We start from the raw sequence: 71,861 nt of genomic DNA, 5'->3' as shown, positions 1-71,861 counted from the left end.
CCCTTTGAGCATGGTAAAGTTATTAATTACACTTTGGATGGTGTATCAATACACCCAGTCACAACAAAGATACAGGCGTCCTTCCTAACTGAGAGGAAGGAAACCGCTCAGGGATTTCACCATGAGGCCAAATGATGACTTAAAAACAGTTATTGGCTATGATAGGAGAAAACTGAGGATAGATCAACAACATTGTACTGTAGCTACTCCACAATACTAACCTAAATGACAGAGTGAAAAGATGGAGGCTTGTACAGAGTAAAATAATCCAAAACATGCATCCTGTTCGCAAAGACACTAAAGTAAAACTGCAAAAAAATGTGGCAGAGCAATAAATGTTTGAGGCAGCTCCAACACATCACATCAGTGAGCACACATTCATATTTTCAAGCATGATGGTGGTGGCTGCAACATGTAGGAGTATGCTTGTCATCAGCAAGGACTAGGGAGATTTTTGGGATAAAAAATAAATAGAATAGAGCTAAACACAGGCAAAATCCTAGATGAAAACCTGGTTCAGTCTGCTTTCCAAAAGACACTGGGAGACAAATTCACCTTTCATCAGAACAATAACCCCAAACACAAGGCCAAATATATACTCTAGTTGCTTACCAAGATGACATTGAATGTTCCTGAATGGCCTAGCTACAGTTTTGACTTAAATCGGATTGAAAATCTATGACAAGACAATATCACTTTCTAGCAATGATCGACAACCAACTTGTCAGAGCTTGAATAATAAATAAATATATAATATGTGCAAATATTGTACAATCCAGGTGTGCAAAGCTCTTAGAGACTTACCTAGAAAGACTCACAGCTGTAATTACTGCCAAAGGTGATTCTAACATGTATTGACTATGGGGGTTGAATACTTATGTAAACAAGATATATCAGCATTTTATTTCTCAGAAATATTTGACAAATGTTAGAATTACACCGTATTTTGTGTAGATTGTTAACAAAAAATGACAATGAAATACATTTCCATCCCACCTTGTAACACAACAACATTTGGAAAAAGTCAAGGGGTGTGAATACTTTCTGAAGGTACTGTAGGCCTAAATAGCATCATTAATGATATATGAGTGATAAAGTATGGTCACATTTAATTTGCTCTGTTAAACTCACCCTTTGGAATGACTTTGGTAGCAACAGTGAATCTACTTTATTAAGTGGAGATCTCTCAACAATCACTCTCACAATAGTAATATAGCCAGTGACAAATATCAGGGCTGGTCTTGAATAAAACCCTGGATGGGAGACCAAAGGGTAGCTCTCCAGTAGGAGGTGCTGCCCAGCCTTGACTTTTCTTTCTGATAGTGGATATAACATTGAAGATCTGACATTATTTTAAAGGTTTGTCTATGTTGAAATTTGGTTACCAAAATGACAATCTTGTGGTTGAAATGTCACCTCAAAATAACTATGGTACTTGTCTACGGAGCAGCAAGAGGAACTGCCCCTCCCTACCTTCAGGTTATGCTCAGACCCTACACCCCAAATCGAGCCCAGCCCAAGCTCTTCTCTGTCCTGCACCCCAATGTTGGAACAAGCTTCAAAATGAAACTATGGCAGCAGAGTCCCTGTCCATCTTCTGAAAACACAAAGAATATTTTAAATAATCCCACAGCACCCCCAAAAAATGCCTTTCATACACTACAATTTTTCTTCCTTACTAGCTCTGACTTTGCTGATAGCTATTTTATTGAGGGAAAATGTATTTACTATGACTGTGATATGTGGTCGTCCCACATATTTTAAAATGAATGCACTAGTTGTAAGTCACTCTGGATAAGAGGCTAACAGCATCTGCTAAATGTCAAAAATGTAAAAAACAAACACTCTTTTCACGACACTTGAGTAAGGTTAGGAGAATTAACATAGCAGGTTAGGAGACTGAGGTCAGGAAAATGGTTTGGGTTCGGGTTATCAAAAATGCTCTCCTAACATGCTACGAACACTTTGCATTGAAGTGGGGTGAAAAGACCGAGGTAAAGACAGTTTCAAGTTCGATATAATCGACAGATATTCGCGCTTTCAAACCTCAATAGCTTCCAAACCACTTGAGCAACAGACTCCAAATAAGTGTCATGATGTTGGAAACATTGCGCATAACATTGCACAGGTCTTATTTTCACGATTTAGACATTAATTTGCTTTCCAAAGCTAATAAACATGTGGAAATGTGAGCAGCTTCTTGTATTCCTAATTGAATTAGTTAGGGAGCGTGAACAAAGTACAAACTTTTTTTACATTCGAATTTCAATAGCTCCTTGGTCATGTGACATACTTACTTCAAACAAGGTTCAGAATTTCCACTGACTACTCTTGCACACCCTTTAGTTTGTCAATTTTCATCTCACAAGATTTTACATGAATTTTTCCAAATGTAAAGTTTCAATAGCTCCTAGGTCGTGTGACCTAGTGACTTCAAACAAGGTTCAGAATGTCCACTGAGTGGGCCTACATATTGCACACCCTTTAGTTTGTCCATTTCCATCTCACACGTTTTTACATGAATTTTTCAAAATGAAGAATTTCAATGGCTCTCTGGTCATGTGACCTAGTGTCTTCAAACAAGGTTCAGAATGTCCACTCAGTGGGCCTACAAATTGCACATTCTGATGTTTGTCTACTTTCATCTCATGCTATTAGACTTAAACCTGTAAACTGTGCAGGCCTTCATTTCACATGGATGTTTAAAAAAACGTTTAAGTCAACAAATGCTCCATCCTCGCAATAACTATCTTTAACATGGACACTGAAAAGATCCGCAAATGGCTGTATGTGGAATGGATCAAGGACAGGAGAGGTGTTCATACAGAGGTGCTTAAAGGAAGGAGCACAGGCAGGGCTCATGAAAAACAATGTTTCATATGCTCTTTTTAATCACAGTAATAGGCAGTGATGTCAGTCAGAGTGAGCTTGATAAGGTGAAAGAATTATTTTCATAGCACCACTTTCATATACTGTACATTAAGACTAATCCTTCTACGTTGAGTATTAGAACGCAATTTACATAACCTGATAATGACTTGATATTTGAGTACATTCACAACAAGCCACCTGCAGACAACTTACAAAATGCAATATTGCATTTGAGGGTTCGTTCTTCTGATGAAAATAGTTATTTGATGCATGGCCTACTATTTCTAACGGAAAATAAATTCCTACGTCTTTTATAAGTAAAATCCTTTTCCCAAAATTGATTTAGGTACATTTTTGTGAAGAGGTATGAGGGTTGGCGCCCCCCCCTTGGGTTGTACTGTGGCGGAGATCTTTGTGGGCTATACTCGGCCTTGTCTCAGGATGGTAAGTTGGTGGTTGAAGATATACCTCTAGTGGTGTGGGGGCTGTGCTTTGGCAAAGTGGGTGGGGTTATATCCTTCCTGTTTGGCCCTGTCCGGGGGTGTCCTCGGATGGGGCCACAGTGTCTCCTGACCCCTCCTGTCTCAGCCTCCAGTATTTATGCTGCAGTAGTTTATGTGTCGGGGGGCTAGGGTCAGTTTGTTATATCTGGAGTACTTCTCCTGTCCTATTCGGTGTCCTGTGTGAATTTAAGTGTGCTCTCTCTAATTCTCTCTTTCTCTCTCTCGGGGGACCTGAGCCCTAGGACCATGCCTCAGGACTACCTGACATGATGACTCCTTGCTGTCCCCAGTCCACCTGGCCGTGCTGCTGCTCCAGTTTAAACTGTTCTGCCTTATTATTATTTGACCATGCTGGTCATTTATGAACATTTGAACATCTTGGCCATGTTCTGTTATAATCTCCACCCGGCACAGCCAGAAGAGGACTGGCCACCCCACATAGCCTGGTTCCTCTAGGTTTCTTCCTAGGTTTTGGCCTTTCTAGGGAGTTTTTCCTAGCCACCGTGCTTCTACACCTGCATTGCTTGCTGTTTGTGGTTTTAGGCTGGGTTTCTGTACAGCACTTTGAGATATCAGCTGATGTACGAAGGGCTATATAAATACATTTGATTTGATTGGATTTGGTTCTGATATGGGTCATTTAATAGTAAAATCTTTTAAGTGATCAATACATTTCTATATTGCTTCCCCAGTATCTGCATGAACCATCAGGCCAAGTGTTTTTGGTTGACCCTGTTGGAAAGAAAGAGAAGGAGGAATTGGAACACGCTGCATTCAAATTCAGGTCTTAGTTATTCCATTGTACTGGATCTAATACATATTAGCATTTTACATACATTCATAAGTGTAATACTTTTTTATGACATACTGTGAAAAACTCCACAGGGGTTCTCTAAAGAGAGAGTAATCCAAAAGGCACAGATGCACCCCCTGACTTTCAACTGGCACCGCTGACCTGTATGTATTCTCTCCTGATTGGCTCTGTGGTGCACAGTCTGGCAGTCTGACTAAAGTGCCAGATGTATGAGGAGAGACATCCTCCTTTGTATTTATGGGAACAAATATTTCCTAACACTTTGGATTCTATTCTTGGACAGTTAGAAGACAAAATGCATCAATGCAAAAAAAATGTATTACTAATTACTGTCCATGAGTAACCTCAACCTTGTGGGTCTATGGGTGTTTGGGCCTACAAAGTGCCAACTCAATTCTACCAGTGACGAGTCTCTCATGCCCCTATGAACAAGGACACAGGGCAATAGTTTTTAATCTAGACCAGACCTTTTTTACTGGAGTACACTAACCCCTAATTGGGGCTCTTTTCGGGACACAAAGTAGCAGTTTACCAGATAACAAGTCAAGAAGAACAAAAAGTAGATTGTTGTAAGGGTGTATTACATCCTGTGCTGGCCCCATTGTCATATCCATTCTGGATTCTGAGAGGTAAAATCAAAGCTGAAAAATGCCTCTATGTATGTGAATACATTTTCCGCCAAGACAGAACTGCCAAAGGGGGTGGAGTTGCAATCTACTACAGAGACAGCCTGCAGAGTTCTGTCATGCTATCCAGGTCTGTGCCCAAACAGTTCGAGCTTCTACTTTTAAAAATCCACCTTTCCAGAAATAAGTCTCTCACTGTTGCCGCTTGTTTACAGACCCCCCTCAGCCCCCAGCTGCGCCCTGGACACCATTTGTGAATTAATTGCCCCCCATTTATCTTCAGAGTTTGTAATGTTAGGTGACCTAAACTGGGACATGCTTAACACCTCGGCCGTCCTACAATCTAAGCTATATGCCCTCAATCTCACCCAAATTATCATGGAACCTACCAGGTACAACCCCAAATCCGTAAACTTGGGCACCCTCATAGATATCATCCTGACCAACCTGTCCTCTAAATACACCTCTGCTGTCTTCAACCAGGATCTCAGCGATCACTGCCTCATTGCCTGCGTCAGTAATGGGTCCGCGTTCAAACAACCACCCCTCATCACAGTCAAACGCTCCCTAAAACACTTCAGCGAGCAGGCCTTTCTAATCGACCTGGCCCGAGTATCCTGGAAAGATATTGACCTCATTCCGTCAGTAGAGGATGCCTGGTTATTCTTTAAAAGTGCTTTCCTCACCATCTTAAATAAGCATGCCCCATTCAAAAAATGTAGAACCAGGAACAGATATAGCCCTTGGTTCACTCCAGACCTGACTGCCCTTGACCAGCATAGAAACATCCTGTGGCGTACTGCATTAGCATCAAATAGCCCCCGCGATAAGCAACTTTTCAGGGAAGTTAGGAACCAATATACACAGGCAGTTAGGAAAGCAAAGGCTAGCTTTTTCAAACAGAAATGTACATCCTGTAGCACAAACGCAAAAAAGTTCTGGGACACTGTAAAGTCCATGGAGAATAAGAGCACCTCCTCCCAGCTGCCCATTGCACTGAAGATAGGAAACACTGTCACCATCGATAAATCTACAATTATCGAGAATTTCAATAAACATTTTTCTAAGGCTGGGCTTGGTTTCCACCTGGCTACCCCTACCTCGGTCAACAGCTCTGCACCCCCCACAGCAACTTTCCCAAACCTCCCCCATTTCTCCTTCACCCAAATCCAGATAGCTTATGTTCTGAAAGAGCTGCAAAATCTGGACCCCTACAAATCAGCTGGGCTAGACAATCTGGACCCTCTCTTTCTAAGATTATCCGCCGCAATTGTTGCAACCCCTATTACTAGCATGTTCAACATCTTTCGTATCGTCTGAGATCCCCAAAGATTGGAAAGCTGCCGCGGTCATGAAGAGGGAGACACTCTAGACCCAAACTGTTACAGACCTATATCTATCCTACCCTGCCTTTCTAAGGTCTTCGAAAGCCAAGTTAACAAACAGATCACCGACCATTTCGAATCCCACCGTACCTTCTCCGCTATGCAATCTGGTTTCCAAGCTGGTCATGCGTGCACCTCAGCCACGCTCAAGGTCTAAAACGATATTGTAATGGCTGTTGGAAGGAGTGGAGGACCAAGGTGCAGCGTGGTACATGTTCATCTTTATTATTTGAACTGAACACTGATTAACAAAAATAACAAAGAGAATGAATGAAAACCGAAACAGTTCTGTCTGGTGCAGAAAGACACAAAACAGAAAACAACTACCCACAAAAACCCTGTGGGGAAAAGCAAATCACACCCTGACCAACCCAAAAATAGAGACATAAAAAGCTCTCTACGGTCAGGGCGTGACAGCACCCCCCAAAGGTGCGGACTCCGGCCGCAAAACCTGAAACTATAGGGGGAGGTCTGGGTGGGCATTACTCCGCGGCTCTGGCTCTGGCTCGGCCCACTTAGGTAACGCCTCTAGAGCGGGGACCCTCACCGCTGACCCCGGACTGAAGGCCCTCGTAGAGAGCCCCGGACTGGAGGGCGCCACTGGAACGAAGGGCGCCTCTGGAACGAAGGGCGCCTCTGGAACGAAGGGCGCCACTGGAACGAAGGGCGCCACTGGAACGAAGGGCGCCTCTGGAACGAAGGGCGCCTCTGGAACGAAGGGCGCCTCTGGAACGAAGGGCACCTCTGGAACGAAGGACCTGGTTCTGGGAACAGGCACAGGACTCACCAGGTTGGGGAGACATACAGGCAGCCTCCTCCTTGGCCGAGGCACCGGACACACTGGGCCGTGAAGGCGCACTGTCGGTCTCGAGCGCAGAGCTGGCCCCAACCGTTCTGGCTGGATGCCAGCTTCCACCCGGCAAATGTGGGACGCTGGCACCGAGCACACCGGCCTGTGAATACTCGGCCGAGACACAGTGCGCATCACCCCATAGCACGGGGCCTGACCAATCCCATGCTCGCCACGGTAAGTACAGGGAGTGGGCTCAGGTCTCCAACCTGACTCTGCCACACTCCCCGTGTGCCTCCCCAAAAATATTTTTTGGGGCTGCCTCTCGGGCTTCCATGCCAGCCGTGTTCGTGTTGCCAACTCCATTCTCCGTTATCCCTCCTCACACTGTTCCAGAGAATCCCAGGCGGGCTCCGGCACTCTCCCTGGGTTGACCGACCACCTTTCTACCTCCTCCCAGGTTGTCTCATAGTCCAGATAGCGCTGCTCACCTGTCCAGGAGTCCCTTTCACCACGCTGCTTGGTCCATTGGTGGTGGGTAGTTCTGTAATGGGTGTCGTCGGAAGGAGGATGAGACCAAGGCGCAGCATTCCTTGAGTTCCACATAATCTTTATTACTGAAGTGAAACTTTAGACAAAACAAAACAAGAAAGAAAGAAAACAACGACCAAACAGCTTCCTTGTGCAAACTATCTGCACACAAACGAAGAACAAGATCCCAAAGTATGGTTCTCAATCAGAGACAATGATAGACAGCTGTCCCTGATTGAGAACCATAACCTGCCAAAACAAAGAAATACAAACACATAGAAAAAGAACATAGAACGCCCACCCAAATCACACCCTGACCAACCCAAAAATAGAGACATAAAAAGCTCTCTACGGTCAGGTCGTGACAGATATCATAATCGCCATCGACAAAAGACAATACTGTGCAGCCGTATCCATCGACCTGGCCAAGGCTTTCAACTCTGTCAATCACAGCATTCTTATCGGCAGACTGAACAGCCGTGGTTTCTCAAATGACTGTCTCATCAACTACTTCTGAGATATAGTTCAGTGTGTCAAATGGGAGGGCCTGTTGTCCGGACCTCTGGCGGTCTCTATATGGGGATGCCACAAGGTTCAATTCTCGAGCCAACTCTCTTCTCTGTATACATCAATGAAGTAGCTCTTGCGGCTGGTGATTCTCTGATCCACCTCTACGCAAACGACACCATTCTGTATACTTCTGGCCCTTCTTTGGACACTGTGTTAACTAACCTCCAAACGAGCTTCAATGCCATACAACTCTCCTTCCCTGGCCTCCAACTGCTCTTAAATGCAAGTAAAACTAAATGCATGCTCTTCAACCGATCGCTGCCCGCATCTGCCCACCCGCATAGCATCACTACTCTGGACGGTTCTGACTACCTAGGTACCTAGGTGTCTGATTAGACTGTAAACTCTCCTTCCAGACTCATATTAAGCATCTCCAATCCAAAATTAAATCTAGAATCAGATTCCTACTTCGCAACAAGGCATCCTTCACTCATGCTGCCAAACATACCCTCGCAAAACTGACGATCCTTGACTTTGGCGATGTCATTTACAAAATAGCCTCCAACACTCTACTCAGCAAATTGGATGCAGTCTATCACAGTGCCATCTGTTTCATCAACAAAGCCCCATATACTACCCACAACCTGTATGCTCTTGTTGGCTGGCCTTCGTTTCATATTCGTCGTCAAACCCACTGGCTCCAGGTCATCTACGTATAAGTCCTTGCTAGGTAAAGCCCCACCTTATCTCAGCTCACTGGTCACCATAGCAGCACCCACCCATAGCAGCAGGGGTATATTTCACTGGTCACCCCCAAAGCCAATTCCTCCTTTTGCTGCCTTTCCTTCCAGTTCTCTGCTGCCAATGACTGGAACGAATTGCAAAAATCACTGAAGCTGGAGACTCATGTCTCCCTCACTCTCTTTAAGCATCAGCTGTCAGAGCAGCTTACAGATCATTGCACCTGTACATAGCCCATCTGTAAATAGCACATCCAACTACCTCATCCCCATATGGTTATTTATTTGATTTATATATATTTTTTTCTTCCCCTTTGCACCACAGTAGATCTACTTGCACATTCGTCTTCTGCACATCTCACTCTAGCGTTTATTTGCGAAATTGTAATTATTTCGCCACTACGGCCTATTTATTGCCTTACCACCCTAATCTTACTTAATTTGCACACCCTGTATATAGACTTTTGTATTGTGTTATTGACTGTACATTTGTTTATTCCATGTGTAACTCTGTGTTGTTGTTTGTGTCACACTGCTTTGCTTTATCTTGGCCAGGTCACAGTTGTAAATGAGAACTTGTTCTCAACTGGCCTACCTGGTTGAATAAAGGTGAAATAAAAAAAATACTGTACGTGGGAATGTCTTATGTCCATCCTACATGTAGTGTTGGTACATGGAATATTCCTCAACTGCATATATCATAAATTGCTAATAGCAGTATATGTTCAACAACTGACATTTTCAGATATTATTTTGACAAACACACTTCGGTGCTTACAATTCATTCTCTATTGTCATAGATTTGGTGGGCACTGTCATCTGTGATTTTTGTGACATGACTTTCTTTAAGCACGTACTGATGAAACTGTCACTTAATATTTATTTCTTAAAGTCTACAAATGCTCTACAGTCGTGGCCAAATGTTTTGAGAATGACACAAATATTAATTTCCACTAAGTTTGCTGCTTCAGTGTCTTTAGATATTTTTGTCAGATGTTACTATGGAATACTGAAGTATAATTACAAGCATTTTATAAGTGGCAAAGGCTTTTATTGGCAATTACATGAAGTTGATGCAAAGAGTCAATATTTGCAGTGTTGACCCTTCTTTTTCAAGACCTCTGCAATCCACCCTGGCATGCTGTCAATTAACTTCTGGGCCACATCCTGACTGATGGCAGCTCATTCTTGCATAATCAATGCTTGGAGTTTGTCAGAATTTGTGGGTTTTTGTTTGTCCACCAGCCTCTTGAGGATTGACCACAAATTCTCAATGGGATTAAGGTCTGGGGAGTTTCCTGGCCATGGACCCAAAATGTCGCTGTTTTGTTCCCCGAGCCACTTAGTTATCACTTTTGCCTTATGGAAAGGTGCTCCATCATGCTGGAAAAGACATTGTTCGTCACCAAACTGTTCCTGGATGGTTGGGAGAAGTTGCTCTCTGAGGATGTGTTGGTACCATTCTTGATTCATGGCTGTGTTCTTAGGCAAAATTGTGAGTGAGCCCACTCCCTTGGCTGAGAAGCAACCCCACACATGAATGGTCTCAGGTCTCTTGGCATGACACAGGACTGATGGTAGCACTCACCTTGTCTTCTCCGGACAAGCTTTTTTCCAGATGCCCCAAACAATTGGAAAGGGGATTCATCAGAGAAAATGACAGTACCCCTGTCCTCAATATCAGTCTGTCCCTGATGTTTTTCCTGGAGAGAAGTGGCTTCTTTGCTGCCCTTCTTGACACCAGGCCATCCTCCAAAAGTTTTTGGCTCACTGTGCGTGCAGATGCACTCACACCTTGCCTGCTGCCATTCCTGAGCAAGCTCTGTACTGGTGGTGCCCCGATCCCACAGCTGAATCAACTTTAGGAGACGGTCCTGGCGCTTGCTGGACTTTCTTGGGCGCCCTGAAGCCTTCTTCACAACAATTAACAGCTCTCCTTGAAGTTCTTGATGATCCGATAAATGGTTTATTTAGGTGCAATCTTACTGGCAGCAATATCCTTTCCTGTGAAGCCCTTTTTGTGAAAAGCAATGATGATGGCACGTGTTTCCTTGCAGGTAACCAAGATTGACAGAGGAAGAACAATGATTCTGGGCACCACCCTCCTTTTGAAGCTTCCAGTCTGTTATTCAAACTCAATCAGCATGACAGAGTGATCTCCAGCCTTGTCCTCATCAACACTCACACCTGTGTTAACGAGAGAATCACTGACATGATGTCAGCTGGTCCTTTTGTGGCAGGGCTGAAATGCAGTAGAAATGTTTTGGGGGGATTCAGTTCATTTGCATGGCAAAGAGGGACTTTGCAATTAATTGCAATTAATCTGATCACTCTTCATAACATTCTGGAGTATATGCAAATTGCCATCATACAAACTGAGGTAGCAGACTTTGTGAAAATGTATATTTGTGTCATTCTCAAAACTGGCCATTACATTTATTCACTCTGTGATAGAGTTGGATCCTATATGTTACTTTTATTGTCCTGTAAATAGTTCAGTTCCTATAATTTAGGCTGTGTGTAGAATGGGGCATAAAGGAAATTACCTCTACTAATACATTTCTACTAGATTATAGTGATAAGGAAAACAGCCTACAACTTTGGCCCGTGTATTCATTTGCCTCTAACTAATCATAATTACATTATTTTTACATAAAAAAAGAGAATACTTCAAAATGAGAAGATCCTGCCATGGAAAAGACGACTGGGCGGACATAATGTGGAAAGGAGGGGAAATAACTCACCATGCAGCAGGACACCTTTAGCTGTGGGGTCTTTGTAAAGCAGGTTTGATAGTTATATTTTCAATAATAAATGGTTAGCCGTTATGTGACAATTAGCTAAAAAACTATATTTTATTTTTTGGTGTAGATGGCCAGGGAAGTTGCACAGAACTTCCCCAGCATCCCTTCCCAAATTGACATGGAACCTTCAAAAACACATGGAGCAACTGAGAAAAGAAATGGCTGAGGATATACTAAACATGTCTGGTAATGACATTTAATTCAAAGTAAATGTAAATTCTTTATTTTGATGTAGTTGTGTCGGACAGCCATATGTTCAGTTCATGCCTATGATTTCAGAGTTCAGCAAAGCCAACAACTGCTTCATGTGTGTCACTGATAAAGAATCTGGATGTGGCCCAAAGACTGACTGGGTTAGTAACTTTATTTAACATGTTTATAATCTTTTGACAGTGACGGCATGTAAGACCATTTATGATATAACACAATGGATGGCTAATTCGTCATACTACATTGATATTTGATATGATTTATAATGTGTTACACTTTGTTTTGTTTTGATTGAATGTTTTACATGCCAACTGAGGTTCCATGTGCTGTGCCTCGGAACGAAGACAACAGAGTTCAACAGAGTAAAGAACACAAACTGGAAGTGCAGTCTGTTGTTGAAAATGTATGCTATACCCCATCCACACTGAAGAGGCTCTGACATGTACATCAACCAGGGATAAAGAGGAAGTTAACACTGACATGTACATCAACCAGGGATAAAGAGGAAGTTAACACTGACATGTACATCAACCAGGGATAAAGAGGAAGTTAACACTGACATGTACATCAACCAGGGATAAAGAGGAAGTTAACACTGACATGTACATCAACCAGGGATAAAGAGGAAGTTAACACTGACATGTACATCAACCAGGGATAAAGAGGAAGTTAACACTGACATGTACATCAACCAGGGATAAAGAGGAAGTTAACACTGACATGTACATCAACCAGGGATAAAGAGGAAGTTAACACTGACATGTACATCAACCAGGGATAAAGAGGAAGTTAACACTGACATGTACATCAACCAGGGATAAAGAGGAAGTTAACACTGACATGTACATCAACCAGGGATAAAGAGGAAGTTAACACTGACATGTACATCAACCAGGGATAAAGAGGAAGTTAACACTGACATGTACATCAACCAGGGATAAAGAGGAAGTTAACACTGACATGTACATCAACCAGGGATAAAGAGGAAGTTAACACTGACATGTACATCAACCAGGGATAAAGAGGAAGTTAACACTGACATGTACATCAACCAGGGATAAAGAGGAAGTTAACACTGACATGTACATCAACCAGGGATAAAGAGGAAGTTAACACTGAAATGTTTCATACTTAATTGAAGTTAAGTGTCTTGACATGTTGGAAAAGATTAAAGGTCTACAATTTGTTTAATTTGTCAATATTATATTTTTATTCATTGATTTACTGGCCACCATTACTGTGGTTACATGTTCAGTATATGTATTGACCAGCAAACCCACTGCAGCCTACCTCACTAGCTCATTCTCCATCCCTGCTTTGGACAAGTAATAGCATGACTCTCGTACTTTGCCCTTTTCCTTTATGGTTGATATTAATGACGAAAGGACATATTATCTGTCTCTCTCCTATTGTGTACCGCTGTTAAAAATAAAAGAAACTGGGAAAATAAGTACTGAGAACTACCAATTATTATAGATAAATATTAAAGGGTAAACACAACTCTGGACTGAACCCCCTAATTGTCAAACTAATAATAATGTACAACAATATACAAGATACCTGACTCGAGGTTATGCAATATGGGTGTATATCCACTGTATGCTTCTTAGGTGTGTAATTGACATGACCAAGGAGATATTGCAAATTTGTAACTATGAAAAATGTATGTTACACCGCATGATTTTACAGTACACAAACAAGAGTGTGCAATATAGAAGGGTAGTCAGCGGACATTAGGAGCTATTGAAATTCTACATTTTGAAAAATTATTTTTTAAATCTTATGAGATGAAAATGGACAAACTAAAGGGTGTGCAATATAGAAGGGTAGTCAGTGGACATTCTGAACCTTGTTTGAAGTCACTAAGTAACATGACCAAGGAGCGATTGAAATTCAACATTTTGAAAAATGTATGGAAAACCATGAGATGAAAATGGACAAACTAAAGGGTGTGCAATATGTAGGCCCACTGTGTTGGACATTCTGAACCTTGTTTGAAGTCACCAGGTCACATGACCAAGGAGCTATTGAAATTCTACATTTTGAAAAATTTGTGTAAAACCATGTGAGATAAAAAAATTTAAAAAATGGACAAACTAAAGGGTGTGCAATGTGTGTCTATGCCATCGGGTTAGCAACAACCAGATCGAAAGTGTTTGGAGTAATGGTTAAAGAGCTATTGAAATGTGAAAAATGTGATTTGTCACTATGTTGACGGTCCCTAACTGCTGTTGGTGGACGTAAGGAAAACTACAGGCGAATATTCGTCGAATATCCAACTTGAAAGTGTCTTTACATCGGTGCTGAAAAGTGTCCCTAAAACAACAGTTTATATTGATTACTTTTTACAAATCCAATGTATTTTCCACTTGTATTCCACTACACAATAAACTGTAAAATGATGTTGAAACAACATTGATTTAATCCGTTTGTGCCTGTGGGATGACACAGCCAGCGTCATCTGGGTTCTTTGCAGCGTCCTCTAGTTCAGACAACATCCAAACATATTTCTGACAACATTCTGACGACATTCAGATCCTTCTCTTCTCCGCCACTGCCCTGCCCTGCCCCCCTTCCTCTCTCTGTTCCCTCCTTTCCTCCTCCTGAATAACTGTCAGAAACTGACTTCCTCTGACCACGCGCAGAACGGGGTTGTGTGACTACCCTGCCCACACAGCAAAACAAATTCAATATGTCGACCGCGATGTCCCGTTATAACGGATTTAACGGCTCTCTGGCTAAGCCAGCGGGATGAGTTTTAAGTAATAGCTTGCTCGGTTGTTTGGAACATTTTGATTCTTGAGATTCTTCATTTTTGTTTAGATAATCAGATCCCCGCACGCCACATGGAAAGCAAAAAGGAAGTGCAACAAGCTGAGGAAAAATGGAGTAAAAAGAACACGGAGAGGTTTAGAAACTAAACCATCACCTTTATCCCTGGCTCGGCACTGGAGAAGCCTCTTCAGAAGGTAAAGTAGTGAGATTGTATTTGCCCTCTGACAGTTCAATCAACACGTGATCATCTGATAACTCTCAACCCTTTGTCTTTGATCCCTCTCTCTCTTTCCTGCAGATTGTGAATAATGGTGTGATGGTGTTAGAGGAGGAGTGTGGAGGTGTGTGTGAGCCAAGCCAGGGGGTAGCACCATGCAGGCAGGAGGAGAGAAAGCGGCCATCTCCCCAGGGTGTGCTGCTATCTCTAGGCCCGGTGATGATGGTAGGAGGGGGCCTCATTCTAGATGTGTGTGTTTACTACCAAAATAATATGTTAACTAAATTGTAGATGGTGTCCTGGCTTACTGTGTGTGTGTGTGTGTGTGTGTGTGTGTGTGTGTGTGTAGGTAGTAGGGGGTTTCCTGACTTTCCTGACTCTGCAAGGTCCAGGGCTCTGGATGGGGGTGCTGATGGCTGTTACCGGGGCAACACTGACCATCGCTGGGCTCTGTATTTTAATGACAACGCTACAGGTGTCGGATGTACCTGGACACTTCCTGTTACACCCCCGCACAGGAACGCGCTATAGTCCACACCAGGCCCTAGCCATCCAGAGGTACAAACACACCAGAGTTTCTGTTAGCCTGTAATAGCCGGCTTTTGGACAACAGAAAAATAGAAACACTGATTAATAAAATTTGCACCGGCCAACTGTCTGGCAGAAGAAGAAAAATATCCCATTGCGAAATAATGCCTTTTAGCCTATTCATTTATGTAAATACCAGTCGATGTAAATACATTTGACTTATCAAGCTTATCGGTCAATAGGTTCATTTGCATTATAAATTGGGTGGTTTGAGCCCTGAATGCTGATTGGCTGATACCATGGGTATGACAAAAAAGTACTTTTTACTGTTCTAATTAAGTTGGTAAACAGTTTATAATAGCAATAAGGCACCTCGGAGTGTGGTAAATGGCCGATATACCACAGCTAAGGGCTGTATCCAGGCACTCTGTGTTGCGTCCTGCATAAGAACAGCCCTTAGCCGTGGTATATTGGCCATATACTACACCCCTCTGGCCTTATTGCTTAATTATACCATGGCATTGTTGAATACTTGTTTTTGATTGGCTTGAAGGGCATTCTAGAGTGTATTATTTCCCTATAAGGCACAGTATAATTACACCTTACAGTTCATGTCATTCATACATGTTCTATGCATGGTCTACTAGGGTAGCCTAGTGGTTAGAGCTAGTAACCGGAAGGTTGCAAGTTCAAACCCCTGACAAGGTACAAATCTGTCGTTCTGCCCCTGAACAGGCAGTTCCTAGGCCTTCATTGAAAATAAGAATTTGTTCTTAACTGACTTGCCTAGTTAAATAAAGGTTAAAAAAATAATAATAATAATGTTAGAGCTGCTTTTAAAAGCAAAAGTCGAATTGAAAACATTGTCATTATTGAATTCAATTTTCATAATGGCAAGCTACTGATGGTTTGGTTAGCTAAACTAACAAGTCTGGTTGTTTAGTTACCACAGCAACTACTGTAGCTATCTAGTCAACTTGACAGCTACTTCAGTGGATGATGAACACATTTCTACCAGCAAATGAACACGTTTTTAGCGGCAAATGTGTTAAACTATAGCCAGGGATAATCAACTCAGGGCTTTATGCGTTCTCTGGAAAAGAATGCAACTCCGTGAAAGGTTAGTTTCTATAGAACGCATAGACACTTCTTGATTATCTCGTACTCATTTAGTGGAATTAAATTAGCTCGTCTGTACAGTATATTCCTTATGTATTGTATGTATCACACGCTTACTTAAGCTAGAGGCAGTATGCATTTTGAAAACATACTTAATTGTTTGAAACCTGAACGTTTTACTACACATTATGAGGCGTGTCTTACCTTGCTTCAAAGTAGCCTAGCAAAAATCTGACCATATCTGTGGAGGCAAATATTTAAACATTCTTTCATTGTCCAATAGCCAAAGGCACAATCCTAGTAATATAGCCACCCATGCTAGTTGTTGCATATTAGATCTCCCCAATTTAAACTGATATTTTAATCTGTCACATTAAACCGCTCGCATGTGCGGTGCGCATTTGACAATCGTGTTGTTCGGCTAATTGAATTATGAAACAAACATTCGCACATAGCCTACTGCCGTGTGCGCACTCCTGCGGTTTTAATGTGAATAAATAATAGTTTATCAACGTTTTAAGCTAAATGTTCTAATAGGTTGCATCAGACTCATTGGTCACGTATTCTAATATCTTCAAAGTGCGCATCAGAATTCGGTAAGAAGGACCACACACAATTGCATCCTGGAATTATGAATTAGCATAATATAGATGTTATTTTTGTCATTCTGAGTACCGTGGGTGGTCACCCTAATCAGGTTACGTACACAATGCATATAGGTCTGGTAAATGTCTCAAATGTCTGGAAAAGTAAAATGCTGCCCGTCAAATGTCAGGCGCCACATTTTCCTTAGGGAAATCCTGACACACACACACTCCCTTAGCCTCGCCTGCTCTGCTCTGTTGTAACTGTCAGTAAGTTTAAACAAGGTTAGTTCTGCTCAGTGTCCAACTCAGGCACGAACACATACATGCATGACCGCTCACACACACACACACACACACACACACAGAGAGAGATAAAGAGAGCAGAGTAGCAGCCAGGAACACTGAGCCATCAGGTTATTATTATTGAAGCAGATGTTGACCAGAGGAGCTCAACACTAATAAACTGTATCTTTCAAGCTATTCAGTCGGTACATAAGAGGGGTTAGCTGACAATTTCCCCAAAACAATGCGCATGCGTTAAAGGGGGAGAAGAGGTGTTGTGATTCTGGGTGGCCAGATGGCTCGCAACAATGACAATCTTGTTCTTGATACCATGTCTTGTTTTGAGGTGTTTTGATTGATTTCATGTCAATACTAATATGGCTCAAATTCGCTATCTAGCTAACCAACAACTGTAACGATGTATTTGAGAGACAACAAGTGGTCATTCTACACATTTATTGCAAAATATCATTTCCAAAATATCGTTTACATGTTGTCAACATTCTAAGCCAACCCCTTCTGTTTAGCCCCATAGTTTTGCACACGTTGTTCTTTTTGCTAAACAACCAACCTGTCTATACTACGTCTCAGTCACTCACATTGACTTTTTCAGCCTGGTTAGTTCAGAGATAACATAAAAGCTAACTAGATAATCCCACTGTTTGGCTTCAGCCTCAAGCTTTATTACATCACTGAGCAGGATGGACAGGAGACAATAAAATTATTCTTGGAGACAAGGAATGGTTGCTATTAAAGCGCAGTATGGATTTGGTTGACTCCCTGTACAGTAAATGGAGATCCACTATACAGTGCATTCGGGAAGTATTCAGACCCCTTGACTTTTTCCACATTTTGTTGTTACAGCCTTATTCTAAAATGGATTAAATGTGTTTTTTCCTCATCAATCTACACACAATACGCCATAATGACAAAGTGAAAACAGGTTTTTAGACATTTTTGCAAATGTATTAAACATCAAAAACATAAATACCTTATTTACATAAGTATTCAGACCTTTTGCTCTGAGACTTGAAATTGAGCTCCGGTGCATCCTGTTTCCACTGATCATCCTTGACATGTTTCTACAACTTGATTGGAGTCCACCTGTGGTAAATTCAATTGATTGGACATGATTTGGAAAGGCACACACCTGTCTATATAAGGTCCCACAGTTGACAGTGCATGTCAGAGAAAAAACCAAGCCCTGAGGTCAAAGGAATTGTCCGTAGAGCTCTGAGACAGGATTGTGTCGAGGCACAGATCTGGGGAAGGGTACCAAAACATTTCTGCAGCATTGAAGGTCCCCAAGAACACAGTTGCTGCCATCATTCCTAAATGGAAGAGTGACTTTAGAGTGATGAATCTTGCGACGGACGAATCTGGGTTTGGCGGACACCAGGAGTGTCACCTGCTCGAATGCATAGTGCCAACTGTAAAGTTTGGTGGAGGAGGAATAACGGTCTGGGGCTGTTTTTCATTGTTCGGGCTAGGCCCCTTAGTTTCAGTGAAGGGAAACCTTAACGCTACAGGATACAATGATATTCTATACGATTCTGTGATTCCAACTTTGTGGAAACAGTTTTGGGAAGACCCTTTCCTGTTTCAGCATTACAATGCCCCCATGCACAAAGCGAGGTACTTACATAAATGGTTTGTCGAGATCGGTGTGGAAGAATTGCACAGAGCCCTGACATCAACCTCATCAAACACCTTTGGGATGAATTGGAATGCCAACATGCGAGCCAGGCCTAATCTCCCAACATTGGTGTCCGACCTCACTAATGCTCGTGCAAGCAAGTCCCCGCAGCAATGTTCCAACATCTAGTAGAAAGCCTTCCGAGAAGAGTGGAGGCTGTTATAGCAGCAAAGGGGGACAATCTCCATATTAATGCCCATGATTTTGGAATGAGATGTTCGTCGAGCATGTGTCTACATACTTTTGGTCATGTAGTGTACTTTGTCCAAATAATCCTTCCCTCTCTCTCACTCTAGGAGGTTGGACCGGATACGGAGAGAGATGTCTGAGGACTCTGTGCAAGTGCCCCCCTCTCCACCCCTCCCTTTGCCCCCCACCCCTCCTCCCTGGGACCTGGAGGCACCCCCCTCCTACGACTCTGTCATGAAGAGCCGGGGTCCCTCTGACCTCTGAGGGCTGAGGAGACTACTGTTCTGTAACTTTGGACAATTCCCTTTGTGCCATTACAGTGAACTAAATCAAGCACACCCGTGCTGGGAGAGACGTTGTTCTGGAATGGAGGGGCTGTAAGGGGTTGAACGCCTCAGCGTTGTTTACATGTTAACATGACAGGTTTACATATTTGTTTGAAGAATGAGGTGTGTTTATAATGCTACTATTAAGACTACTATAGTGTGATACACCGCACTCCTATAAAGACGTATATAACAAATATATATATTTTTTTACCTTTCCACCACCTGAAGTTGTTGATGCCACTTTTCAAGTCCGCTCGACACCCATATATTTGTAGTGGAACACTGAGCTACACCAGGCAGCGAGGCCAGCTGCCAGCATCTACCCAGCACTAAGCATTCACTATGCAGAAGCATTCAGCCTTTATTACCAGTCCAAATGCATAACCCAGCCTTTAAAACCACTGTCGGACTTTTTTGCTGCTTTGGACTCCATTAGCTGTTTGTGCTGTGACTGCTTGGGGAGGTTGTGTCATTCTCCAGTGTGTGAGTGCGGGTGTGTGTCTCTGTGGTCATGAATGCACCACGGATTCTTTCTATTCACACAGCTGACATCAGGAGACAGATGATCTCAACCAGAAGTGCCTTGTTGTCACAGCACACAGTTATCCACAGCATTATTTTCTCTGTCCCACTGCTGCAGGGTTCCATTCTATCCACTGTTGCACTTCCTGTTTGACTGGGATGTCATGATCAACTTTAGTAAATTAATAGCCAAAGATCTCTGAGTGGTTCTGAGTGTGTTATTACTCCGTTTATTTGTTCTGTTCTAACCTCACTTACACTTGAAGTAAATGCTTTCTCAAGGAGAGAGAGAGATGAAGATATGCAGGAGAAGAGAGGAAAATAGGACAGAGAGTTGAGGAGCTGAGCTGAGGGCAAGGTGACACACTAGCCAACATACACACACAACCCCTGCTCTACAGTTGTCTGCAGGCTGTGAGAACCAGCAGAGTGGAACTCAGTCTACCCTCTCTCCCCCTCTTCCTTTTCTCCTCTCCCTCACCTTCAGTGTTTGACCCAGAGACAACAGTCTAACTTAGAAATAACACATACATTAATATAGCTTAGCTAACTCTAATAGATCAAATCTTAGCTAATACAGCACCTGTGTTTAACCCTGGGTTAACTAAGCTGCATCTTAAGGCTGTCCCTGATAGTGGGTTACGGTTAGATGTCAGGTTTAGGGTAGCAGTATGGCGGAAGGGAAGCCATACCAGTATGGCGGGGCTGTGTGTCATTAGTTGGTCTGTTTGTTATGACTCAGGATTGAGCCTATTCCAGTGCTACCCTAAGGTAAGGACATACAGGTCTGCGTTTAGGCAAAGGTAAAACAAGCACTTAAGTTTTCAAGTCTCAGGTAAGGTTACACATCAAGCAAACACTGAACCACCTTGCATCTGTTTATAAAAGAAAGTGTTGAATAGGATGGAGGTTTATACAACTGTGATGTAGTACCAGAGACATAACAAACACAAAATGAGTATGCACGGGGTAAACAAATCACATAATCAAATCTTAGCGTGTGTTTCTGTGTCAGGTGGTGTTGATCTCTCAGAGCCCTGATGAGAGGAACTGAAGGCAGCATTGATACTGCTGCAGGGGAGAAGAACACCATGTACTGTATACACACTCGTAATATACTAATATGTAGTATTACTAGGAAGTAATGTGATCATGACTGTATATTGACGATGTGATGTAGCTTCAGGGAGAGATAGACTGATTTTTCTCCCTTTTCTCAGCCTTCACTCTGTGTTCCACTGACGACAAGGTCAGCATCCGTGGCCCTGCCCTCTCTGAGCGCCTGACCAACCAGATTACTGACTGGTTCTGTGCTTCTGGTCCTCCATTCCTCACACAACTATCCCATACTGCAACTAGCTGGACCTGAAATAAACAGTGATTTTATATTTTACTGTGATCACTCCTGCTACACACAAAGAACACAAAGTGTACAAAAGGCTGTGCATTCCAGTTTATTTTATATCAAATTTCCCCATAATCAAACTCTGATGTACAAATGAAAACTGGGATTCAACATGCAGGGTTCTGCCTCAGCAGACCGGCCTTCAGCAGGAGTAATGCTCAAAGCAGACCAACTGACAGAATCAAATCCTGGATCCATGTCATTCCTTCCCTCCTTCCTCACCCCTCCCTTATCACGCAGATAAAAATACATTATTGATTAGTTGGTACTGTTGAGAAGGACTACAGGCGCTGCTGAGGGTCAAACAACATTCTGCACTGTGAGTGGGGAGTGCTGTGTCACTGGCACACCTGACCACTCTGACATCTGACACAGTCTTCTGAGACCAGGACAATACGCAGCATGGTCACACATTCACACACAGTTCATTTTAGCAAGTCATCTGTGGACAGGTATGGGATTGGGGTGAGAGGGACAAGGGCCCGAGGTGTGAGGAGGGGTGAGAGAGGTGAGGGGAGTTGGGAGATGAAGGCACTTGAATTCTCCCAGGGGTTGGGTTAGGTCAAGAGGTTAGTGGTCAGAGTGGGGTTGTTTGATGTCAGAGCAATGACTATATATGTATATGAATGGACAAAGCAATCGATCACATGACACTATTCATTCCTATGTGAAGATTCAATAGTGCATTTGAAGCCAAGGAAGTCGTTAAGATGGTGTCTCATGTGGGAGATTTATGTAGACATAACATGTGCAGTTTGAGTTATGTCGCAGGCTAGCTCAGTGCTGCCCCCTCTCATTGACTCAAGTTGAAGGCAGAACAGGGTATTGCAGGCTACTATACAATTTTAAAATAATCGGTTCAAGGACATACATCTAGTGTAATAGAAGCAATTATTGGTACCATGATTGTCTTCCATTTTGTATTACATGAAGATTGCCATATTCCCATTCACTATAATGGGGATCCTGTTTTCTGCGAACAATGCCTGCAGTACCGTGGTCAGCCTTGAACCTTGTGGTGTCAATAAGAGGGGTTTAGGTGTCAGAGGTCATGCGCCCCAATGGCAAAGATAAACAAAGGCAAAGAGAAACCCAGTTTGCAAATAAGCTCCTGAATAATGATAATGTAATGATCAAGCACAGAGGGTACACTGTGTGTGTGTGTATATAAGAGGGAGGGTGTATTTCATTGGCACCCAAAATGAAACTTGCTTCTGATCTCTCCTCTGGTTGGCACGTTGACCCTCTGCTGTCTTGTGTGTGTCCGTGTCAAAGGGCAGCTGTGGTGGCATAAGGCATGAGTACAGTGATGTCAACTGATAAACAAATGGGGAAAAAATTATAATAATCCAGCACTGTGAGTCACTGTTCATCAGCTGGACGGGGAGGAGAGCGCAGATTGGTTCCTTGGCTTGGTTCCGTTTGTGTTCTAGAACCCTCCATAGACTGCATTACCATAAATATCACTGTGGTTAATGGAGTAACAGACACAGCCATAGGAGCACGTGTTCTCTATGGAGGAGGTATCAGCTGTGTCTGTGTGTGTAAAGCACTGACAACTCAGTTTGATGTGATAAGAAGAGGTGTGAGGAGGGTGGTTAAGCTGGTCTAGCAGACCTAATCACTGCTTCTCTACTTCACTATAGACTGGGGTGGACTATAAAGTGCATACTTAAAAACCCCGGTTAGACGTGTGTGTCTGAGTTCCTCCAGAGCAGGTTATACCTTATACCACAGCCTCACACATACACACCTCTACAGAGTGGAGCACAGGACACTTTAAAATATCTTACATTTGAAATTACAGCTATGGAACAGCTCTTTACAATAATGAATGTCTATTTAGTTACGTAGGCAAATATGAGCAACAACTTAAAAAAACAAACAACCCTGTCCCTTCCTTGTGAGACAATACTGGCTACATCTGAAGACACCCTACTGCCTATATATAGTGCACTATATATGTCACTGAACCTTTGGTCAAAAGTAGTAGACTATAAGCAACAGGGTGACGTCAGTGGAGGCTGGTGGGAGGAGCTATAGGAGGACCAGCTCATTGTAATGGCTGGAAACGAATCTATAGAACGGTATCAAACATATGGAAATCACGTTTGACTCCGTTCCATTTCAGCAATTACAATAAGCCTGTCCTCCTATAGCTCCTCCCACCAGTCTCCACTAGGTGATATTTCAGACTCCCAGTAAGAGAACAAACTGCTTTGTAATTCATTAGTCAGGTCTCTAAACTCTCCTCCAGCTCTGATTCCATTAGTCTGGTCTGGCAGAAAGACACGATTATTCACGCATCCTTTGTTGCCCCAGCAACCAGGAGAATAAGTGTTCTGATTGGCTGTAGCGGGCCCCTCCCTCCATATTCTGACCAATCAGAGGTGAAAAGCAGTCTTTGATTGGCTGTATGGAGCCGTGCGGTCTTGCCATTATAGGAATTGTGTCTTATAGGAGGATCTAAGGGTCAACATCCTCCAGATCACTCTTTGAATCACCAAGCATCATGGGAGACTCAGAACCCTGAGATAAAGAGAGAGGATTACATGAGACGTGGCATTTCAGAGTAAAGAGATATGTAGATATAGTTTTTATGAAATCGATTCATACGAAACTCTCCAGCCTAGATTTAAAGCCCTGTTCTGAGAAGTGGCAATATCTCTATTCTTGGGCTGTTACTGTTCTCTTTATACATTCTACCTCTGGAGTTTTCCATAAACACACTGTCAGACTGTGTGTACCTGTCGGAGGCTGCGGTCGGCGTTCTCGTTGGCTGGACTACCGTCAGAGCCGTTGCTGCTGCCAGATGGCTCCTTCTCGTTGAGCAGTGCTGTGGCGTAGGCCAGCGTGTCCTGGGCTGAGATGGTGCGCTGGAATGTTTTGGCTGTGGACGTCTCATTGGACACGTTGCTCTGAGGAGTCCAGTAGTGTTCCGACATCTGACAGAGAAACACACTGTTACTCTAACGCATACTCTACTTTCCCACACACACACAAACATGCCTCACGCATGTACACTCACACCACAGGAGGTTTGTGGCACCTTAATTGGGGAGGACAAGCTCGTGGTAATGACTGAAGTAAGTGCAATGGTATCATATACATCACTCATAGTTCAGGTGTTTGATGCCATTCCATTTGCTCTGTTCCAGGCATTATGATCTGTCCTCCACTCAGCAGCCTCCTGTGACTCACACATACATATGAGAGACAGGTCTGAAATAGTCTGCTGGATTGTGTGTGTTATTTGTGCTTGATGCTTGCCTTTTTCTGCAGCCATTGCACTGCCCAGCTCCAGTGACCAGACAGATCTTTAAAATAGTCCTTAGCAGGAACACACCTGGAGACACACACTTACACGTTATGTGAAACCAGGAAGTGTGAAATGAGAGGTTCACAGAACTGAAAAATGTGCAATACTTTGATGTATTTGCCGCAACGGTCAAATCTACCCCCATTCAATATTCTCAAATCTACCCCCATTCAATATTCTCAAATTTACCCCCATTCAATATTCTCAAATCTACCCCCATTCAATATTCTCAAATCTACCCCCATTCAATATTCTCAAATCTACCCCCATTCAATATTCTCAAATCTACCCCCATTCAATATTTTCAGCCTGAGACACAATTGTGGCGACATGAACATATTTCTCAAAACGGTCTCTGGAGAAACTCACTTCTGTGCCAGGGTAACCAGGAACTTGACACACTGATAGCAGCGGCTGCTGTCCACATTGTTACTCTGGTGCATCAATGCTGCAAACAAGAGAACAGAGTCACACATGGTAACTCGAAATGACACCACGACAAGGTTCCAGTTTAACAAAGTTTACTATACTTTATGAACACACTATAAGGTAGCCATTCCACTCAAGGCTAGGTCCATCAACAACAAGACTCCCTGCGCAGGCGCACTCTTGACTGAGTGATAGCCCTGTAATAACAGAAATATAGGGATACTTAAAACATGAACTTAACAATCTCCCCCTTTTCTTTAAAGACAAATAAAAAACATCAACAACATAATTAAAACGTCCAAGTATTATTCAAACTGCCACTTTCCATTACTGAGAGCCTGTAAGAGAGGATGCTCCTTTTTTAGTCAGACAGTCAGCAAGCTGTTCCTTTGTGGTCGACCACAGAATCCGCTGGATTCTCTGTGCTTGAATAAGTTCCTTGATGCTGCTAATCTCAAGACGAAGTCTTTTCTCTGTGACAGACTTGGTTGATTTCACAGCATCAACTAAAGAGTAGTTGTCAGTGACACAAACTACAGGTAGAATGTACCGTTTTGTCTCACCAGTGGAAGCTCTGAGAACAGAGTTGCAAGAAAGATCGCATTGTCAATTCCATCCGCAAGAGCAAGAGTTTCTCCAGCAAGTTCGGACAACCCTTCTGATCCTTTTTGTCTGCCGACAGATAGGTGAGAATCTTCCTCCTTCACCCATTAACACGATGAGACGTCCACCTTGTGTGCCTCCATCTGAAAGGTTCCCTAGCGAAGCATCACTGAAGACAACTAGTTTCAAAGAGTCATCTTTTCCAACATGCTGAAACTTTAAAGTCACTTGTTGTGATTTCAGTTTACAAACAACTTTGTTTGTCTCATGAATGGTTTGTACAGTGGCGTGTTTTGTGATAGATGCCAAGTTGCAACCATCAAACATTACATCAGGTCTACTATGTCTAGCAACCCATAAAATTTGTCCTATCTTTGACTTCAATTGATCAGCTTCAATTCCACATAGAGGGGAATTCCTTTGTACGGCTCTTGAAGAACCCAGGTGAATGGGTTGAAGATTCTTGATATAGCTCTCCTGTTGCATCAGTATTTTTCCATCAACTGTAATAAACTCTATGCCAACATAACAAAAATGATCATGCTCCTCACGGCCAACCTAGAAAACAGCTTTGAGGTGTGGAATCACAGTTGAAGCAAAGGTCTGTGAGCCACCCCAGATAAAGTCATCAACATGACAGGCAAGTATTCCAGTCACATTGCAGTCTTGATCAAGCCAATAGAAGACTGCAGGATCCACTTGTGACATTTTTCCACCTCTATTCAGCATTGTTGCCTTGACTTTGTTGTACCATTAGAGTGATGCATTTGCCAGTCCATACACACACTGTTTTAGTTTCCACAGTGTTCGTTCGCTCTTAGCTTCAGGCGGAGGTCGGATGTGAATGTCCCTTGACAGCTCTGTTCCCTGCAAAAATGCAGATTTGATGTCTATGGAATTAAGTTTCCATTTTTTCTGGCAGATCACTGACATCAGCAATCTGAGTGACTGAGGCGCATGTTGGTGAGTCTTTTGGGAGTTCTTTAGCAGCCAGCTCCTCAAAACCTCTAGCCACTAGACGTGCTTTAGGCACTATTCCAGTTAAGGATTCTTTAGGGGTACACACCCACCTTGTTGAGACACATTTTTGGCCAATGTCTTTGACTTCCTCAAACACTCCATTTTTCCTCCAATTACTGAGCTCACCTGGCTTAGCGGAGTCAAATTACACGTCCTTTGTTTCAAGTACATCATCATTTTGAATGTCATTCTGTTTTTCGATTTTCCATTGGTTCAATTCTGATATTATCTACAAGTGACAGGTCAGCTGACCCTGCTATACCAGAAAGTGTAGCTGGTTCAGAGTACTGCAAGTTGTACCAGTTCTGTTTTTTTCCTTTGTCTTTTTCTGCTCGTCCAATGACGGTTGCTCTCCATGTATTTAACAGTTTGTCCAGTTTTCAGATTGGAACAACCATGTTCTCTTAACACATGTGGCTGTTGAATGTTTTCCTCATTTGAACGCTCAACAGTATTACCTGTGTCATGGCTGAAGGTCTCTGCTCCATTTCCTGTGTCAGTTTCAGTGTCCATATCATTGGATGCGACATCTGGTAGGTTTGTGTCTGTTACTGTGTCCTTTTTGTCATTTTCATTAGGAGACTGATTCTCAGCAACAGCCCCCTCTATCTTGTTGATCATTTACTTTCCGCAATCTTGAGTGATGCACCCTGACAATGATGCCTCTGTGCCTCACAAATACCATCACACCATCTTGGCCAATGACTACTCCCAGTCCTTTCCACTCTTGACAGTCAACTAGTTTGTAGTACACTTTGTTTCCAGTCTCGTACTTCTCATCATCATTATTCCCTGAACTGCTGAGTAACTTCTGAAGTCTGTCAACTGTAGCATGTCCAAACTGTTTGTGAAGCTTAACAATGCTTTGTGTTTTTCTTTTGTGTTCATGTTATCTGTGTCAGTCAGAATCTCCATGTGCTCTGTGTCAGTCAGAATCTCCATGTGCTCTGTGTCAGTCAGAATCTCCATGTGCTCTGTGTCAGTCAGAATCTCCATGTGCTCTGTGTCAGTCAGAATCTCCATGTGCTCTGTGTCAGTCAGAATCTCCATGTGCTCTGTGTCAGTCAGAATCTCCATGTGCTCTGTGTCAGTCAGAATCTCCATGTGCTCCATGTCAGTCAGAATCTCCATGTTCTCCGTGACTGTCAGAATCTCCATGTGCTCCGTGTCAGTCAGAATCTCCATGTGCTCCGTGTCAGTCAGAATCTCCATGTTCTCTGTGACTGTCAGAATCTCCATGTGCTCCGTGTCAGTCAGAATCTCCATGTGCTCCGTGTCAGTCAGAATCTCCATGTGCTCCGTGTCAGTCAGAATCTCCATGTGCTCTGTGTCCATCAGAATCTCATTTTTGCATGGACTCTGTGTGATGTCTTTGTCTAAAATGTTTACACAATAGTGGCCTGAGGTAGTAAGTTCAAGAGTCACTGGTTGTTTAAACATCACTGCCTTGTCATTGTTTATGTCTAGTACAGCCTCTGCCTTCTTGAGGGAAGCTTTGCTTAATAGTAAGGGGATATCTGTAGGGACCACCTCTGTTTCAATGTGACACTTAGTCTGAACAATTTTTGCTGGTATTTGACTCTCTTTGGTAGAATGGACAATTCTCCCATCTCCAAATTTGAAAGCTCTGTTGCTTGGTGTGTCAATCATATTTTGTACTTCTTTCATATTTAGTTCACTGACATAGCTATCAAGCCATCTTGCGCCACACACTGTCCGTGTACATGCAGTATCAATCACAGCAGATCCTAAGGATTCAACTATACAAATCTCAGTATCAGAAGCAGATTCATTTGAAAACAGTGTAATGTTACACTGCTCTATCTCTGTGTTTCCATTTTCCTATGTTAGTTAACTTGTTCATTTTTATGAGGCCAGTCTTTAACCCAATGGTAAGTGCTTTGACAAATAGCACATTTTGATCTCCTTCCATATTTGTCTAGTGGATTTGTGCCGGGAAATGGCGCCCCCTTCTGGTTGTCTTGAGAACGTGACTTGTTGGCGCCTTTTCTCTGCTGCTCAGTGTAATATGCTGCGTCACTCACTCACTTGCATTCCATCTGTTATTGGCGCGACAGACGTCTTTTCACCAAAAATTATTTTAAGTGCCGACTTCATTGACGCAAAAGTCAGCACAGTTTCTCCCTACCATCTAGACAGGCAGTATCTCGCAACTTGAAAGCTAACACTGCATCCGGGAGAACCATGTCGTACTTGAGCATCATATTGTACCTCTGTTCGAAATCAGTGATGTAGTCCGTCATAGCAACCGAAATATCTATCGTAACACTGTCAAAGTTTGAATATGCCTCGTAGGCACGGTCTTTCTCTTCTTTAAGAAATGCAGAACCCAGTGCTCTGATCAAAGTTCCCATACCGTCATCCTTGTTCCAGTGCTGCATCTCTCTCTCTTCCCTCGAGTGACAATACCACCGCAAGTGCTTGCTTTTTCTCCTCCAGATTAGTAACCCGTGTCCAGATTACAAGTTCATTTTTACCAACTTTCATACGACCTCGTCGAAGTGAGGTGGCACATTGTAGTTATTAGCCATCGTCTGCTACCAATGTTAACTCGAAATGACACAACGACAAGGTTCCAGTTTAACAAAGTTTACTATGCTATAAAGGTAGCCATTCCACTCAAGGCTAGGTCCATCAACAACAAGACTCCCTGCGCAAGCGCACTCTTGACTGAGTGATAGCCCCATAATAACAGAAATATAGGCATACTTAAAACATGAACTTAACAACACACACACACACAAAAGCCTAGTGAAGAGTGGAAGGTAGCCTACCTAGCAGACCTTTCTCTGACTCGAAGGCGTACTTCAGTCTCTGAGTCTGAAGAGGATCCTCCACCACCTGAGAACACACACACATTACACATGCAGTCTGGAGCTGGCATTATTCACTGTGTTTCCAAGGACACGCAGAAAGGTTTGATTGCCAGCTGTCACTCACCAGCAGCTCCTGTAGTAGCTGGAACACGTTCTTCAGCTCATGGGGCGGAGCGGTCTCCAACTGAGTCTACACACACATGAATGGTATTGGATGCGTTTTGTGCTGGGATTTTTAGTTATCTGTGATAATGGCTTTGTTTAGTGCTGGGAGTTGTAGTTCTTACCTTGAGCAGCTGTAGTACTCCCAGGGAGAAGGGTTCATTACAAAAGGAGCAGTACGTCACCATCTCTATCAGCACAGTCAGAGGGCCGGACAACTCCCGCACCGCAAACATCACCTACACACACGGAAAAAGTTACAAATACAACCTCTTCCATATAGATGTGTCAATGTGTGTGTGTGCATGAGACTGTGTATGTTACCTCCAGCAGGTAAGGCTGTCCCTCGTGGGTAAAGAGCGAGGCCATGATGTCAGCGTCGAGCTGGAGGAGGGTGGAGGAGGCAGGGACACTGCTCACATTCAGCTTACAGACACCTTGATCTGAGAAACACACACAATCACGCCAGGTTACACACATCAGCGTATTATGGAAGCATCCTAACTGTAGTAATGTGTGTTTGTGTGTGTTACCATGTGTGTGCTGTGTGTTGAGGTCTGAGTGGAGAGTCATCAGGGCCAGAGTGGAGTGCAGGTGCAGGAACTCTCTGGCCTGGGCTGGACTCCACCTCCGATTCTAGAGCGAGAGAACGAAAGAGAGATAGAGAGAGGACGCAAGATAGAGGGAGTGGGAAAAAGGTGATGAGCTTCCAGAACCATCAACAACAACATCCGGTCATATTCATTTGTCTACAGATGAGCAGGAATTGAGTGTGTGTGTGTGTGTGTGCATACCTGGTTGTTCTGTCTGTTGGGTCCAAGGAGGAAGATGAGCATCCTGCGATATGCTGAGTGTTTCAACAACAACTGACACGGACCAGAGCCCTGGGGGGAGAAAGAGATACTGGATATCAGAGTGGATCTGTCTATGTGTGCATGTCATGTGTTCACATGGTGCTTGTGTGTGTTACCCTCTGAGCAAAGTTGCTGAAGAGGCTGAAGTATTGGTTGCAGTGTTTGACGTTCTCAGGAACGTCTTTGTCCAATAGGGAGAGGAGCGCATCGGTCAGGCTGTCCAATCCAGAGTCAGCGAAGTGGAGAGCACTCTCTAAGGTTTTCTCCAAGATGGCTGCCACTACGACCCTCACCTCCCTCACCCCACACTCCAACAGACACACCCTGGGGGGAGGAGAGAAAGAGAAGATCAGTTGGATTGATGAGTAGTAATGTAAGTACTATAAGCAGTAGTGTTATGTTAGTACTGCAGTGGTTCCGTGTGGAGTGTAGTAGTATTAAAGTTGTACTGACTTGGTGATCTCTCGCCCCTCAGGTCCCACCAGGTACTGAGCCATCCAGTGACAGGCTTCACTGCTTTTAGACAGCAGCACCTCCACCGTAGCCATCCACTCCTCTGTGTCCACCCGCAGCTTCTTCTTGGTGTGGAGGTAGGTGTGGAACAGGAAGTGGACCGCCAACTGGAGACTCTCTCTGGCCATGGCCTGGTAGGCTGGGTGCTTCAGCTTTGTCTGCAATCCAACACACATTGCTTATAAGAACAGTTTGGAGAGACAGGCACAACCTTGAATTATGCTGACACGTCTCTGTTTATCCTACACACACAAACAGTCACAAACACGTACCGCGTTGACGGAGGCCAGTGACAGAGTGAAGTTGAAGTAGTCGCTGTTGTACACATCTCTGTTCTTCATAAACTTCAGGTTCTCATCTCTCACCATCTACACACACACACACACACAAAGACACAAAGACAGAGATAGATAGAGAGAGAAAGAAGTTTGTCTGTGTACCACAAGAGAGTCTGTTAGCTTTCTTAGCCAAAGCCTAAGCATGAACACAGTGTGCTATTAAAGTCTTCTGGTCTCAAGTAAGGTTATTGATTTTAAAAAACGTGGTCTACAGAACCAGTGTATTTACCTGGTAGATCCTAGCAGGCATCTTCTCCACAAACAGTCCTTTCTTCTCTCCCTTCCGTACGAGGCGGGTCAGGACAGAGAGACGGTCATTGTTGGCCCTGGGGGGCCGAGGGGACGACTGGGGACTGACATCTGGGCTAGAGGGTGCCGAACTACATGGGAGAGAGAGGGTTAAAGTGCGAGTTGTGTGGGTGTATATTTAGACTGTGTGTGTGTGTGAGACTCACAGTGTGAGGTCTTCTGCCTCTTGCCTCATGGCACTGACTCTGCTCTTCTTAGGGAGAACAGGAGAGTTCTGGTCACTGATCCTCTGGTAGAACAACATGTAGGCGTTCCAATACCGCCGCCGCACGTCAGGGTAGGGGTTAGCTACACACACAGATACAGACCAACACACACACCTAGAATGGGATGTTTGATCTTTCATGTCATTAAAGCACTACGCAGAAATTGCTCCGCCATTTACTGGTTGCTAACACTAATAGTTTGCCAAATTTCAGTTTATGTTACAAAATAAGCTAGTATAGTGTAGAGAATCATTGTACCATCTAAACCCCTGTGAAAAATATTATTGTTCCAGCTGGTGTACAAAACCGAAAGTAAAAGACACAAAAACAAAACTTAAGGGAAGCATAGAAATACTGCACATAGAACAGATACTGCTTCTTAGACTTGCTTTCAAGTGGAATGATTGATCTATAACTCCCATTTCTATGTGAATTTGGTCAGGTAGCCAAAAAAGTTACATATTACCACTAATGTACAGAAGGAACTGGAAGAGAGGGGGACCAAGGACACTACCCGAGGGATATCACTTTTGCCGCTGAGAATGTTTTGTTGACATCCACTACTTGGTCTACCTGTTAAATAGGACTTACACTGGTCGTAGACTTTAGGCCGGTACTCTCCTCCAAAGCACTCGTACTCCAGAGTCTCGTCATTCATATCAAACTCCTCGACCACGTTGTCATTAAACTTATACCACCTTCCCCTAGCACTGCTGAGGACAGTAGAGGAAAGGAGGGAGAGCAGAGAAGGAGAGGACAGGATGATAAGTTGATCATTTGTGTTAAAAGTACAAGTACTTGTCTTAAACGTGAGATATACATGTGTGTGTGTGTGTCTCTTACCGTCTGTCCTTGATGAAGGAGTAGTAGTGTCCAGCGTGTGCCTGTCCACTGTGGACTACAACTCCCACCAGTTCGTAGTTCTCTGAGATGGTCACCTTCTTCCTGGGTGAGCCCCCTGCCTCGCCCCGGCAATCTCCCCCCTCCGCTCCCCCATCCTGACGAGCCATGCCAGACACTGTGTAGGGCTCCATGTTCAGCACCCAGGGAAACCTGATCTGCTCGTCGTATTTGATGGAGCGTCCGCTCTCCCAGTCGAAGCCGAAGCGCATCAGATGGATACAGAGAACACTGGGCAGGGACTTTATGCAGGTCCGCTTCACTGTGGTACGCTGGAGAGATGCGCACACCGCGTTAACATAAATGTACACAAAAACACTGGACAGCGACTTAATAAACACCCTCTTTATACACACACCTTCTCCTTGCACTTTTCGCAGTAGTAGGCGTTGGTTCCTTCTAGCACCTCCCCCCTGACAAACTGGTCCAATGAGATCTCCAGACTCTGACAGGAAGTTACACCCAGGTTCAGCGCCATAAACGTCTCCTCTCGCTCATACCTATGATCAGGGATCACAGGTTATAGTTAGGAGTTTATACGTGATGGCTGCCTTTGTTTGTGTGTGTGTGTGAGCTCACCGGTGAGGGCAGTCTTTGCAGATCTTCTGATCAGAGAAGATTCCCTGGAAAGTATTCTTGAAGATCTGCTCACGGCCGATTTTCTGAAAAACAAGACAGACCCAACATCTCTAGCATTATAAAGGTGTGTGTTGTGTTACATTGTAGTACACACGTGTTAAGTTGGTGGAGAGTGTGTGTTACATTACATTTGACATTTTAGTCATAAACTGGAATAAGTGAGACAACACATCACAATCGTATCAAGTACATTTTTCTTCCACAAAGTATTTATCAGCAAAGACAGTGCTAGTGGGACAAGACGGTGCTAGGTGCTAGTGGGAAAAGGCGGTGCTAGTGGGAAAAGGCGGTGCTAGTGGGAAAAGGCGGTGCTAGTGGGACAAGACGGTGCTAGGTGCTAGTGGGACAAGACGGTGCTAGGTGCTAGTGGGACAAGACGGTGCTAGTGGGACAAGACGGTGCTAGTGGGACAAGACGGTGCTAGTGGGACAAGACGGTGCTAGTGGGACAAGACGGTGCTACTGGGACAAGACGGTGCTACTGGGACAAGACGGTGCTACTGGGACAAGACGGTGCTACTGGGACAAGACGGTGCTAGGTGCTAGTGGGAAAAGGCGGTGCTAGTGGGACAAGACGGTGCTACTGGGACAAGACGGTGCTACTGGGACAAGACGGTGCTACTGGGACAAGACGGTGCTACTGGGACAAGACGGTGCTAGGTGCTAGTGGGAAAAGGCGGTGCTAGTGGGACAAGACGGTGCTAGTGGGACAAGACGGTGCTAGTGGGAAAAGGCGGTGCTAGTGGGACAAGGCGGTGCTAGTGGGACACGACGGTGCTAGTGGGACACGACGGTGCTACTGGGACAAGACGGTGCTAGGTGCTAGTGGGAAAAGGCGGTGCTAGTGGGACAAGACGGTGCTAGGTGCTAGTGGGAAAAGGCGGTGCTAGTGGGACAAGACAGTGCTAGGTGCTAGTGGGAAAAGGCGGTGCTAGTGGGACAAGACAAGGTGCCTTAGTGGGACAAGACAAGTGCCTTAGTGGGACAAGACAAGTGCCTTTGTGGGACAAGACAAGTGCCTTTGTGGGACAAGACAAGTGCCTTTGTGGGACAAGACAAGTGCCTTTGTGGGACAAGACAAGTGCCTTTGTGGGACAAGACAAGTGCCTTTGTGGGACAAGACAAGTGCCTTTGTGGGACAAGACAAGTGCCTTTGTGGGACAAGACAAGTGCCTTTGTGGGACAAGACAAGTGCCTTTGTGGGACAAGACAAGTGCCTTTGTGGGACAAGACAAGTGCCTTTGTGGGACAAGACAAGTGCCTTTGTGGGACAAGACAAGTGCCTTTGTGGGACAAGACAAGTGCCTTTGTGGGACAAGACAAGTGCCTTTGTGGGACAAGACAAGTGCCTTAGTGGGACAAGACAAGTGCCTTAGTGGGAAAAGACAAGTGCCTTTTGTTATTGTGTGTTACCTTGAGGTGCTCGTCCAACTGGTCCACCAGTGAAGTGAAGAACTCATAGGCATCCTGCTGCTCCCGTACATACAGCTCCTTATTCCACATCTTAAAGATCTACAGAAACACATACACCTGTTTTTTCGGACCGAAACGTGGTTAGTCAGTTGGGAATGTGCAGTGTATGTGTGTGTGTGTGTGTGTGGGTGCGCATGTTTAGATACCTTCCAGAAGTTCTCAGGGACGTAGTACTGCAGCTTGCTCTCCATCAGGTGTCCGAACAGAGACTGGACCTGACAGAAAACACTCTCGTCTGGCTGCTCCGTGTCGTCCTCTATAGACAGAAAGGCCTCAGCCAGGCCAGGCTGCATGTACAGCTGCTGGAACACAGCATTCATATAGCAGGTGGCTCCACCATTCTTTAACCCTACGAACCCCGACACAGAGCGACTGTCCACCGGCGGGAGGAACTGGGAGAGGGGCACGGAGGGAACAGAAGAGAGAGACACGTTGAAGGTAGACTGTATATCAAGAAGACCTATTAGCCTTTCTTATATCATCACACACCTGTAACACCTCAGTTCTATCACGCACCTGTAACACCTCAGTTCTATCACGCACCTGTAACACCTCAGTTCTATCACGCACCTGTAACACCTCAGTTCTATCACGCACCTGTAACACCTCAGTTCTATCACGCACCTGTAACACCTCAGTTCTATCACGCACCTGTAACACCTCAGTTCAGAAGAGTTCTATCACGCACCTGTAACACCTCAGTTCTATCACGCACCTGTAACACCTCAGTTCTATCACGCACCTGTAACACCTCAGTTCTATCACGCACCTGTAACACCTCAGTTCTATCACGCACCTGTAACACCTCAGTTCTATCACGCACCTGTAACACCTCAGTTCTATCACGCACCTGTAACACCTCAGTTCTATCACGCACCTGTAACACCTCAGTTCTATCACGCACCTGTAACACCTCAGTTCTATCACGCACCTGTAACACCTCAGTTCTATCACGCACCTGTAACACCTCAGTTCTATCACGCACCTGTAACACCTCAGTTCTATCACGCACCTGTAACACCTCAGTTCTATCACGCACCTGTAACACCTCAGTTCTATCACGCACCTGTAACACTTCAGTTCTATCACGCAATTCTCCATTCACCTCTGTTTCTTTGTTGTGTGTGTGTTTCAAGCATGTGTGGGAGACTCACGTCAAACTCCTTACTGAGCGAGGGGTCTGACTGGTGGTGCATGGACAGCAGTTCTCTGGTGATGAGCTGTAGGTTGGCCACAGAGCTGTCTGCTAGCATCACCAGCACCTCGTAGGCTGCCAATCTGCTGCTGGCCGTGCTGCACTTGGGGTGGAAGTCGTGGCTGGGGGGGGAGCTAGAGGCGGGGTCAGACGTGTTCAGGATGATGCGGGACGCTCGGAACAGGAAGTCATCCAACAGCTGCTGGATCAGAGAAGGACCTGCAGAGAGCAAACAAACACAGACACAGACAGACAGACAGACAGACATCAGAACACACACACACCGTCTACGAGCTCCAGATGGCCGTACGACCTCCTGATCAAAATCTCAAAAAATGCTTATGTGTGTTCTCACCCAGGTGTTCCTTCTCGGTGCCACAGAGTGACAGTAGTGTTTTGATGAGGCGGAGGTGTCCAGCCTGCAGGATGTTGTCAGCCTCGCTAGTCTCCATCTCAGAGCTCCAGCTGGGCTCAAAGTTATCCAACCAGCTGATCTCATCTTCCAACATGGCTGCCGCACTCACTGACAACACCTCCATCTCTGAACCTGCGGGAGGGGGACAGGAACATTTCTCATGGGTTAATGACAGTGTTGGAAAACTGTTGGTGCGTGTGTGTGTGTGTGTGTGCGCGCGTGTGTGTAAACTCACTGGTCAGGTCATCCAGTAGTTGACATCGCAGTTCAAAGTATTCAGTACACTGAGACAGCAACCTGGACAGATAGAACAATATTATACACTCAGATACACAGATATACAGACACACACTGAACAAAATGGGCCCTGGCGCTATATATCCAAATACATTTAGAACCAACTATAGCTATATGACGCTACATATTAGCTTCCAATTATATTTTCAATTTAGTCAATCTATCATTGGTCACAGATATGTTTGACAGCAGATGGCAGCAAATTAACTTCCTACTGCCTCCCAGCTGCAACGACAACAACAACACGTGTGTGTGTGTGTACCTCTGGTTGACTCCCCTCATGACAGACGTGGGGCTCCAGAGGGGCAGCTGAGAGGTGAGGACGACTCGCAGCAAGAACACGTTGGGCTTGATGATCTCAGGGAACGCAGACGTGTCTGATTGGCTCAGAGTGTACAGCTGGTCACACGCCACGCGCCGGATCTGACATAGAGACACGGGTTATAAGACACACACTCACCCACACACCCCCCCCACACCCTAGCTACCTCTCCACTGGCTGATCCCAGCAGGATGTCGATGATGAAGTCGCTGACACAGGGGAGGTTGTAGAATGACCCTGGATAGAGACAAACACTGTTAGCATTCGGTCTTCACAAGATAGTGTGTGTGTGTGTGTGTGTGTAACACGTGTTACCTAGCTGCTGTGTCCGTAGCTGTAGGCAGGTGACCAGTAGAGACAGGGCCTCTCTAGCAATGATGCAGTCTTTAATAGAAACACTCTGCTGCTTCACACATATCCCAGCATGCAACGCTGTGGGCGGCGCCTCGCCCTCACTGCTGGAGCTGCAGTTACTTCCTGTAGAAAGAGAGACAGACATCAGTAGAAGGCAAAACAATCAGAACACCAGAGAAACAGGCTGATAATTCAGGCTGTCGGTGCCATTATTATCCATCAGTTTCTTGTGTGTGTGCGTGTGTGTGTCTCACCAGTGCTGCTGACACGGCTGCGGACCACGAGGGGGAGGAGTGAGCTGTGTTCAGGTCTGATTGGCTGAGGACTGCCGACGAGATCCAATCGGCCGGCGGCTGCCGCCCAGGTTAGACGCATGAAACACGCCACCGTCGAGGTGAAGTCCCCCACCTCCATCGTCTACAGAGGAGAGACAGGGTTAGAGGTGTGCGTGTGTGATTATTAGGTATGCATTAGAGTTAGGTGTGTGTGTATGTATGTGTGTGTGTGTGTGTGTGTGTGTGTAAGGTGGCATTATAGGTGTGTGTATTAGGTGTGTATTAGGGATGCATTAGAGGTGTGTGTGATATGTGTGTGTTAAGTATGCATTAGAGGTGTGTGTATTAGGTATGCATTATAGGTGTATGCGTGTGTTAGGTATGCATTTGGTTTGTTTTAGGTATGCATTAGAGGAGTGTGTTAGGTATGCATTAGAGGTGTGTGTGTGTATTAGGTATGCATTTGGTGTGTGTGTGTATTAGGTGTGTGTTAGGTATGCATTAGAGGTGTGAGTGTGTATTAGGTGTGTGTTAGGTATGCATTAGGTGTGAGTGTGTATTATGTGTGTGTTAGGTATGCATTAGGTGTGAGTGTGTATTATGTGTGTGTTAGGTATGCATTAGGTGTGAGTGTGTATTATGTGTGTGTTAGGTATGCATTAGAGGTGTGAGTGTGTATTAGGTGTGTGTTAGGTATGCATTAGAGGTGTGTGTGTATGTATTAGGTGTGTTAGATACATTTACATTTAAGTCATTTAGCAGACGCTCTTATCCAGAGCGACTTACAAATTGGTGCGTTCACCTTAAGACATCCAGTGGAACAGCCACTTTACAATAGTGCATCTAAATCTTTTAAGGGGGGGTGAGAAGGATTACTTTATCCTATCCTAGATATTCCTGAAAGAGGTGGGGTTTCAGGTGTCTCCGGAAGGTGGTGATTGACTCCGCTGTCCTGGCGTTGTGAGGGAGTTTGTTCCACCATTGGGGGGCCAGAGCAGCGAACAGTTTTGACTGGGCTGCGCGGGAACTGTACTTCCTCAGTGGTAGGGAGGCGAGCAGGCCAGAGGTGGATGAACGCAGTGCCCTTGTTTGGGTGTAGGGCCTGATCAGAGCCTGGAGGTACTGAGGTGCCGTTCCCCTCACAGCTCCGTAGGCAAGCACCATGGTCTTGTAGCGGATGCAAGCTTCAACTGGAAGCCAGTGGAGAGAGCGGAGGAGCGGGGTGACGTGAGAGAACTTGGGAAGGTTGAACACCAGACGGGCTGCGGCGTTCTGGATGAGTTGTAGGGGTTTAATGGCAGAGGCAGGGAGCCCAGCCAACAGCGAGTTGCAGTAATCCAGACGGGAGATGACAAGTGCCTGTGTTAGATATGCATTAGAGGTGTGTGTGTATGCATTAGGTGTGTGTTAGGTATGCATTAGAGGTGTGTGTGTGTATGTATTAGGTGTGTGTTAGGTATGCATTAGAGGTGTGTGTGTGTGTGTGTGTATTAGGTGTGTGTTAGGTATGCATTAGAGGTGTGTGTGTGTATTAGGTGTGTGTTAGGTATGCATTAGAGGTGTGTGTGTGTGTGTGTATTAGGTGTGTGTTAGGTATGCATTAGAGGTGTGTGTGTGTGTGTGTGATTAGGTGTGTGTTAGGTATGCATTAGAGGTGTGTGTGTATGTATTAGGTGTGTGTTAGGTATGCATTAGAGGTGTGTGTGTGTGTATATTAGTATGCATTAGGTGTGTGTTAGGTATGTTAGAGGTGTGTGTGTGTGTGCATTAGGTGTGTGTTAGGTATGCATTAGAGGTGTGTGTGTATGTATTAGGTGTGTGTTAGGTATGCATTAGAGGTGTGTGTGTGTATGTATTAGGTGTGTGTTAGGTATGCATTAGAGGTGTGTGTGTGTATGTATTAGGTGTGTGTTAGGTATGCATTAGAGGTGTGTGTGTGTGTGTATTAGGTGTGTGTTAGGTATGCAGGTATGTGTGTGTATTAGAGGTGTGTGTGTGTGTGTGTGTGTATTAGGTGTGTGTTAGGTATGCATTAGAGGTGTGTGTGTGTGTGTGTGTATTAGGTGTGTGTTAGGTATGCATTAGAGGTGTGTGTGTGTGTTTGTGTGTGTGTATTAGGTGTGTGTTAGGTATGCATTAGAGGTGTGTGTGTGTGTGTGTGTGTGTATTAGGTATGTGTTAGGTATGCATTAGAGGTGTGTGTGTGTGTGTATTAGGTGTGTGTTAGGTATGCATTAGAGGTGTGTGTGTGTGTGTGTGTATTAGGTGTGTGTTAGGTATGCATTAGAGGTGTGTGTGTGTGTGTGTATTAGGTGTGTGTTAGGTATGCATTAGAGGTGTGTGTGTATGTATTAGGTGTGTGTTAGGTATGCATTAGAGGTGTGTGTGTTAGGTGTGTATATTAGGTATGTTAGAGGTGGTATGCATTAGAGGTGTGTGTGTGTGTGTATTAGGTGTGTGTTAGGTATGCATTAGAGATGTGTGTGTGTGTATTAGGTGTGTGTTAGGTATGCATTAGAGGTGTGTGTGTGTGGATTAGGTGTGTGTTAGGTATGCATTAGAGGTGTGTGTGTATGTATTAGGTGTGTGTTAGGTATGCATTAGAGGTGTGTGTATTAGGTGTGTATATTAGGTATGCATTAGAGGTGTGTGTGCATGTATGAGGTGTGTGTGTGTGTGGATTAGGTGTGTGTTAGGTATGCATTAGAGGTGTGTGTGTGTGTGTGTGTATTAGGTGTGTGTTAGGTATGCATTAGAGGTGTGTGTGTGTGTGGATTAGGTGTGTGTTAGGTATGCATTAGAGGTGTGTGTGTATGTATTAGGTGTGTGTTAGGTATGCATTAGAGGTGTGTGTATTAGGTGTGTATATTAGGTATGCATTAGAGGTGTGTGTGCATGTATTAGGTGTGTGTTAGGTATACATTAGAGGTGTGTGTATTAGGTGTGTATATTAGGTATGCATTAGAGGTGTGTGTGCATGTATTAGGTGTGTGTTAGGTATGCATTAGAGGTGTGTGTGTATGTATTAGGTGTGTGTTAGGTATGCATTAGAGGTGTGTGTGTATGTATTAGGTGTGTGTTAGGTATGCATTAGAGGTGTGTGTATTAGGTGTGTATATTAGGTATGCATTAGAGGTGTGTGTGCATGTATTAGGTGTGTGTTAGGTATGCATTAGAGGTGTGTGTATTAGGTGTGTATATTAGGTATGCATTAGAGGTGTGTGTGCATGTATTAGGTGTGTGTTAGGTATACATTAGAGGTGTGTGTGTACCTGTATAGCTACGCGTGCAGCAGGGATGATCTCCTCTACTCTGATGGAGGAGCGTTCAGACAGAGACATCTGTCTATAGGAGCTCTTCTCAGGCGTTCCACACAGCGACAGCTGTCTCCCTGGTCGCCCTGCGTTACGGAATGGCCGACTAGATAGAGTGTCACCCTCTCGGATGACATCATCATCCAGCAACGACGGCATACTTTGGCCAACCAATAAGAACCTGCAGGGAAAAGGAAGATCCAATCACATTCAACCTCTAACAATGTATATTTATTTGTGGATGTGTGGTCTTGTATTGCTGTCCTCGTGGATCACAGAAATCCCCAGAAGTCCCCACAAGGATAGCAAAACCTCTCCCTCATTTCCCATGTCCCCATGAGGGCAAAAGCTATTTTAGGCTTAGGGGTTAAGTTTAGGAGTTAGGGGTTAATGTTAGGGAAAATAGGATTTTGAATGGAAATAAATATTAGCTCTAGCACAAGGCTAGAAAAACACATGTGCTGTGTGTGTGTGTGTACCTGGCCAGTTGTAGACAGATGGAGTAGACTCCCTGTCTGGTCTCATAGTCCACCTCGGAGGGAATAGAGTCCCGCTGCATCACGTTCACCACCAAACTGAGACCTCCAGCTTTCAGGAAGTTCTCACAGAAAGACTTGACACTGGTCTTAGCCATCTCATCATCTGAGGTCGGCATCAACTTAGAACTCAACACCTAATGAAAGAGAGATTTCAAAGGAAGAAATGTGTGAAGTGTGTCCATGCACAAATGTGAGTATTGTGTGTGTGTGTGTGTGTGCGCGCACCTCAAGGTTGTAGAGGACTCTGAAGGTGGACATCCCGGGTGCAGAGGATCTGAAGAGTGATTCCAAGATGGAGGCAGCACTGGGCTGGTGCTGTTGCTTAGAACCCAGAGACGGAGACCGAGAGCCTGACCCCTGACCCAGGGTGAACAATGTCTTCTACAGGAGACACACACACACACACGTTATCACACTGGCTCAGGTCAGAGCAGTTGAACTCTCCTCATCATAATTTCAACCTATATATATATATATATAATATGTACCTGGTGACTCCAGACACTGGACTCTTTGGGAACAAAGTTATCTAGAGCGTCCTGAACCTCTGGGTCTGTTGGGATCAGCAGCAGCAGCTTACGTACACGCAGAGTTATCCTGGAATACACACACACAGAACGCAGAGTTATCCTGGAATACACACACACAGAACGCAGAGTTATCCTGGAATACACACACACAGAACGCAGAGTTATCCTGGAATACACACACACAGAACGCAGAGTTATCCTGGAATACACACACACAGAACGCAGAGTTATCCTGGAATACACACACACACAGAACGCAGAGTTATCCTGGAATACACACACACAGAGTTATCCTGGAATACACACACACAGAACGTTATCCTGGAATACACACACACAGAACGCAGAGTTATCCTGGAATACACACACACAGAACGCAGAGTTATCCTGGAATACACACACACAGAACGCAGAGTTATCCTGGAATACACACACACAGAACGTTATAAATTTTTGACCATTCGGGAGTCAGGTCCAGATCCTCAAATCAAATCAAATCAAATCGATCCTTGAAGTATCTGCGTGAGTAACTCACCGTGGTTCGTCCAGGTTGGCCAGCTGGTAGAGCATCTCAAACACATTACACACCAATGCCATGACAACACCTGGAAGGGACTTCTCCTACACAAACATATACCGTTAGCACATAATCCAACTCAAACATGAACTCAATGTGTTTGCATATACATGGGCGCACATGTGTGTGGTGTACCTGTTCCATAGCATAAGCTGAGTTGAAGACAGCGGAGCTGGAGGAGGAAGCGGAGACGGAGGACTCTGAGCTGCCACCAGAGGGTGTCCCTGTGCCAGAGCTCTTCACTGTCAGAGACTGCTCATCACTGAACCCCAGCTGGGACAGCAGCTTCTGGTCCCGGTTCATAGTCAACTACAGACAGAGAGAGAGAGTTACACAAAACACACACATATAGTTACATATGATACACAGTCACACACACACACATCTTTTGGCTTACAGAGACACAAATAATACACTCACCACGCTGTCGTTGGCAAAGATCTGAACGTTGTCGACTGGACAGTTGAGATGCTCAGCAATCTTCCAGCGGATGCTGCCTATAGTCTCGTTACTGTGGGCCTCCAAGGTGAAGGTGTCTTTGGTGGACTCATAGGTGACATGTAGAGAGACAGGGTGGCCGTTGAACGACGCTCCGTGAGGTAGAATGGTACGAGGCACAGAATACAGGTCCTACACATAGAAACAGAGTCATCTTTTCATGTGTCCATCTCGTTCTTTCACCCCCCTTCTCATCACTCAAATGCAAATAGTTTGTAACTACAGGTGAATATGTTGAGAGTGAAAACCAGTTGAAATTGCTTGGTCAGTTTGATGTCAGAGCCAGAGAGAGGGGATTACCTCGATAGTGATGACATAACGCTCAGCCAATAGCAGCAGCCTCTCAATGATCACCAGCTTGGTGGACCTGGAAGGTGATTGGACAGACGTGGCTACAGTCGGCATGGTGGTGGCGGTCAGCATCTTGGTTGCCCTGGTAACAGCATGAGTCAACGTGGGCCCTCCTAGAGCTGAACTGGCTGCCTGAAAGAGAAAGAACAAGGCAAGGAGACTTCATTTCATCAAGTCAGTAAGCTTTATTAGCATAGTATGTAATTATCTTATATAAGAAGTTGAACACATTCCATCTGATAGTTGTGATGAATGAAGAACTCACCTCCAGTCGTTTGTAACAATCAGCAATGAACTTCTTGTGTAAAGACACAGAATCCTACACAGACACAAAGAGTGAATACCAGAGACTGTAGTCCTGCTACACATAACCCCCCGACACACACACACACCTTCTTCATTTTGGGGTTGAGGTTGGTGTAGCTGTATGTGATGATTAGCTGTATGGCCTCGTTAGCGATCTCTTCATCAGGCGTTTCCATGGCGATACGCCAGATAAAGTCCATCCCAGCCAGGTCTAGCCGCTCCACACACTACACACACACACACAAACAGGGTTAGGGTTTGTAAGTCCCACACATGATGCCACTACATGTAGTCATGTGATAACATTTCATAAAATCCTTGAAAGTAACAAAAAATCTTATAGTTAACAGGTTACTAGTTATATCGTCTCCATTGGCAACCCTAGTGTGGAATGACTCACCAGTTGAGTCCCCTGGCGTTTCAAGCGATGGTCACACAAGTTGACATTCTCAAAGAAGGTCTTAAACAGATTAAAGCCTGAAATATCCCAAATAAAAAACACTGGTTAAAGCCACTATGTAAGCTCTACAGTGCATTCGGAAAGTAATCAGACATTTTGTTACGTTAGCCTTATTCTAAAATTGATTAAATTATATATATTTTTCTCTTCAATCTACACACAATACCCCATATTTTAGAATAAGGCTGTAACATACCAAAATGCGGAAAAGGTCAAGGGGTCTGAATACTTTCCGAAGGCACTGTATATAACATTAAAAGAGTGGGCCATCAAAAATGCTAACAAAATAACATATCAAAAGTGTGTGTGATTATGTGTGTTTCACCATTCATAGTAATCTCGTAGGGCTCCAGTTTGAGGATCTTCTCTTTGAAGAGCTGCTGCTGAACATCACTCTCCAGATCATGCTGGCCCTTAGTGAACCACTCAAAACACATCTACACACACACAGTTAAAGTTAGTGTATACATATAGATGGAGTAGACTATGTAATATAGAGTATGTAACACGTGTGTGTACCTCTCTGTCCAGCTCGCAGACTTCGGGTCCAGAGACCAGGCAGTCCCATAGTTCTTTGGCTCTGTTCCAGACCAGGTAGAGGCTGGCCTCCTGGAGGAAGAAGGCCAGGAACCTCAGGTGGCCATCTAGATACTGGAGGGGGAGGGAGAGTGAGTCAGGAACCAGCAAGGACTTCATGTGTTTATCTCACAGATATCAAAATCCTCAATCCAGCATCCAGCATCTCAACCACATAAACTTCTACCAAAGCAAATCAGACAGACAGACAGGAGAGAGACAGACAGAACTGTACCTCCTGGTAGGTGTATCGTCCGTCCACTAGTGTGTGTCCGGTGAGTCCGTTGTTCCCAGCTGCAGACACTGCTAGTCGATGGCAGACCACCAGAGATCCTGTAATCAGTTTGACGATCTCAAAGTTCTTCTTCAAGTCCTGGATGATGCTCTGCTGGGGGAGCACATGTGCTATGAAGATGTGTCTGTGGCTTTGGATGTCTGCAATAGAGCCCGACCGATTTATCAGTTGACCGATACTGTCGGACGATATTAGCCTTTTACCGACGTATTTGCATCAGCGTTTAATCCATTGAAAAGGACCGATATAAGATGTGGAGAAAACACTGCTCTTCATAGAAGTTGACGTTTTGTGCATTTCATTATTTGTACTGAAGATGTCGCTCTTTAAATAGCCATAAGCCATTATTCCTTTGCACGCTACACTAAAAGCCAATTTATGCTTGATCCTGAAATGTGGTCGGAGGCTTTGTATGGAGGGTGCGACACAACTACGGAACTTCTGGAGACATACGGAGGCCAAATCCAGCTCCGTACCCCTTCGCCATGTGCCTCAAGTTTTGTAACCATGTGGAGGGCTCCGTATGGCTCCGCATTGACATGATTGGTTGATGGTAGTTGAAGGTGGGAGGTCTTCAATAAACAGAAAATCACTTCCACTTCCTTAACAACTTCCTCCACAACAGCTCTGCGCTGCTCCGTGAAGCGCAAGAAGTATGAATGTCCTGACTTCTGCAGAGGCCGTATCACTGTAAATGCTGCAGGGCCAATGCAGACGTCGGATTGACCATGGAGCACCTTTTAAGACGGGACACTACCAATGGGCCAACTCAACTACACCAGTCAGAGGAGACCTTATGGAAAAAGGGTTTATTGGCCAAATGTGGCAAACTCTTCTATTGCTGCAGGAAAAAGCAGGGAAAAACATTTTGGGCTAGTTTTCAGGCTTTGTGGGCAGGTTTTGAATACCTGGCAACCCGGGAGGAGAGTGAACTATTGTGAACTAACTACTGTTTCTTAAAGGTGCTCCATGGTCAATCCGACGTCTGCATTGGCCCTGCAGCATTTACAGTGATACGGCCTCTGCAGAAGTCAGAGCATTCATACTTCTACAGCACATTAGATAAATTTGATCGGAAGTGGTTTAAACTGCACTCTAATGTCGACTTTGCTTATGGAAAGCCATATCAAGTGAAGGGTTTTATGCATACTCCGTTCTTGGGTCTCGAGTGCTACACAATGAAACTGACATTGAATGTGGAGAGTGATAAATCTGATACATTCATTTCTATGCCATGTTTTATTTTATTATTTTGACTTAACTAGGCAAGTCAGTTAAGAACAAATTCTTATTTACAATGACGGCTTACCCCTGCCAAACCGTAACCTGGACAACGCTGGGCCAATTGTGCGCCGCCCTATGGGACTCCCAATCACGGCCGGTTGTGATACAGCCTGGAATCGAACCAGGTTCTGTAGCGATGCCTCTAGCACTGAGATGCAGTGCCTTAGACCGCTGCACAACTCGGGAGGCTATGTTGAAATGACGACGTCACTGGAGTCGTTGCAAACCAATGTGCCACTTTGTGTAGCCCGCCTGGAGCTGGCAAACTTTAACTTATTGTTGTTGTAGCCTTGTGTTATTATGCAATTATTAATTGCCATGTTTAGTTCATGAAATTGGAAGTTATCAATTGTGATCATGGGTCACAATTCTATCACAACTGCAGATCAGCTGTTATTACAAAGCATTAGATTGAAGGTAAATCAGTCAGATTAGGCTACAGGTAAACATAAAAAATAAAAATATTTTTTAAAAACAATGGCTGTTGACAAGCCTTTTCAGCACATATTCATATTATTAATATACGATTCAGTGATTGAAGACCCCATCCTCAGTAGCCTCCTCCAGCAGGCTATTGGGCAACAGAAGCACTTCTTACCTCAAAATCACCTCACTATTCATGTTAAATACATTAGTCTGTGAATATGAACTAAGCAAACTGCTAAATCGTTCATCTTACATCTTGCCTAAGCTAATGTAGGTCATCAGGGGCTATAGGCTACCTGCAATTAGCATAACTAAACCAATTTGAATTACAATCATGAACCCTGATTTTAGTAGGCCTAGCCTATGCCTATTGAAATCATAAGTCAATCTTGCAAATAGGCCATTTATAACGGTTTGTAGTCTTAACATCTCGCCCATAATAACAGCACAATTGTCAGAAAATAGCCAAACATTATTTTGAAAAGTGTTTTTTGAACAGAGATTGAGATCCTCTGTCAAACTTTCATCCCTCAAACTCTCCGGTTGGATGTATCTATTGTTATGGACATGCACATAAGGGATTTTTTTACAATTATAAAGTGGGTGGTTCGAGCCCCGAATGCTGATTGGCTGAAAGCCATGGTATATCAGACCGTATACCATGGGTATGACAAAACATTTATTTGTACCCCTCTAATTACATTGGTAACCAGTTTATAATAGCAATAAGGCACCTTGGGGGTTTGTGGTTATGGCCAATATACCACGGCTAAGGGCTGTGTCCTAGCACTTCGTGGTGCGTCGTGCATGAGAGCAGCCCTTAGCCGTGGTATATTGTTCATATACCACACCGCCTCGGGCCTTATTGCTTAATCATAGCAGTCAAACAAGTTAAATCAACATCCATTGATGGAAAACATCTGGCGAGTTTAATAAGGGCAAATTATCTTCTCTCATGCGGCATATTCAAATTCCATTATTAGTCACGACGCCAGGACAGCGGAGTCAATCACCACCTTCCGGAGACACCTGAAACCCCACCTCTTTAAGGAATACCTAGGATAGGATAAAGTAATCCTTCTCACCCCCCCCCCCCCCCCCCCCCCCCCCCCCCTTAAAAGATTTAGATGCACTATTGTAAAGTGGCTGTTCCACTGGATGTCATAAGGTGAATGCACCAATTTGTAAGTCGCTCTGGATAAGAGCGTCTGCTAAATGACTTAAATGTAAATGTAAATGTCACGTTAGCTGACAATTATTATTTTGATGGAAAACTGAATTTTGCTTCTTACGTCGTTACGTCAACCTTATGGAAACAGGGTTTATTGGCCAAATGTGGCAAACTCCTCTCTTGCTGCAGGAAAAAGCAGGATTTTTTTTGGCTAGTTTTCAGGCTTTGTGGGCAGGTTTTGAGTAGTCATTGGGTTAGAAATTTTAACTATACCTGGCAACCCGGGAGGAGAGTGAACTAACTACTGTTTCTATGGTGAGTGCGGAGTAAAGTGCCAAAAATGCACACGGCCATATACTGTAACGTATAGTGTCATGAAACAACAATTGATGCTTTGCCCAAATGTAAAGTAAATGCGGTTACAGCCCTTTAGTGAAGCCAGTGAAATCTGGGGTGTTATATTTTCTCATTGCGAAGGTTATTCCTCAACCACTGTCATTCAAATGTTTTCAGAGACAGGAAAATAAAGTAGAACTTCGTAGCTACGTTTTGATGTATGGGTTCATTGCCACTTGATAGGGACTGGTCCAAATTCACGTTTAGGCCAATCATCACCCCCATTTCCATGACGTGTGCTAGCTAGCTAACTAGCTGTGCGAGAGAGTAGTTGACGCCGTTCACGGAGGGTTAGTGCTATCCAGAATCCTTGGGACCCTAACCCAAACCTTAGCGTAACCCTTTGTAGGGAACGTCCCACAGATTCCAGATTGCACTAAGGCAACACCTGGTGCGAGAGGCAGCGCTGTGCCAGCGAGTCATTTTGTGATTGAGGTTTTTCCTTAAAGTGACAACTACCAGAATTTAGTGGCTAAAGCCCTACAATCGAAGAAAACATAGCGAAGTACTAATACATTGAAAATGTGTCCCATGTTGTTGTTTTCCAGCTGGCTAGTATGAGGCAGCACATTCTTCAGAGCCAAATCAAATCTTTAGCTGGAATCCGTGCAGTTTATCCAATTTTTACTACAGTAATACACAATTTGTCCATAAATAAACATCTCATCTTTCTCAGTGCTCCTAAATTCTGTGGGCCTTACATTCATTTTCTTTCCTCAAATGTAAGAAATCAACTTTGAGTATCTTTGATGGGCTGCTTTAAGCACAATCCATATAGACTATTTTTTATTTCAGATATATCAGTTATCTGTGAAAATTTCCATAAAAACAAAAAACTAATCGGAATACAAAAATCACAAATCGGTCTGGCTCTAGTCTGTTAGTTTTAAATGCATTACGTTAATGTGCTGTATTCAGGTTTTTTTAATGCCGTCGACTGCTGACATCTTGGACAAGTGCTCTCTTGCGAGACAGGGGGTGAGGGGTAATGTGTGTGTGAGTGTGTACCTTGTCCTGTTTCTGGTAGGTCTGTTTGATGAAGGAGCGTGTGATCTCATGGAGCTGCCGCAGAGCTGGAACCACCCAGACCGCCTGGGGACTGCCCTGTTGAGAAGACTACATGCACCCACACAGGTTAGACACTAGATGAGTAGCACCCTCAGCACCCCCCCCCCCCCCCCCCCACAATGTTTGCCACCCCCACTTTTGTTTAGAAATCACCATCACACACTAATTCATTTGTTAGAGCTTGCAATGTATCAGTATTTATCTTAAAACATTTGCTATGACATAGCCAATGAATATAAGCAGTTGTCACAAAATATATATTTAAAACTACATGGACACCCCTTTAAATTAGTGCATTCGGCTATTTCAGCCACACCCATTGCTGACAGGTGTATAAAATCGAGCACACAGCCATGCAATCTCCATAGACAAATATTGTAGAATGGCCCATACTGAAGTGCTCAGTGAATTTCAACGTGGCACGGTTATAGGATGCCACCTCCCAACGAGTCAGTTCGTCACATTTCTGCCTTGCGGCCCCGGTCAACTGTAAGTGCTGTTATTGTGAAGTAGAAATATTTAGGAGCAACAACGGCTCAGCTACGAAGTGGTATGCCACATAAGCTCACAGAACGGGACCGCCGAATACTGAAGCGAGTAAAAATCGTCTGTCCTCGGTTGCAACACTCACCACCGAGTTCCAAACTGCCTCTGGAAGCACTGTCAGTCAGGAGCTTCATGAAAATGGGTTTCCATGGTCAAGCAGCCACACACAAGCCTAAGATCATCATGTGCAATCCCAAGCGTCAGCTGGCGTGGTGTAATGCTCGCCACCATTGGACTGGAGCTGGAGAACACAACCTGCTCCAGTGCATAGTCCCAATTGTAAAGTTTGGTGGAGGAGGAATAATGGTCTGGGGCTATTTTTCATGGTTCAGGCCCCTTAGTTCCAGTGAAGGAAAATCTTAAAGCTAAAGCATACGATGACATTCTAGACAATTCTGTGTTTCCAACTTTGTGGCAACAGTTTGTGGAAGGCCATTTCCTGTTTCAGCATGACAATTCCCCCGTGCACAAAGCGAGGTCCATACAGAAATGGGTTGTCGAGATCGGTGTGGAAGAACTTGATGGGTTTGCACACAGCCCTGACCTCAACCCTATCGAACACCTTTGGGATGAATTGGACCGCCGACTGCGAGTCTGGCCTAATCGCACAACATCAGTGCCCGACCTCAGTAACGCTCGTGGCTGAATGGAAGCAAGTCCCCGCAGCGATGTTCCAACATCTAGTGGAAAGTCTCCCAGAAGTGTGGAGGCTGTTATAGCAGCAAAGGGGGGACCAACTCCATATTAATGCCCATGATTTTGGAATGAGATGTTTGACGATCAGGTGTCCACATACTATTGGTCATGTAGTGTAGGAGTGTTCCAGCATGTCAGAATAGTTTTTCTGTGGGAGAGAATGAACTCAGAAGCTGGAGATGATTAAGAGGGGAAATCAATGTCCTCAAAGCTGAGGAAGGACTGAGTCAGAGTTTACCAACACTTGACACACACAAAACAAATACAAGTCTCTGCACACTGAAAGACATGGAGACATGTCCACACGTGCACAAACATACTGCATATTCACACAGCCAGGCACGTGCACACACATATAATACTATAACCCTTGAAACAATCACAATGGAAAACATTGAATAGCCTTTTTCTGATGCAAATGCTACCCCAACGTGAAGACTGTCTGCTAGAACTCATGACGTATTGACTTTAGAATCAACTAGATGTGCTGTCGGGCCAGAACTTCTCTGCAGGCTTCACTAAACACATTCCAATATGAATAAAACAAAGGCATTCCTTCCTCCTCTCCTTTGTGACTGCTGTAATATAGAGCAGTTGAAGGAGGATAAAGCAAGGTGTCTAATAGTACAGGGACATTGTCTTTCTCCGTCTCCCCCCCACAGGCTGCTGTTGTCCAGTTTGTTGTGTTCTGTGATGCTGCGTTCATGCACACCCTGCCTGGTAAGCATGATGTGACAGAGGAACTGACAAGCTTGAGAACAAGGGAATGAACTGTGTGTGTGTGACGAAGGGGTCAAGGAAAACAACGACTGGACAATGTGTGAAACAACATTAATGCCCATGATTTTGCAATGAGATGTTCAACGAGCAGGTGTCCACATATTTTCGGAAGGTAGAAAGAACGTTATTTGAGCAAAACATGGATCGGTTTGAGGTTCTATGGACCGATGCACTCAGATCTTAAACATTTGTGTATCGGTGAGTCGTTACATTCCTACTATACATGCACATCACTTATCCAATAACTCACCCCTCACACCTTGACTCACACACATACCCCTTACAACCTCAATGAAGACTGGCCCAACCCATAGAGAATTAGACACCCACTGTAGTACTGGAACAGCTCTTTAAAAATCAACAATACAGCAATCATTCAGTTACAAATCAACCCACCCCCATCCAGCCCTCCTCCAGGATTGGTTGGTGTGAGCAGTGAGAAGATTGTAGGTGAATGCTGATTGGTCATTAGAGTTTTAAGGAGAGGGGCTTCTCTTACTTTGGCCAATGAGTTTTCTTTGGCTTTCTTCTTGCCCCAGGAGCCAGTAAGAAATGAGGTCTGAATGTCGCTGGTTTTACCCTCCTCCTCAGTCTGAGTCTATAAACATAAACTGGCTTATTCAGGTTGTGGGTGTGTTAAATTGATATTAGACTTGAACTCGAAAGCTGTGAGTGACATAGCGCTTCAACCTTGAGAGAAACCGTGTGTGTTTCTCACCTTCTTGATGTCCTCTATACATTTGATGATGTAGCAGCGTTTGACAGTCTCCTTCACAGCGTACGCGTCAGTGAGGATGGCCAGGTGTTCCTCAGACGCCTGCTGTACCAGGGAGGTGGGCAGGGTTGGCAGGTGGGCTAACTCCCACAGCACCTCCAGCACCTTCCCTGTGGTGGCCTCAGAGCGGGCCTCTCTACCGATCCTCCCAATCAGACTGAGCAGCTTCTGCCTCACACGGTCACTCTCTACCTCCCAGCTCTGGAACACACACACACGTTACACCCAATCATTACTAACACACACAATTTACTGTCCCACAGAAACGTTCCTAAGCACACATACAGACCTTCTGTATAAGGACAAACAGGTGGCTGAGCTGCTCGAAGTTAAACTTGACGGCAGCAGCAGCCATGATGGTGTGGATGTTCTCAATCACCGTGGACGACTGTCCTGCCTGTATCATCCAGATCTTGGAGAGCTCGTCCAGAGACAGTTTACTGCCCAGCAACTCAATGATGCCTTTTATTCGATCACAATACTGGGCCTGGTCTATGTTACCTGGAATACACACTCCACAGTTACATTAATGGTCTATGTTACCTGGAATACACACTCCACAGTTATATTAATGGTCTATGTTACCTGGAATACACACTCCACAGTTATATTAATGGTCTATGTTACCTGGAATACACACTCCACAGTTATATTACTGTTCTATGTTACCTGGAATAAACACTCCACAGTTATATTACTAGTCTATGTTACCTGGAATACACACTCCACAGTTATATTACTGGTCTATGTTACCTGGAATACACACTCCACAGTTATATTACTGGTCTGTTACCTGGAATACACACTCCAGTTATATTACTGTTCTATGTTACCTGGAATACACACTCCACAGTTATATTACTGTTCTATGTTACCTGGAATACACACTCCACAGTTATATTAATGGTCTATGTTACCTGGAATACACACTCCACAGTTATATTAATGGTCTATGTTACCTGGAATACACACTCCACAGTTATATTACTGGTCTATGTTACCTGGAATACACACTCCACAGTTATATTACTGGTCTGTTACCTGGAATACACACTCCAGTTATATTACTGTTCTATGTTACCTGGAATACACACTCCACAGTTATATTACTGTTCTATGTTACCTGGAATACACACTCCACAGTTACATTAATGGTCTATGTTACCTGGAATACACACTCCACAGTTATATTAATGGTCTATGTTACCTGGAATACACACTCCACAGTTATATTACTGGTCTATGTTACCTGGAATACACACTCCAGTTATATTACTGGTCTGTTACCTGGAATACACACTCCACAGTTATATTAATGGTCTATGTTACCTGGAATACACACTCCACAGTTATATTACTGGTCTGTTACCTGGAATACACACTCCAGTTATATTAATGGTCTATGTTACCTGGAATACACACTCCACAGTTATATTAATGGTCTATGTTACCTGGAATACACACTCCACAGTTATATTACTGTTCTATGTTACCTGGAATACACACGCCACAGTTATATTAATGGTCTATGTTACCTGGAATACACACTCCACAGTTATATTAATGGTCTATGTTACCTGGAATACACACTCCACAGTTATATTAATGGTCTATGTTACCTGGAATACACACTCCACAGTTATATTAATGGTCTATGTTACCTGGAATACACACTCCACAGTTATATTAATGGTCTATGTTACCTGGAATACACACTCCACAGTTATATTACTGTTCTATGTTACCTGGAATCAATAGTCAAGATAATAGAATAACATAAATAGTAATAATATGTTGTTCCATTGTTAACATTAACATCGTCTTTACCCTCCAGTGCTATTGAGAGGACAGAGTTTTCCACCAGCCAGTCCAGCAGTCTGTCTGTGTCAATGGCATTCTTCACTGTCTTAGACACAGTACTCTCCTCGATCAGCTTAGTTACCTAGACACACAAACACATTTTATACAGTTTATATAACAAGAAACGTCCACATGCAGAGTAACATAATAATACGGAGAGCGGTTTGACCTCTAACTCTTGACACTGTAACCCCTGACCTCTCACCTCTTTGAGGGAGTTCATTTTGGTGGAAAAGTGAGGAGTCTTCAACATGCGTAGCAGAGTGTCCAGGCGTAGGTCGTCCACAACAGTTACCAGGGCAGTCTGGAACCTCATACACAGCAGCTTGATGGCCGACAGCAGCTCTGGGATGCTCACCAGCCTCTACAGGAGGTAAGGGGAATATAAATGATGAGCCATCACCTTACACTGCGTTCATAGGAAACTCTGAACAGTCAGTCTGGGAAACAAAGAGTTGCTTCAGACATGGAAGCGCATAATGAACGATTTTGGACGTTGGACACTTATATTTCTAAAGTTTCCGGGAGCTTTCCAGGGTATGTAGAACAGGGCATTGTGGGTATATAGAGCAGGTGGTATTGTGGTACCTTGTCTTTGAGATCTTTCTCCTCCAGGTTCTGAACGTAGGTGATCATCTTATGGATAACAGGATCCAACATGGGCTACAAACACAAACGTCATTATTTGCCTCATTAACTAATCAACAATGCTGAGGATGTAACGTTTGACGCATGTTGGAGGAAAAGATGTTACCTGCACAAGGCTGGAGTTGAGGTATTCTGCACACACAGCTAGAGGCTGGACCAGAGCAGACACACACTGCAGAGACACACACAGTTACATACACACATACTTTCAAAAACCAGAGTGGTCGTCTCCCACGGGCGTGGGGGTGGGGGGCTTGGGCAGCTGCATTCTCCAGTGCCAGAGAGAGATTAACATGCTAATGGTGGAGATCATCTGGGCTGTGAGAGGGATCAAATGTGTGTGTGGTTCCGGTTAGGATCCTCAAAAGGAGCAATTCACACAAGGAGGCCTAAGAGTAGGCACACAACGGAGCATTTATCTGAGCGAGGCTTCAGGACTGTGTGTGTGTGTGTCCTTACCCCAATCTCTATCTCCTCTGTATTGAGTTTAGCCTGGATAGCAGTGAACCCTCCCATCTCTCCAAACTAGAGAGAGAGCAAGAAAAAAAGGACATGAGAGAAACACAGTCACATCACTAAATACAGCAACAACACTGAACTATCACCAATATGTGTGTGTGTGTGTGTGTGTAGGTGGGGCTTACCAGATTGACCAAGTCTACCAGCCAGCCATGAGGCTCCTGTAGAAACAAAGGCATACTTACATAGGTGATCAGTCAGTCATGTTTTTGTCCTAGAGCAACAACCACGTGACCTCACCTTCTGGTAGTTGTTGCTAGGCGAAACAGCGAACATGGCTTCCTCTCCAAACACCTCGCTCCAGTTCCTCTGACACGCCTTCATACGGTTCTTAAAGTGGTACTCATTGTCTGGGTTAAAGGCCTACACACAGAGACAGAGAGGTTATCCTTTGTAAGGGTGGTGTGATGTGATGGAGTAGCATGTGTGTACTATATGTAACAAGTGTTTGTATACCCACCATAGCCAGTACTCCCATTAGCCCAACGGGTATGGGTTCCTGTTTGACCCTCTCAGCCACCAGTTCCACCAGTAACATCAACATGTTATAGATCCCCTCATGGATCTCTGTCCCCCACTTATGGACAGCACTACTGGTCAGGAGCTACAAGAAGGGAGAGAGCGAGGGCAGGAGGAAGTAGAGTTAGTGAAAGCGGCAAAATTACACTAAACAGTCCTGTTAAAAAAAGTATTCCTTTCTTGAAACTGGTGTTATAAACAGGTTATACAGCGCTCACTCATAAGTGTTATGTTTATACACACACACACACCTCGTCTTCTTAAAGGTTCATGCATGCACACACACACACACACACGACTCACCTTCTTAAAGGCCTCGTGCATACACCGGTCCATAAACCGCTTACAGTTCTCATCTGCATCTGCCAGACCTGAGAGACAGAAAGTGAGCGGAGGAGAAAGCGAGAGAGACAGTAGTTATTGTTTGACAACTGGGTGCAAAATAATAATGTGTGAAAAGCATTCAACAGGGACAACATGACACAAAACCCACACAATCACTCTCTCTTACCGTGTTTGGCTAAGCAGGTGGCTGCGACCAGACATTTGCCCAGTGACTCCTCTCTCTTGTAGGGGATGGACCAGTGGTCAGTGAACACTCTGCTCTCCAGTTCATACAGGTTAGTGGTGGGGAACTCCATACTGCCCCCAGAACAGTTCCCATTCTCATCATTATTCCTCTGAAACACAAACACTTTATAGTTCTACTGTACTTCTGATGCTTTATGACAGTGTCAACAGGATGATGGAGAGGAGGGTGTGTGTGTGTGTTCTGCCCATTCAGTAATGCATACCAATATATGATGGATGGAAGGAAAGAGAGAGAAGCGTCAGGTTTCAGCGCTCCTCCTTCATAGAAAGAAGTGGAGCGTTAAAGTCTGGATGGAGGGAGTCATGGAGATGAGCTTTTCTCTAAGACGCAAAGGTCAACGGGCAAACATTCCACGGTTGGGAAGCACCTACCAATCAGAAACCTCCGAACAGCACAGTCCAATCAGATACCTCTGAGGTTAAGACAGTATGGACAACTGTTGACCTACCACTTACAGAATAACTGTGGCTTAAAAAGTGGCCAGTTTCCCAGACTGAGTCAACTCCAGGATCACTAAGCATGTTTATAGGAGAATCTCCATAGAATGATGTTTTAGTCTAGAAATAAACTAATCTGGGTTAATAGATAGAAAAACAGCTCCAGGTAGTAACTAGCTGCTGCTGATCCAATAGACAGTTAGCACGGTTTCCTGTCAGCATTAGGCATATTAACACAGTAATGATAACAGGACTAGTGTTGTTTTCCTGCATGAGGAGAAGGGGAGGACTGGAGCTCTGGGCTTCTCTCAGGGGGACAGGGTGTGGTGTCTGTGTCTTTCCGGTGTGTGTGTTTTTATGTGTGTGTGTGTGTTGCACAGGACAGCTAAGTAACTGAGCCCCTAGTATGTCTGGCATATGAGACTGCAGGGCTGTGTGTGTGTGTGTGTAGAGCTATAATTAGGATGGGAGCGCAGGGCCACAGACCTGTGACATGCATCCTAAGGCACAAACAGCAGAGACACATAAGCTGGAGAGGATGGAGGAGAAATAATGGGATAGAGGGAGGGAGGGTGTCTGGTACAATGGTCTGAATGTGAAATATTATTTTAACCTGGATGGACACATTTAATTTAAAAACAAAACAAGGCTGCTTTGATGTCACAGTGCACTGTTCCTGGAAAATGGGGTACATTTAAAAACATTTCGCAACACTGTGCCCTACTGAATGCAACCCCGGTGTCGTGTTTCTTCTTAGGGGCCTCAACATCCCACTAAATCAACAACACCAGACACACCCTGGTGAGCTACGTCACCCTACACACCATTTCCCACAGCGATGAAGACATCTGACATGATCTACTGTGTGTAGCGAACAGAGACATACCCACCCGAACCCTAGAGAGATACACACCTGGTGGCCGCTACACATTAGGCTTCCTCTCCACCTCGTCCTTCAACAATCCTCCCCTTAGATTCATCTGTACTACAGTTGCTTCCTCTCCTCTCCTTCCTTTCAATAGTCTACTGAGCCATTAACTCCTTCATTAGTACTTATCTGAGCGAACTGGAATACTGAGAGCCAATACCATTCACCTTCATCAGTCCAGTTTGGAAATAAAATTATTTGCAAAACTGCATCTCCAGGTGTGCATTCTCTATGCGCGGCATTTACGGAGTGAAAACAGACAACTGTTGACTTGCTGTTGAAGCCCCCCCCCCAATCTATCCCGTACATGATTGACAGCTGAGTTCATCACACCACAAGTGTGTCAAACAACCAATCAAATGAAGTCATAATTGATGAAACAGTGATATTGTATATGATACTGAATCAATGCACTAGATGCAAAACTCTAGTGATCCATTGAGATTCATAAATGCATGGTGATGTGTCGAATCAGCATGTATTTTGACTAGATAGCTGCTTATTGAACAGCACTTACATAGATAGCTAGTTGTCTTTGCAGGCATTGTAATGTTAATGTTTAGAAAATAGCTAGCGGGAAACACTTGATGCTAGCTGGCTAAGACTGCAGCTATGCTGGTGCTTTTCCAGAAGATACCGACCCTACGGTCTGAACATTGCCAAGCATCACTTGCGGTACGGTTTTGGAAGCATATGGACTTTACCTTTCATATCACGGAGAAATAAGGTTCAATCGCTACACACTTTTATAGGGTTAGTATTTCCACACGGCCATATTTCCATGTTACAGACAGGAGACAGAGTGGACTACCTGCGCCAATTAGATACAGGGCCTTCAGAAAGTCTTTACACCCCCTGACTTTTTACACATTTTGTTGTGTTACAGCCTGAATTTAAAATGAATTAAATTGAGATATTTGGTCACTGGCCTACACCCAATAGCCCATAATATCAAAGTGGAGTTGTTTAAGAATTGTTTACAAAATAATAAAAGCTGAAAAGCTGAAATGTCTTGAGTCAACCCCTTTGTTATAACCTGCCTAAATAAGTTCAGATGAAAAACAATTGCTTAACATGTCACATAATAAGTTGTATGGACTCACTGTGCGTGCAATAATAGTGTTTAATAACATTATTTTTGAATGACTACCTCATCTCTGTACCCCACACAGTCGAGCAGTGAATTTCAAACAGATTCAACCACAAAGATCAGGGAGGTTTTCTAACGCCTCGCAAAAAAGAACACGTATTGGTATGTGGGTAAAAAAAAGCAGACATTGAATTGAGCATGGTGAAGTTACTAATTACACTTTGGATGATGTATCAATACACCCAATCACTACAAAGACGTCTTTCCAAGCTCAGTTGCCGGAGAGGAAAGAAACCGCTCAGGGATTACACAACAAGGCCAATGGTGACTTTAAAACAGTTAGTTTAATGACTGTAATATGAGAAAACTGAGGATGGATCAACAACATTGTATTTACTCCACAATAGTAACCTAATGACAGAGTAAAAAGAAGGAAGCCTGTACAGAATAAAAATATTAAATGTATTTAACCTTTATTTAACTAGGAAAAGTCAGTTAAGAACAAGTTCTTATTTACATTGACGGCCTACGAATTCTGTTTGCAATAAAGGCACTAAAGTAAAACTGTAGAAAATGTGGCAAAGAAATTGACTTTTTGTCCTGAATACAAAGTGCTATGTTTGGGGCAAATCCAACAGAACACGTCACTGAGTACCACTCTTGGATATGCTTTTCATCGGCAAGGACTAGGGAGTACATTTTAAGAATAAATGGAAACGGGGTAGGTCTAAGCACAGGCAAATTCCTAGAGGAAAACCTGGTTCACTCTGCTTTCCAACAGACACTAAAATTCCCCTTTCAGCAGGACAATAACCTAAAACACAAAGCCAAATATACACTGGAGTTGTTTACCAAGATGACATTGAATGTTCCTAAGTCGCCTAGTTACAGTTTTGACTTAAATAAAATTGAAATCTACGGCATGATTTTAAAATAGCTGTCTAGCAATGATCAACAACCAACTTGACAGAGCTTGAAAAATGTTGTACAATCCAGGTGTGCAAAGCTCTTAAAGACTTACCCAGAAAGACTGATAGCTGTAGTCGCTGCCAAAGGTGATTCTAACATGTATTGACTCAGGGTTGTGAATACTTACGTAAATGAGATATTTCTGTATTTCATTTTCAATAAATTAGCAAACATTTCTAAAAACCTGTAGAAAAAAAAATATGAATACATTTGGAATTCAGGCTGTAACACAAGAAAATGTGGAATAAGTCAAGAGTATGAATACTTTCTGAAGGCCCTGTATCTGCATCTCTGAAACAAAAAGGAAGCCACAAACCTGTTGTCACTGAAATATACTGTTGGCTGCAACTGTGTTAAAACGGGATAAAACAGTGCACAGTAAGTGTGTATTTTCAAATCATTTTGATGTGATATGAAAGTAGAGGGATTTATGTCTCTAGAACCATAATAGAGAATCTATTCACGTTTAGATGGAGTATTTGTCTGTTTTGGCTTCCAGAGAAATGTCCCCTTTAAACAGAACATGGTCTAAGGAGTAACACTAGGCTCCTTTAATCCAATATTGGGTTAATCCCATTCCTGCATTGAGGTAAGTTTCCAACCCATATCTTGCGCCAGCTCCACCGTGTCTAAAGGCCAATTTATGTTTTATCCTGCAATGCAGTCCGGAGGCTCCATACGGAGCATCCAGAGGCTTGCGAAGGCCAAAATGAGCTCAAAATGATGCCGTGCGCCTCCCAAATGTTGTAACAATGAGGGGGTTCTGTATAGCTCTGCATTGACATGATTGGTAGACGGTAGGTGGGGGCGGTATATCCTATATAACACAAACTCACTTCCTTGACAGCAAACATGGAGAACTTTGACAACAGGATATCATAACAAGTTCACAAATAACAAGAGATCTTTATGATACCTCATGTAGGGATTTTAAAGACAGACGTGAACTCCTGGAAAGAGATCGGGAGGTAATGGGAATAGTTGCGGTAAAGAGGTCAATGGAATGTAGACCGTGGGGATAGAACATTTACCAAATCTGATCAAACAAAGTGGATATTTGTCAAATTCATCATGATTGATGCATTGTAACAGGCCCACAATATGATCACTAAATTCTGATTTGGATATATTTGGCTGTTATCACTGCATAACATTTAGAAGTTGCCTCTTTTCAGGTTTAGAAAAAGTGACTGCTAAATGCTGACTCCCATTTGTATAGGCTGGTAGCATAGCTAGCATACATTAAATCGGTCAAAGTCGTTTTTATCTGTAATGCAGTTGATTGCTGACATGAACATGTATTGAGGTTGACATCCATACAAGCATTATATTCTGATGTTTACCTCGACAGTGTGAAATACACATAAATAATAGCCTAAATGTAGGCTAATTTTGCTGGGGGGGCAATGGGGAGACTTGGGATGGAGAGGCAGGTGGGAAAACAGTGCTATCTTGGCTGAGCTCCTATTTTAACCACCGGGAAAGGGACTCCAACATCTCAGAAGGGGTAAGGTCTTGTCTTTTCATCTAGCCAGTTGCTTGTAATTAGCTGGATGGTTGTAGAGATTAGCCCTGAATCACTACAAGTGGTGCGGTGCAGACCAATTTATTGGATGTGTATGACAGCTCCCCGTAGCGCAAGAAGTATGACTGCTCTGACTTCTGTGGAGGACCCATCACAGTAAATGCTGTACCAATAAAATGTATTTCTAAAGCACTTTTTACATTAGCAGATGTCATAAAATGCTGTACAGAAACACAGCCTAAAACCCTAAACAGCAAGCAATGCAGATGTAGAAGCACGGTGGCTAGGAAAACTCCCTAGAAAGGCAGGACCCTAGGAAGAAACCTAGAGGAATCAGGCTCTGATGGGTGGCCAGTCCTCTTCTGGCTGTGCCGGGTGGAGATGGTACATGGCCATTGTATGGCCACTGCAGACATGGGATAAACCACGCATTTAAAGCGGAAAATACAACGTTTGAAATACTTTGCAGATATGAAACAATCAGTCAATCATAACATCAGTCAAAAATATTTATTTTATGCTTTAAAACAAACTTTATAAGAGGTTTAAAAAAATAGGTTTGATTTTACTCAAACTTCCATGATGTACAGTAAGGCATTGTTGTTAATATAATTGTGTGTGGCAAATGGTTTATTTGCATATGGGCCTACTTGTAGCTCTGATTGGCTATGATGCACCGGTCTGCGTAAACTCTGGTCCTGGACAAGACAGATGTTTTTATTAGGTTTTATTTATTTATTAATTCATTGTACAAATGCACAGCCGCATTCCCATTCTATATTGCTATAGAATTTTCACAAACGTCTTACTATATTTGATTCCCAAACATTATATGAATTTATGAACACTTAGATATGGTCATTTTCAAGTTCTCACTTGTCAGAATTTTATTTATTTTTTTGTATGTAAAAAAAGGAGGTCATATTCTTCCTGTGGGGGAGGGGGAAGGGTTATATTAACATATGGTATGAGATTTAATGTCGCTAAAACGCTGTCAGTTCCACTTTAATGTAACCATGACTGTGTTCCAACACCAGTGCTCATTGTAAACTAGCGTAAAGGTAGGGTCGGTAACTTCTGGCAAGCTGATGTTCAGACATTTAAACTTGTGGTGCTGACGGGTGTGAGAGACATCAAGTTGTCAGTGTACTACAAACCATTTAAAGAGCTTTGATTATAAAATGTTTAGCACAAAATGGCCATATCAGGTTAGCCACAGGCGGTTGCGAAATCGCACCGTCTCACTCCACTAGTACAGCTATATATCCAGCTAGCGTAGCTCCATTACAATCTGCTCAGCTGTATGCAGACGTGCATTTTCCATTCACTCTCTGCAGACCTTTATCCGCAATTATTGCAAAACACTAACTAGTTGTTTAAAGTAAACTAACCCGCTGGTTTGCCCAATGTAGATTCGCGCAACGACCATATCCCCTCCCCCAAGCGTTGGACTAGCTAGCTACATACAGTAACCAACAAGCTAGGCAAATCTACGTTCCTGATGTTGGCTAGTGCACCCATTTTCAATATTGATCATCAAAGTACTGAATTTGCAACTCAGCTAGCCGAGGTCTGTCGAATTTTGTAGCCCGAGATTGAGAAATTACGTCCCGCATGCCGCGGGTTTTCCCTCCCCATTTTGACAGCAAGGCATGAGTATAGCGCGCTATGGAATGCTATGAGCGAGCCCTTTCTCCCCATTTAGCCGGCATCGCTAGCTAGTAGCTTTGATGCTAACTAGCTTGGTGTTCTCGCTAACTAACGTAGCCAGCGAGCTACCATCCTCAGCCTTACCTCGCTCTCCACCACATCGTGGTAAGCGGGGGGTGGGTCGAACCCTCCAGTCCCAGTCCGCCCGGTGGTCTCCCCGTCTCCGCATGGGCCCGGGGCAGGGCCACTCTCCATCGGCTCATATCCATACCCAAGCCCGGGGCTTTCGTTGGTCAGGAGCGCCACAGCCTCGTTGATGTCGTTTTTCGCCAGGCGTAGCGCCTTGCGTATAGCCACAGGATCTGGGAAACCCATGCAGAGGAGGGTCGTCATGTGTTGCTCCTCTTCTGTCTCCATAGTTAGGTTGTGTGCGTCTCAGGCTAGCTAGAAACGGGGTGTAAAACAGCACAGCCCTGTAACCGTGCACGGCGCCATGTTTACAGTCACACACAGGCTGTCACGATGGTTCACTGGACGCTTCCTGTGTAGAGCGTCACCACCCTGACCCACCCATTACAAGACCAGAGGACAGAGGAGCCCTCTTTCCCCCTTTTTAGCCCAAAACATAAAACGTAAGGTTGACTAACTCTGCAAACACTTGTCAAACTAACATGATTCACACCGATTCGAAGTGTTACTAATGCAAAATGATTACAGGCAAAACAGCGTGGAAAGCTCGAGCTCACTAACGTTACACTCGAACAATCTGAAAACAATAGAATATAAAACTATCAATCAATATGAATCAGAACACTATAGCTACATTCATCATGGTATTATTGTTTGTGTGGTGGTAAAGCACCTGTCAAGGAAAAGGGTGTGGCTCGAATTTGGAATTGTAGGGGGAGGAAAAGAATCAATGTCACGTGAAGCTCTGTATCATGTGACTGTAGTAGATGCAAAATGGCGGCCACGGGAGAGGAGGCTGCTGAGATGGACTGCATCTCAAGAGTTTCCTTGGCCCATCCCACCGTCCTCAGCCTGGGAGGGAGCTCAGACCCCCGGGGAGAGCCTTCCTCTGAGGGCCAGGAGGTTGTGACTGCGGCGCCCAAGAAGCCCATCAACAGCAGTGAGTGGTGCTTGCTAGCTAGCCCTTGTTCATGACTCTCAGTTCCATTACACATACGTAATTGGATTTAGGGGTCTTCGCTAAGAGCACATACGCTCGGTCTGAATTGTGTTTTTGCATTTACTTTTTGATGTGATATGAAAGAGGGATTTATGTTTCGAGAAGCGTACTACAATTTAATTGATTCACGTTTAAAGATTGAGTTGGCTGTTTTGGCTTCAAGAGCAAATTTGCCCTCAAATGGACGAAAGACCAGTCCTAACTGCAAGTTGATGCGCTGTTTTAGTTATTGAAAGGAAGAAGATTAGCAATTTAGCTATCTAACTATTTTATAGCTCTGCGACCATTTATCTATCTGCTGAGATGAATTTGGTGTTCGTATCAACACATTAGAATGCAGTAGCCCTACTAAGGGAGTGGCAAATTCATCCTTCCTCCTTGGAGAACTTAGAGACCTGTTAGTTCAAATCTGAGGGAGTGGCCAGCAACATCAGGAGGTGGGATGTTTCTCAGAAATTAAAATGGTGTAACTACTATACTTCTGTGTGTAGGTGACGGTGGGGTGGAGACTGCAGAGGAGGCCGTAGAGCCAGCAGAGCCAGACATCAATGAACTCTGTACAGACATGTTCGATAAGATGGCTGTCTTCCTACACGGAGAACTCACTGGTCTGAATATCTGTCTGTCTCCATTTGTTGTCTATACAGGCCTATATAGTCACATACTATATACTGTCTTGTCTTCAGGATAACAACAACTGTCATAAGAATCTCCTGTTGTGGAGAAAATGTCATTCTCATGCTCCCCTGTTTTCCTATTCCTAGGCACTTGTGAGGACTACCATCTACTGGAGAACATGAACAAGCTGACAAGTCTGAAGTACATGGAGATGAAAGACATCAGCATCAACATCAGCAGGAACCTGCAGGACCTCAACCATAAGTGTATGTTTATTAGTCCTTCAGATTTGACAGGGACGAAATTCTCGTAGGTCTTTACGAAAACGAAGTATAACCTTAATTTAGCTGACTTTTTAAAAATGGTATTGTGTGTGTTGCAGACGCCAGCCTGCAGCCCTACTTAGACCAGATAAATCAAATAGAGGAACAAGTGTCTTCTCTGGAGCAGGCTGCTTACAAACTGGACACCTACTCAAAGAAGCTGGGTAACACACACACACACACACACATGGCTGTGGAGAGACAGGCCATATCGTCATATTGCAGGTCTATATTTATACCAGGGCTGTAAGTGGAGAAGAGACTACTGAGTTCCAGTGTGTAACCTTCACCAGACTGACTGAAGTGGTCGATAGAAATAAATATCTGTATTTTCATTCTGAGTATCTAGGACATCTTTATTAGTCTCTATTGCAGATGTACTAATAATAGCCATGATCCAGTGTTCAGCTCAATATTAATGTTAGGGATTTGATTTAGGACAGCCTGAGAGCACCCTCTGCTATTTGAGTTTACCTCTCCACCCTGCGCTCCAACAGCAGAGAGCGCTAGCACACTGTCCCAAATGAACAGCTAAAAATACACTTCTCCTGTGTGTGACTAACTGCAGGAAGGTGAGTGAGTTCATCTCTTTTTCTGTCTTTCTGCAGAGGCCAAGTTCAAAAAACTGGAGAAGCGATGAGGATTATGGAAGGAGGAAGAGGGGTTACTGGTCCTCCTTCACCCAAGCTGTAGACCAAACCTAACATATACGATCTGAGGAAGCAGACCCACACCTCTACATTAGCCTGATATAGAGGAATGGGGCAGCCTGGGGTTGGTCGGAGGAATATCCCAGATGTTACACCTAGCATTATCATTTTGGTTGGATCATTTAAGTTGCATCTTAATACCAGGTGTAGATGGCGCTTTGGGTAGTTTGTGTCCATATTCCTGTTAACATTCCAGGTCACTCTGTCAGTCCTGTCAAAATTGCTATTCACTTCCTGGATTTACCCGAGTTTATCCTGAATTGTCCCCTGCTGGGTGCACACTACTGTAGAATCACCACCCTCCTAACCTAGAAGTTAGTTACACAGATGACAACCAAATTCACTTTGACTGAAGGACATTAGCTTTTTTAAATGTTTTCCTGTGCTGCTGGCATCACCGAATTACTGAATTAACATGACAAAATTACCTTTATGTTTTGTGTGAATACTACTGTCTCTGAAGATCGTCATACATGTGATTGTAGCTTGTGTAAAATGTATCATTTAAAAACATTAACTTTGAACTGAAAATACATTTATCAAAGAAACTGATGTCATTTCACCAGCAGATGGCAGCGGTACTCCATGTTCATACTGCAATCCTGTGTGTGTGTTTGTAAGATTCGGGGTACATTTTATTAATCAGAAACAGTGGGATCTCCCAGAGAACATTATTGATTCACATGACATTTACACAGAAACATGCCCCAGAACCTAATCAACACACAGATAACCCCCCTATTTATTTTATTTACTGAGGTAAGTCATTTACACAGAAACATGCCCCAGAACCTAATCAACACACAGATAACCCCCCTATTTATTTTATTTACTGAGGTAAGTCATTTACACAGAAACATGCCCCAGAACCTAATCAACACACAGATAACCCCCCTATTTATTTTATTTACTGAGGTAAGTCATTTACACAGAAACATGCCCCAGAACCTAATCAACACACAGATAACCCCTATTTATTTTATTTACTGAGGTAAGTCATTTACACAGAAACATGCCCCAGAACCTAATCAACACACAGATAACCCCCCTATTTATTTTATTTACTGAGGTAAGTCATTTACACAGAAACATGCCCCAGAACCTAATCAACACACAGATAACCCCCCTATTTATTTTATTTACTGAGGTAAGTCAGTTAAGAACAAATTCTTATTTACAATGACTGCCTATGGGTGCTGGGATTAAAAATATAGGACAAGAGACAACACTACATAAAGACCTAAGGTGACATAGCATAGCAGTAACAAATGACATGGTTGCTACAAAAAACATGGTTCAAACATTATTGGACAAGAAGGTAGAGACAATCCATCACTAGAAGCAGCCACAACTGTCAGTAAGTGTCCATGATTGAGTGAAGAGATGGAGATAAAATTGTCCAGTTTGAGTGATTTTTGCAGCTTGTTCCAGTCGCTAGCTGCAGATTACTGAAGAGGAGCCCAGGGATGTGTGTGTGCGTGCTTTGGGGACCTTTCACAGCATGTGACTGGCAGGACAGGTTGTATGTGGAGGATGAGAGCAGCAGTAGGTATCTCAGATAGGAAGGGGGGGGGGAAGTCCTAACCATCCACACACACAGACTACCACTGTAACCTAACCAACCAAACCCACTCAGAACCCATCTAGAGCCCTAAACAACTACAGAAATAAATAAAAAAAATTGTCACATGCTTTGTAAAAAGTGTACACTAACAGTGAAACGCTTACTTTCAGGTTCTTCTCAACAATGCAGAGAAAGATAAAAGTAATAATAAATACACAATAAGTAATGATAACGTGGCTACATACACTGGGTACCAGTAGCGAGTCGATATGCCGGGGTACAAGGTAGATATGTACATACAGTGCCTTCAGAAAGTATTCCTATCCCTTGACATATTCCACATTTTGTTGTGTTACAGCCAGAATTCAAAATGGATTTAAATCAAAACAATTATTATGGTCAGACAGCCTTAGTTAGACTGACATCACCATTTTAAAAGTCTTCAGTTGATATTATATAAAATGCTTGGGGTTTATGTAACGTGCACTAGTCCATTGCCATGCATAGCTACCTACCAGTGTAGCTGTTCCTGCCCTTAATTGTTTGCTACTGAGTTGGTTTTTCAGGTTTAAGCCAGGTGTGCTGCGTTAGATAACTCGCGTGTAGTTCACCCATGCTTTGTCTTCCTGGAGTAGTTCTAATCACGTTAGGTTAGATCACAGGTGTCAAACTCATGCCATGGAGGGCCGGCCAGGTGGCAGCAGGTTTTCGCTCCGCCCTTGTACTTCATTGATGAATTAAGGTCACTAATTAGTAAGGAACTCCCCTCACCTGGTTGTCTAGGGCTTAATTGAATGGAAAAACCCCAAACCTGCAGATACTAGGCCCTCCATGGAATGAGTTTTACACCCCTGTATTAGATGTGGCACTGTCTTGTAAACGACAAAATGTGGTCATTTAAACTAATGAATGCAAATCACTTCAATCATAGTTTCTATCGTCCTACCTGGTCTAATTAACAAAGTAAAGTCGTTGTCATTAAATGCTCATTCTCATCGGTTAGTACGTGTGGGCGGAGTTGAGGTGTATCGCGATAAATGCTTTCCTTTTCTCTCCGCTTGAACATCAATTTACCTTGTGCGCCATAGCAGTTTGTTGCATCATGTACGTACAGGCAGTTGATTTAGGATGTTGTAGACTCTCTTTCCTTCCACTAAGGGGACAGTTGGACTCTGTTTAAAACAGGAAAAACGGCTCATCCCAATATATGTTTTAGTATTTAGGCCTAGTATTAGCTGCAGTAGTAACCCTATTGAGGGGCTGAGCTTTAGACTTGCCGTCTTCTGTCATTTGTGTGAGTTTTCATATTCTTAATGTTGCTGTTATTGACAACTGTTTGAGACAAGCCATGTATCCTGAAATCCTGCATCTGTAATATATTAAAGTATTACTTTGTATCCTCCCCATTTCCACCTATCACCTCCCTTGGCTACTCTGGGTCTACTATTCTACACAATACCCTATAATGACAAACTGGACACGTTTTTATAACATTTGATTGAAAATGACATTTACAAAAGTATTTACTGAGCCAATACTTTGTAGAAGCACTTCTGGCAGCTTCTATGTGCATTTTTTAAATTTAACTAGGTAAGTCAGTAAAGAACAAATTCTTATTAACAATGACGGCCTACTCCGGCCAAACCCTAACCACGCTGGGCCAATTGTACACCGCCCTATGGGAATCACAGCCACTTGTGATACAGCCTGGAATCGAACCAGAGTCTGTAGTAACAACTGTAGCACTGAGATGCAGTGCCTTAGACTGCTGCGCCACTCGAGAGCTTTGCTAATCTGGATTTCCTTGTAGATTTTCTCAGGTTCTGTTAAGTTTGATTGGGGAGCGGTGGTGAAAAGCAATCTACAAGTCTTTCCACAGATTTTCACTGAAGTATGTTCTTGTTCTGAAGGCATTCCAGCATTGCTTTGGCTGTATGCTTGGGGTCATTGTCCTGTTGGAATCTAAATCTTCGCCAAAGTCGTTTCCACTCTGAAGCAGGTTTTCATGAAGGATTTGCTTGTGTTTGGCTCCATTCATCCTTCCCAGTTTCCCAGTCCCTGCCGCTGAAAAGCATACCCACAGCATGATGCTCCCACCACCATGCTTCACGGTAGGGATGGTGTAAGACAGGTGATGAGCTGTGCCTGGTTTACTCCAGACATAGCAATTTGCATTAAGGCCAAGAGTGAATCTTTTGCTTTATGATCTGTCTTTCAAGTGCCTTTTTGCAAACTTTAGGCGTGTCGTCATGCCTTTTTCTCAGGAGTAGCTTCCGTCTGGCCACTCTCCCATTAAGCCCAGATTGGTGAAGTGCTGTAGAGACTGTTGTCCTTCCGGCAGGTTCTCCCATCTCAGCCAAGGAACTGTAGTTCCGTCAGAGTTGTCATTGGGTTCTTGGTGACCTCTCTGACCAAGGTCCTTCTTGCCCGGTTGCTCAGTTTGGTCGAATGGTCAGCTCTAGCCAGAGTCTGGGTAGTTCTGTATTTTTAAAATCAATTTCCCAATGATGGAGACCACTGTGCCCTTGAAAATTAGTTTTATACCCTTCCTCAGATATACAGTACCAGTCAAAAGTTTGACACCTACTCATTCAAGGGTTTTCCTTTATTTTTTACTATATCTACATCGTAGAATAATAGTGAAGAAATCAAACTATGAAATAACACATGGAATAATGTAGTAACCAAAAAAGTGTTAACCAAATCCAAATATATTTTATATTTTTCTAAGTAGCCACCCTTTTCCTTGATGACACCGTTGCACACTCTTGGAATTCTCTTGGAATGCTTTTCAACAGTCTTGAAGGAGTTCTCACATATGCTGAGCACTTGTTGGCTGCTTTTCCTTCACTCTCATCCCAAACTATAACAATTGGGTTGAGGTTGGGTGATTGTGAGGCCAGGTCATCTGATGCAGCACTCCATCACTCTCCTTGGTCAAATAGCCCTTACACATTGTCCTGTTGAAAAACAAATGATAGTCCCACTAAGTGCAAACCAGATGGGATGGCGTATCACTGCAGAATGCTGTGGTAGCCATGCTGGTTAAGTGTGCCTTGAATTCTAAAAAAAATCACTGACAGTGTCAGCAGCAAAGCACCATCTCACCTCCTCCTCCATGCTTCATGGTGGGAATCACACATGCAGAGAGATCATCTGTTCACCTACTCTGCATCTCACAAAGACACGTCGGTTGGAACCAAAATTCTCAAATTTGGACTCATCAGACCAAAGGACAGATTTCCACCGGTCTAATGTCCATTGCTCGTGTTTCTTGGCCCAAGCAAGTATCTTCTTATTGGTGTCCTTTAGTAGTGTTTCAAGCAATTCAACCATAAAAGCCTGATTCACGCAGTCTCCTCTGAAAAGTTGATTTTGAGATGTGTCTGTTACTTGAACTCTGTGAAGGATTTATTTGAGGTGCAGTTAACTAATGAACATATCCTCTGCAGCAGAGGTAACTCTGGGCCTTCATTTCCTGTGGCTGTCCTCATGAGAGCCAGTTTCATCATAGCGCTTGATGTTTTTTGCGACTGCACTTGAAGAAGCTTTCAGTTCTTGAAATTTTCCCGGATTGACTGACCTTCATGTCTTAAAGTAATGATGGACTGTCATTTCTCTTTGCTTATTTGAGCTGTTCTTGCCATAATATGGACTTGTTATTTTGCCAAATAGGACTTGCTTCTGTATACCACCCCTACCATGTCACATCACAACTGATTAGCTCGAACACATTAAGAAGGAAAGAAATTCCACAAATGAACTTTTAACAAGGCACACCTACTTTGAAGAATGTCAAATATATTTTGATTTGTTGAACACTTTTTTGGTTACTACATGATTCCATGTGTTATTTCATAGATTTGGTGTCTTCACTATTCTACAATGTAGAAAATAGTCCAAATAAAGAAAAAGCGTTGAATGAGTAGGTGTGTCCAAATGTTTTGACTGGGACTGTGTGCCTCATCACAGTTCTATAGTGACGTATCAAGGATGATCAAAGGAAAATGGATGCACCTGAGCTCAGCTTGGAGTGTCATAGCAGGTGTGAATATATATGTAAATGAGATATTTCTGTATTTCAAAAATTTCTCAACATGTTCCCACTTTGTCCTTATGGGGTATCGTGGGTAGATGGGTGAGGAAAAAATACATGTAATCCATTTAGAATTGAAGTGGTATGAATAGGAATTAGGAATAAAGTGACTAGGCAACAGAATAAATCATAAACAGTAGCAGC

At 43.8% G+C, this 71,861-nt stretch overlaps 2 protein-coding genes and 1 long non-coding RNA gene across 6 annotated transcripts; 2 read left to right on the top strand and 1 right to left on the bottom strand.

The window, feature by feature from the left end:
* Positions 1-14,394: 14,394 nt before the first annotated feature.
* Positions 14,395-20,226, top strand: LOC135564335 (uncharacterized). The gene is made up of 4 exons (XR_010460940.1): positions 14,395-14,753; positions 14,858-15,001; positions 15,126-15,334; positions 19,285-20,226. It is a non-coding gene; the product is annotated as an uncharacterized LOC135564335 (long non-coding RNA).
* Positions 20,227-21,466: 1,240 nt separating this feature from the next.
* Positions 21,467-64,060, bottom strand: LOC115108499 (ubiquitin carboxyl-terminal hydrolase 24-like). Of its 3 annotated transcripts, none has more exons than XM_065009097.1 (57): positions 63,362-64,060; positions 56,538-56,706; positions 56,330-56,397; positions 55,968-56,111; positions 55,748-55,870; positions 55,633-55,668; positions 55,448-55,513; positions 55,095-55,160; positions 54,929-55,003; positions 54,546-54,704; positions 54,308-54,422; positions 52,770-52,981; positions 52,424-52,681; positions 52,205-52,303; positions 49,624-49,731; positions 45,279-45,431; positions 44,987-45,118; positions 44,793-44,904; positions 44,408-44,484; positions 44,094-44,234; positions 43,967-44,020; positions 43,651-43,833; positions 43,273-43,482; positions 42,988-43,161; positions 42,811-42,896; positions 42,234-42,342; positions 41,971-42,126; positions 41,686-41,879; positions 41,165-41,387; positions 37,872-38,034; positions 37,579-37,740; positions 37,430-37,500; positions 37,204-37,364; positions 36,880-36,941; positions 36,585-36,776; positions 36,189-36,448; positions 35,181-35,426; positions 34,975-35,073; positions 33,503-33,585; positions 33,282-33,423; positions 32,867-33,195; positions 32,615-32,736; positions 31,964-32,105; positions 31,738-31,888; positions 31,443-31,538; positions 31,111-31,328; positions 30,774-30,981; positions 30,598-30,687; positions 30,337-30,439; positions 30,128-30,246; positions 29,929-30,042; positions 29,766-29,831; positions 29,600-29,666; positions 25,122-25,200; positions 24,704-24,779; positions 24,181-24,378; positions 21,467-23,962 (listed from the first exon to the last, which is right to left on the bottom strand). In XM_065009097.1, exons 1-57 carry the CDS (start codon positions 63,632-63,634, stop codon positions 23,900-23,902), a joined length of 7,857 nt encoding a protein of 2,618 aa, XP_064865169.1. In that variant the 5' UTR covers positions 63,635-64,060; the 3' UTR covers positions 21,467-23,899. The 3 variants fall into 3 exon arrangements, with proteins under 3 accessions (XP_064865169.1, XP_029488760.2, XP_064865170.1); XM_029632900.2 differs by having other exon boundaries at positions 45,279-45,428; positions 63,362-64,059; XM_065009098.1 differs by lacking the exon at positions 52,205-52,303 and having other exon boundaries at positions 63,362-64,059.
* A 110-nt stretch (positions 64,061-64,170) lies between these two features.
* LOC115108500 (biogenesis of lysosome-related organelles complex-1 subunit 2-like) lies at positions 64,171-66,649 on the top strand. 2 transcript variants are annotated; one of them, XM_029632902.1, is made up of 5 exons: positions 64,171-64,346; positions 64,898-65,014; positions 65,171-65,290; positions 65,407-65,511; positions 65,956-66,649. In XM_029632902.1, exons 1-5 carry the CDS (start codon positions 64,181-64,183, stop codon positions 65,985-65,987), a joined length of 540 nt encoding a protein of 179 aa, XP_029488762.1. In that variant the 5' UTR covers positions 64,171-64,180; the 3' UTR covers positions 65,988-66,649. The 2 variants fall into 2 exon arrangements, with proteins under 2 accessions (XP_029488762.1, XP_029488761.1); XM_029632901.1 differs by having other exon boundaries at positions 64,898-65,026.
* The last annotated feature ends 5,212 nt before the right edge of the window (positions 66,650-71,861 follow it).

This window comes from Oncorhynchus nerka, linkage group LG24 (assembly GCF_034236695.1).
Source record: "Oncorhynchus nerka isolate Pitt River linkage group LG24, Oner_Uvic_2.0, whole genome shotgun sequence".
Classification (NCBI taxonomy): domain Eukaryota; kingdom Metazoa; phylum Chordata; class Actinopteri; order Salmoniformes; family Salmonidae; genus Oncorhynchus; species Oncorhynchus nerka.
Note: the sequence above shows the minus strand (reverse complement) of the source record. Positions and strands in the feature narration are given on the sequence as shown.

What these genes read in the sequence shown, in the direction of transcription:
- LOC115108499 (XM_065009097.1), bottom strand. Translation starts at nt 63,634, where the DNA reads ATGGAGACAGAAGAGGAGCAACACATGACGACCCTCCTCTGCATGGGT. An exon ending in TCCCTGAGAACTTCTGGAAG is followed by an intron (nt 35,074 to 35,180) that starts GTATCTAAACAT and finishes GTGTTTCTGTAG; the next exon opens with ATCTTTAAGATGTGGAATAA. An exon ending in AGTTGGACGAGCACCTCAAG is followed by an intron (nt 33,586 to 34,974) that starts GTAACACACAAT and finishes CTTGTTTTTCAG; the next exon opens with AAAATCGGCCGTGAGCAGAT.
- LOC115108500 (XM_029632901.1), top strand. Translation starts at nt 64,181, where the DNA reads ATGGCGGCCACGGGAGAGGAGGCTGCTGAGATGGACTGCATCTCAAGA. An exon ending in CAAGAAGCCCATCAACAGCA is followed by an intron (nt 64,347 to 64,897) that starts GTGAGTGGTGCT and finishes TTCTGTGTGTAG; the next exon opens with GTGACGGTGGGGTGGAGACT. An exon ending in CACCTACTCAAAGAAGCTGG is followed by an intron (nt 65,512 to 65,955) that starts GTAACACACACA and finishes GTCTTTCTGCAG; the next exon opens with AGGCCAAGTTCAAAAAACTG.